This window comes from Triticum urartu, chromosome 1A (genome assembly GCF_056163025.1).
Source record: "Triticum urartu cultivar PI428250 chromosome 1A, HENAU_Tu73, whole genome shotgun sequence".
Lineage (NCBI taxonomy): Eukaryota > Viridiplantae > Streptophyta > Magnoliopsida > Poales > Poaceae > Triticum > Triticum urartu.
Window position 1 is genome coordinate 300,228,509 of NC_141873.1, and position 72,089 is coordinate 300,300,597.

At 44.7% G+C, this 72,089-nt stretch overlaps 2 protein-coding genes across 2 annotated transcripts; one reads left to right on the plus strand and one right to left on the minus strand.

The window, feature by feature from the left end:
- Nucleotides 1-8,592: 8,592 nt before the first annotated feature.
- LOC147990945 (uncharacterized) lies at nucleotides 8,593-9,484 on the plus strand. Its single transcript, XM_087538464.1, has 5 exons — nucleotides 8,593-8,780; nucleotides 8,869-9,042; nucleotides 9,131-9,241; nucleotides 9,326-9,392; nucleotides 9,476-9,484. Exons 1-5 carry the CDS (start codon nucleotides 8,593-8,595, stop codon nucleotides 9,482-9,484), a joined length of 549 nt encoding a protein of 182 aa, XP_087394590.1.
- A 2,065-nt stretch (nucleotides 9,485-11,549) lies between these two features.
- Nucleotides 11,550-16,428, minus strand: LOC125508852 (E3 ubiquitin-protein ligase RING1). The gene is made up of 2 exons (XM_048673650.2): nucleotides 15,162-16,428; nucleotides 11,550-11,935 (listed from the first exon to the last, which is right to left on the minus strand). The coding sequence occupies exon 1, from the start codon at nucleotides 16,302-16,304 to the stop codon at nucleotides 15,186-15,188; it is 1,119 nt and encodes a 372-aa protein (XP_048529607.2). The 5' UTR covers nucleotides 16,305-16,428; the 3' UTR covers nucleotides 11,550-11,935; nucleotides 15,162-15,185.
- Between the last annotated feature and the right edge of the window lie 55,661 nt (nucleotides 16,429-72,089).

Sequence of the window (72,089 nt, forward strand, 5' to 3'; positions counted from 1 at the left end):
CGTTGCTCAAGGATACACTCAAGTTGAAGGGATTGACTTCGAGGAAACATTTGCTCCTGTGGCTAGACTTGAAGCCATATGCATACTGCTGGCCTATGCAAATCATCATAACATACTTCTATATCAAATGGATGTGAAGAGAGCTTTTCTCAATGACAAGATTGAAGAAGAAGTGTATGTTGCGCAACCGCCTGGCTTTGAAGATCCAAAACATCCTGACATGGTATACAAGCTCAACAAGGCACTGTATGGCCTCAAACAAGCCCCTCGGGCCTGGTATGACACACTCAAATACTTCCTGAAGAGCAAAGGCTTCATACCTGGTTCCCTGGATCCCACTCTTTTCACGAAGACATATGATGGTGAACTGTTTGTGTGCCAAATATATGTGGATGACATTATCTTCGGCTGCACCAATCAGAAGTACAGTGAAGAGTTTGGATATATGATGCAAGAGCAATATCAGATATCCATGATGGGGGAGCTGAAGTTCTTCCTTGGTCTTCAAATACGACAACAACGCAATGGCATCTTCATATCTCAAGAGAAGTATCTCAAAGATTGCCTGAAGAAGTTCGGTATGCAAGAATGCAAAGGCTTCACAACACCAATGCCAGCCAAACATCATCTAGGTCCTGACGACAATGGTAAAGAGTTCGATCAAAAGGTATACCGCTCCATGATTGGTTCTTTGCTTTATTTATGTGCATCTAGGCCAAATATTATGCTTAGTGTTTGCATGTGTGCTCGATTTCAAGCGGCACCAAAGGAGTCGCATCACTTAGCTGTGAAGCGAATTCTTCGATATTTGGCTCACACCCCAACTCTAGGATTATGGTATCCAAAGGGCTCAGAGTTTGATTTGGTTGGATTTTTGGATGCTGATTATGCTGGTGACAAAGTTGATCGCAAGTCTACATCAGGCAGATGTCACTTTCTAGGACGATCACTTGTATGTTGGTCTTCAAAGAAGCAGAACTGTGTATCTCTCTCCACTGCTGAATCTGAATACATTGCTGCTGGATCTTGCTGCACTCAGCTTCTGTGGATGAAGAAAACACTCAAGGATTATGGCATTCATCTGAAGCAAGTACCACTTTACTGCGACAACGAAAGTGCCATCAAGATTGCCAACAACCCAGTTCAGCACTCGAAGACAAAGCACATTGAAATTCGTCATCACTTTCTCAGAGATCATGTTGTGAAGGAAGACATTGATATCATACACGTCAACACTGAAGAACAATTGGCAGATATCTTCACCAAGCCCTTGGATGAGAAGAGGTTTTGCAAGTTACGGTGTGAGCTAAATATCCTGGAATCCTCAAATGTCCTGTGATCAGGCACACATCCTAACCCTTATGCATATTGATGACTTAGATGTGCAACACACGAAGTGAAGTATATCTTCAAATCAATGAAGACATACATTCTAAGTGTGAATACATTAATGTGGAATTTGACTTCAGAGCGCCACGATAATTGTGCGCCGTGTCTGGGTCTAATACTTCCTATACGGTGGGTAACGCCACCACCAAATGTTCTGTTTTGAAGTGTTTCACTCATGGCGTTACCTTGCAATGTCTTCACATTTGATTTGGCTTCGAACTCAACATATTTTCATGATTATCTTCACTATGTTGATTACAGATATATATATATATATATGCTAGTGTTCTGTCCTCTACAGCATTCACTTATAGCTATGTCTTCTTGGTTGAATCTTTCTGAACTAAGTGAATGTGATCGGACCCCAACATCTCTATGCTTTCTATCTCAAACTCTATCTCTCCAAGTCATATGCATTCTATTGAAACTGTCGAATGTCTTCACTGCGTCCTTGTCAGCACAAGATATAGAGACAACCATAAAGTCCGTTTTCAATGCTCATTCCTCCACATAAAATCCGGAGAAGCAGGAACGACCGCCCGACAATCCAGGCGTGCGTGGGATGTGGAACAAACCCCAAACTTCCGCAAACAGGCCACGCGTTCCTCAGATGCGAATCGCCAGGGGCACCTATGTAATAGCACAGTGCCGCCCCTGTGCCTATAAATTCACACTTACCGCGGTCATTATCTCCTTCTTCCACCCTCGCACGAACCCTAGCGCCACCGCTAGCTCTCGACGACGCCGGCGACGAAGCTCTTCGCTGCCGCAACCTCTCCGACGCCGTCCTCACGCCGACCGCGGACATCGTTCTCTCCGCCGTCGTCGTAGGTGTCTTCCGTCGCCAAGTTAGGGCACAAAGGACTGAACTGCTCGGCATCATCTCCCACTTCCGTCTAGCAGTTCCAAGTGTGGTAAATAAAACTTCTTTTTACAGCCCCTTTTGATCTCATGGTTCTGTCACTTTCTATCATAAGAAGTTTATCTTCACACAAGTTAGATCTCTCAATCTGCATCTCATAACATGCCTAGTATATTCACTTGTGCTTCATGAAGTAGTTAGATTCCTCACTTGTACTGATCTGTGGGTTCGTACAAATCTAGAACCAACTTCTTATCTATGAGTGAATGTCTTCGCACGATGAGGTCAATGTCTTCTAAACTGGTTAATCTTCAAAACCTTCTGAGAATGCATATGACCTCTTCCCCTTCCCTCGCACCTTAATGCTGTCACAGGTACATGTCCGTGGGAGAATCCTTCGGTTCTCATAGTCTGCATTCATTTGCAGAATTCCTACAGCATCACATAAATTCTCCTGAAGCCAGTTCCTGTTGGTCCAGCAAAAGAAAGCCTTTGAAGCCTTTCAAGTTAAAGTGTATGGCTTCAGAAGCAGCAACAAGGAAGGGGGGCAGACAGCGACGTGAAGGAACTTCCAAAGATCTGCCTGAAGACCTGGCAGAAATGTATAAAACAGATCCTGAAGAGAATTATGGGCAGCGCAAGACCCGAATCCAATGGATTCGACGCTATTGGGCAGAACAATGGTTCAAATACCGCTTCGTCACCCAGGAGTATGCTGAGAAAAGTGCCATCAAGAGACCATGGGGGGACATCCTCTACAAGAATCTCATACCCAGGACCAGAGATGAAGCCATTGCTCAAGGCTTCTACCCATGCATGGTCCGAGGACCACAGCTTGATGATGCGCATCCGTCGTCACTCCTCTGGTGTCGTGACGACAATCTGTTCAAGCGCAACTTCCAGTTTGCCCAACAATCAGCGAAGCAGAACAAGAAGAAATTTGGGTTAGACTTCAACCCTGGTCCCTCAGCACCAAGGGCAGATGGCACACGCTACGCAGAACCCAATATCATCGGTCCGTATGCCAATCTTGAGGGCCTCATCACCCGCATCTTAGTCCAAGGGACTGCCGTGAATGACCCTCCAGCTGACTCTGAGTCTGATGAAGCTCCTGCTGTACCGAAGCCAAAGCAGTCGAAGAAGCCAAAAGCTTCAAAGCCAGCCCCTTCATCAAAAATCTCAAGGGCGAAGCCATTGGCAACTGCACCTCCTGAAGACAGTGTGCAGTCTGAAGACGTATCCCGCGTCTCCAAGCCCCAGAAGGCCAAGGTGCCTCAGCCACACACCGGCAAAGAGCTCATAGCTGCTGCCATTCTGCGCAGCGAAGCCATTGATCTGTCAAGTGATGAAGATCTTGGAGATGACGCTCTAGAGCGGCTCATCAAGAGCAAAGAAGAAGCTGAAATCTTCAACAATTTGCCTCTCTTTGATGTCGCCATCATCCACAACTTCATCGACGAATGGTTTGCCACACCAATCATCAGCTTCGAAGATCTGCAGCTGCATGTTGGCCTCAGCGTCGCCTTCCAAGGCGCAATTGCTTCAGAGCTTGCCATTGCCCAGCGCATTGTTGAACTGAAGCAGAAAATTGATCATGAAAAGGCTCAGTTCAAGAAGAATATGGCCAAGCTCAGCGTGCAAGAAGTGAAGAGCTTCAAAACCATGTTGCATGAGCTCAAGGAAAATTTTCTGAAGAAGCGTGCAGAAGCTCAGGGCTCGCGTGAGCGGATGAAGTCTCTGGCTGAAAGATGTGTACAAGCCTACAATGAGGCTGAGAAGCGCAAGGCACTTCGGCGTCCTGGCATCGACCCCAAGATGGCCGCGAAGAAGAAGAAGAAGCCTGCTATGGCTGAACCAGAGGCACCTAGGCAAGAAGCAGTTCCAATTGTCTTCCCAACTGCAACGACTGGCTCGAAGCCAAAGAGCCGGTCAACAGCTTCAGAGCTCAAGAAGACAAGAACTGCTGAGGCTGAAGCCAGAAAGAGGAAAAGCTCTGAAGCCTCTCCTACTGCCCCCAGCAAGAAGAAGCGAAATATCAAGAAATCTCGGGCTGCTCCCACAGAGCCCTTGATAGTTGAACCTATCTCTATGGTTCACCCCAACGCAGAACGACAACTGACAGTTCATGAGCCTGCTTCCACAGAGGCTCCTGAAGCTGAAGACATACCAGCAGCCGACCCCATTGCTGCTGAAGACATTGGTCATCAGGACAATGTACAAGATGATGCAGCCCTTCCCCAGTATGAACAAAGCGAGCTCATCAGCGTTGGTCGTCCTTTGACGCCAATTGCACAAGATGCGTCATGGGCGGATCGCCCTCAAGAGGAAGAAGACAATGAGGCCCAGCCCACTCCAACCCCACAGGCGTCGTCTGCATTCCGCAGGCTTCGCAAAGGTCCAAGGCCTCAAGTCTATGCTGAAGACATTCCGGCTGCATCAGCCGAAGAAGAAGCACCACAAGAGCCCACTCCAATGCTCCACCAAGAAGCAGTTCTCCAGGAGAATGTGCTTGTGACTGACCCTCCAGCTAGTCAAGCGGAGGCTGAAAATATTGAGGCTGCCACAACCAACACTGAAGCCAATGTGGAGCCCTCCCCACCAAAAGCTTCAGCAGACAGCGAAGCTACTGATCCAGACACACTTCTGTTCCTGAGTCTGCTGCTGGTCCTCAATTTGATTATCATGTTGAGCACAGGCCTCATGTCCAGAAGCCAGTCCCAAGGCTGCCAAGGTTCCCAGGTCCTGCATCAGCACCTGGCTCCTTCGACATCAATAGCTTCAAGGCAGACAATACGTTCTTCAACAGCTCCAAGAACCCCTATTCAAGGGAAAGGATTTCATCAGATAGGTTCTAGAGCTATCCTCAGCGCAGCTACTATTCATGCATCCTATACAACCAAAGTCGCATCTTCCCGCACAAGCGCCTTGATGTTGAAGCTATTGCTGGTCTGCCCTGTTTAGAGGAAGCGCTGGATTGCTTCAAGCAAGTGGGTCTGCTGCAGTTTATAACTGATGAAGAGCACTGGAATGAAGAGCTTCTGTTGCAATTCTATGCCACCCTACACATCAAGGGATACAACAGAGATCCGAAGACTCGGGCCCTGGAGTGGATGACCGGCAATGTCCATCACGAAGCCAATGCATTCGATATCATTGAGCTCACCGGCCTGCCCACTCCTGGCGAACTCTTCGAGGAAGGTTGTCCACTACACACTGAAGCTCTTGAGAGCATATTCCAGAGGCCTGAACCAAATATGAGTCAGATGCTCTCCATGATGAAGCCACTGCCTCTCGATGCTCCTTATCCAACAGAGTTCTTCATTGAAGACTTTGAGTACCTGCCCAGAACAATCTATCACATTATCCGGCGGACTCTCTGGCCTATTAAAGGGCACTCTCCAAATGCCAAGATTGAGGGTGCAATGAAGACTCTGATATTCTGTATCCTTCATGGCAAATGCTTCAACGCACAGGATTTCTTCATACGCCAACTCGCTGCATCAGGCTCAGATCTGTTTGGTTTAAAGTTCTATGCTCCTTGGGTAATGAGACTGATCAAGCTTCACTCTGTGATCTCATATCAGCCTTCAGCCTGCAACCATCGGATCTTCTTGCCGGATGTGGATACCTCTGCCGAAGCTATATATCCTGAGCCTGCCAAGCAACCTTTGAGTCTTCAGAATGCAGAACACCAGAGCTTCACTCAAAACGATGAAGGTGTTGAAGCCATCTCCAGGGTGTATCCTTTGGCTGGCACTACACGAGCGCCACACCCTGCTTCAATTGAAGCCACTGATAGTGCAACTGCTTCAAGACCCAAGAAGCGCGCTCGTGTTCTCAATGACCGAGAGCTTCTTGTGGCCCTTCATCAAAAACAAGATAGGCATCACGACTGGCTAAAGCGTCAGATGAAAAGCCTCTTGTTGGATGTTAATCGTCTTTGAAATCTTGCCACCAAGAATGCTTTCGTCACTCATGAAACCTGTCGTCGTACATGGAAAGGGCTATCAATGATGTGTACTGAAGCTGAACTTGAAGAGGATGGCTTCACTGAGCAATTCAAGTTTGACACCACACCTCCTAGAAGGGCTGTGATGCGCAACACACCATCACTTGAAGACTCTGAGTTTTCTTCATCTGCTGCCACAGTCACTGCCAGAATCATTGATGAAGAAGACGATGCTACATCACCGCCACCTGCTTCAGCACCTCCAAGCTCTTCTGCACCGCCAAACACCTCCAACGACCCTGCTGCTTCTGGGAACGAGTAGACACCCTATGTCTTCAAACCTTTTTGGTCCTTGCTGACAAAAGGGGGAGAAGCATATGGGTTGATAGTCTTCAACCGGGTCCATATGGGCGGGTGCTTTATGTTTTGCTATATTTTGCTTCGTGCTTACAACTCTCGTTTTTGCTTCATTTGGTTCTTATGAGTTGTAACACTTAAACCAGATGGTCGTCTGCTACTTGTTTGCCACCCTGTTTTGCGAAGATAAATTCCGCATGTGCGACGATAAATTCCGCACTTAGCTCATTCTGCAGACGTCCATTTTCCATTATGCATGTCATTATCTTCATATACTTTCACATGCATAGTGGATTGTCATCATAAGCTGAAGTGGATCTCCAAGTACAACCTGCCATGTGCATTTGCATTCCAAAAGCAAATTAACTTATATGCACATCTTCAGGGGGAGCCCTTGCAACTTATGAAGACAATTCCTTATCCTTTACAATTTCACAGACTATATTCCCCGTTGAAAACTTCAACTAGTTTGTCATCAATCACCAAAAAGGGGGAGATTGTAAGTGCATCTAGTGCCACCCCTAGTTGGTTTTGGAGAATTGACGACAAACCTAGTTGAGGGACTAATGTGTTTGTGAGAATTGCAGGATAACACAGGTAGAAGTCCCTCATTGATTCGGTTTTACTACCAGAGATGACCCCTAAAAATGTATGAAGACATTGAAGCCAAAGGTGGTATATGAAGATATTCACATTGAAGACTATGACAAAAGAAGACACGTTATGAAGCCTATGGAGCTCGAAGACTTAGATCTTGCGTAGTTCTTTTTCTTTTGTGTTGAGTCATAGGAACCACCGTACTGTTAAGTGGGGCCCAGGAGAACCAGTCAGAATGACTGAAGTGATGCCTAAACCAAAAACCTATGTCTTCGAGTGAAGACAATGAGAGCGAATCTTGTCCAGAGCCGGACAAGTTAGCCTTGCTTGTAGCCCAATTAAAGTTGCCATGAGAGTTTGAAATCTGACCGTTGAGACACGTGTCAGTTCCTTAGTGACCCAGGGTCATTTCGGACAAATCAGGTCGGGTTGCCAAGTGGCTATAAATAGCCCACCCCCTACAACCATAAATGGTTGGCTGCTCAGATTTCAGTGCATGGCTTTTGTCGTTTGAGAGCAACCCACCTCGAAGCCTTTGAGAGAAAATTCCTAGCAATGAGAAAAGCCCTAACCACCCAGAGCCAGAGAACATTGAGCATCACTTAAGTCTTCTTGTCTGTGTGATCTGAAGACTTATTACACTTGAGGACTATGAATCCTCCAGACGGTTAGGCGTCGCGTTCAGAGCATCCAAGAGACATTGTGGATTGCCAGTGAACGAAGTCTGTGAAGGTTTGGGAGTCTACCTTGAAGACTTACCAGAGTGATTGGGCGAGGACTATGTGACCTTAGCTCAAGGAGAATACGGTGAGGACTTGGTGTCCTGAGCTGCGTGTTCAGGACTGGGTGTCCGGGACTGTGTGTCCTAAGGTTTAAATACCTAGCCGCTCCAACCAGACGTACAGTTGTCACAGCAACTGAAACTGGTCCAACACATCATTGTCTTCAACGAGTCACCGGTTTCATCTTCACTTCCTTTTTTTCTTACTGTTACTCATTGTGAAGCCATTGCATGCTTGCTCTATCTTTTGTCTTCACAACGTGAATGTATGATCTGTTTGGCTTCATAACTTTTTCCTACCTGATCCTTATTACACTGCAGCTGCTTGTCTTTGTGCTTTCACTCTATTGAATACTTGACCATGGCTTGCCTAGTGTAATCTAACTTCCGCTGCATAGTAATAGGCAAAATCTTCGTTGTTGTCTTCATAACTCCCATGTTTTGAAGACTTTCATAAAAATCGCCTATTCACCCCCCCTCCCTCTAGTCGATATAACGCACTTTCAATATCGTCGTAAATCTGCCGGGGTGGTGCCCGGTACCAATCCTGCTGATTACCTGGGCGATGATGTAGTGTTTGATACAATGGGGGTGGACCAATTTAGATACCAGTACGGGAAGCCTCTCGTCAAAGATGGAAGTCCTCCTCTAACAACGATGATACGAAGATTCCATGAATGGTACATGGAAACCTGCAGCAAGTCTGAGAAGGATGCTTTGACGATGAGAATTAAAGAGGAGCACGACTCCGTTGGACAAGATCTGATTACTGTTGATTTTGACGAGTTTTTCCGGTTCTGCAATCAAAAGGCCCTCGACAAATCACTCGTGGCTTGCTACTGTCTGTAAGTACTACTTCTGTATTTAAGTCTCTATATATAGCTCAGCTCTTTCATTGCATGTATATATAATTATCCTCGCTATATTATGCAGATTGAAGATCGTCGAATGCAAAAAGACACAAATCTATGACATTGGGTTCATTAACCCAAATGTCATACATGAATGGACGGTTAAACACAATGTCTCAAAAACCGAGGACAACTTGCTACAATCGTTGCTCAAAAATCAAAGCAAGGATAAAATACTCTTTTCTTACAACTTCAAGTGAGTGTTATTGTCTTGTGCATATCCGGTTTCCTTTATTACTCGAGGTTATAGTAATGTAACTGATGAGTTATGCATGCGTGCGCAGCTTCCACTTTATTCTCCTAGAGATTAAGCTTGAGCGGGGAGAAGTAACCGTCTTAGACTTGAGACGAAAAGATCCCGAGGACTATGCAAACATGACTCGGATGCTCCAGAAGTAAGTTCAGTCGATCATTATCGCACCATATCGGCAACTTTGTTCATTTCCTGATATCAAGTAATTATTTTCTTTATCTGGCAGGGTTTGGAAAGAGTTCACCGTAATTTTTCTGGGACTGCCGACCGAGCTGCGATTTAAACACCCGAAAGTAAGTACTACTACCTAGTTTCGCGCATCTCCCATTGATTCTGACTAGTTTCATTAATACCATTTAGCATGCTTGCTTATCAGTTTGATTGACCTCTATTTTTCGTAAAGTGCTTGTGGCAGGAAGCCGGGAATGATTTATGTGGATACTACATTTGCGAGCTCATCTACAACGCGACGGCCTCTAATAAGCGGGGCTACTCTGAAAAACAATATGAAGTGCGTACGCAAAAATATTCAGAATTTTATTTTATTACCATCATTTGTGTTGAGTTTCATTCATACACATGTATTGACCCTCTTCTTCAATTTAGATCTGGCAGATGTAGGATGAACTCCTACCAAAAGATCGCATACGAGCAATTCAAGAGGAATTGGCGGGATTCTTTCTTGACCACGTCATCAATCCAGCTGGAGAATACCATGTGGAACTTGACTTCAGATGTTAGGAATTGTAAGAGATCTTATATTGTATATATGTTGCTAGTAGCGTCGGATAGATATACGAAAATTTGTTGTTTGACCAATCTATCAGAGGAGAGGTCGATCACTTCTCTCTATATATGTTCATGACGATCTTGTGTGCTTCATAGTTTCCTTCATTTGCTTACTAACTAGCGTGTCGAGTTCTCTCTATACGTATAGTACGTAGCGTCGACCAAGCACGAAGATAAGAGAGGTCACTTCTCTCTATTAGCTAGCTAACACAATATATAAAACCCCTAAATTAACCCTCCAAAACCCCCCAACCCCCCCCCCCCCTCTTAAAAAAACAAAAACCCAGCTCCTGAGCTGCTGACGCGTGGATGATTTTTGATCCCGGTTGGTGTTACCAACCGAAACCAAAGGCCCTCCTGCCTGGGCTCACCACAGCGACCACGTGGAGCACCATCTGTCCTGGTTCGTAAGCCAACCGGGACTAAAGGTGTTGGGCTTTAGTCCCGACCCTTTAGTCCAGGTTTCAGAACCAGGACAAATGGGACTCTGGAACCGGGACAAATGGGCTATGGGCGATTTGGTTTGCCCGCCCCAAGGCGATCCATGAAGCAGAATTTCAATCTCCCATGACAACACATCTGTTTGTAAACAGGTTCATCGAGGATCTGGCCTTGATTGGGGGGGGGGGGGGGGGGCAAAGCAACATGTTCAAGCAAACCCGGTAGCTCCCCGCAATGCTCGCGAACCATGGGTTCCTCCACCTACGGGATTCTCAAAGTTCAATGTCGACGCTGCCATTTCTGCACATAATGGAAGGGGCTCTGCCGCTGTTGTATGCAGGGACGGGCGGGGCATGTACCTTGGCGCTTCAGCAATGGTCTATGCGATCACAGACCCACCAACGCTCGAAACTTTGGCTTGTACGGAAGCTTTGTCTTTGGCTCTGGACCTAGATGAACATCACCTGCTGATTGCGTCCGATTGCCAATCAGTTATAAAAGATACAGGAGGAACAAATGCAGCCATAATAAAGGAGATAACAGCCAGAAAGGAACTTGAAGCATGCAGGTTTCGTTTTGAGAGTAGAAAGAGCAATTTTGAGGCTCATGCTTTAGCTAGATTTGCTATTCTGTAATTATCCCCATAAACATCATGCATTAATAAAGGTGGGGTCTTTACCTAAAAAAAGGATATATTTAGGGGAAAATTCGTCGTTTCTACCTATAAATAGCCAGTAGAATGTCGCATACATATAATTATAATTAGCGACTAAAATGCCGAGAACTGACGTTTGCATTGGTAGACTATAGATAGGCAATAACACTATTCAATATTTGCATTTCTTGTTCACTGCGTATAGACTAGATAGATAGGCAATATCACTATTCGACATTTGCATTTCTAGTTCATTGCGATTAGACTAGATAGATAGGCCTTTTGACGCCGTCTAGTCAGAGTCGGGAAAGGAGCGCCTCATTTAGGTCGTCATTGGCGTCAAGTGCTAGCAGGCAGGCGTGAGACTCCAAACCCACCCACTAACACGGCATGACAGGTGCAAGGTCAGGGACGCCAAGCCTCGCGCACTGGAGGACGACCACGGCTAATGTGGTGCAGGGAGAGGAAGCCCCGCCTGCCCATGGCGCCGTGTTTTCCTAGAGGTTTTAGCCCGTACGCGGTTTCTACGTATCTGTTCGACAAGCGGTCGGGACCACGCACGGGGAACAATCGAAGTGTGCTGCGCATTCCCTGCAAAACACACGTTATTTCCTCTTAACCTTGCTCGCCAAGGAGCACCCATCTCAATATCTCATCTCAACCAACCCCACACGACACAGGCAAGCTAGCTAGGTTTGGGGTCCATAAACGAGAACCAATTTAACAAATCTGCACAAAGAGTCTACGCAATGCACAACTTCCTGCCACGGCAGTCTCTGTGCCTTGCGTACACAGCCTAACGGACAGCGACAACGACAACTAAAACCAACATTGTTTTGTTCCACCAAATAAACAGGCTGTAAATTCCTTTGGTCTTTCGATTGTCTGTAGTATAACTCACGGTGGCGCATCAACATTGTCGACCTCTGGACGCATCGCCGACAAGGGAACCTGCATGCAGATAGTAAGATTGTTGTTAGTAGCTGCTACTCTTGGAAAGGGGAAGGGGCAACAGGAGCCTCCGAGTACTGGCAAAGAGGAGAGAGCCATATAACTTCATCAATGCACAGGAAAGAAGCAAAACTGGCGGGTGTCGACAAAAAAATAGATGCAGAAATCAAAGTTCGCATTGAACACAACCAGATGTAGCATGTTTTTCATTTTGTTTTGTTTTGCAGGAAACCAGATGTAACATCTTCTTTCTACGACAGTCTAGGAACAGTATATATAAAGCTCAAGTGTTCAAGCTATTCAAATATCACAGGTACAATATAGCTCTGTGTTTGACCGATGAATTACACAAGAGCTCATGGATGAAGCAGATGAATCTTTGATTTCATCTATACACGTTGCAAAGTGGAAGGAAAAACTTTTTATTTGTAAATTACAAGGTGTACTTTTTTTTGAAGAAAATAGTGAGGCACTAATGTGGTCAATAGCTATATCCTTGAATGGCTAATTGACGAATGATGGATACAACACATAAGAGATGAGTGGCCAGGACAGTCCAATAAAGCGGCTGCCAGAGGAGTCACAGAAAAAAATACAAAGGAAACAATGGAGACTGTGAATGCAATCTGAACCTAGAAAAACAGGTTTCTAACCAAACGGGCCTGAAGGGAAGACATCAAAGAAATTTGCACAGAACATGCATTTGAGCATTCTTCAACAATTGAAGCCATGAATCATAAGGAGTACTTTGTAAGATATTACTGTGTAATCATTCAACAGCCAAACCAACAACCAACAAAACAGCAGGCATGAAGATCATGGTCACTATAACTGAAAACTGAAGTAGAACCCAATGAGAATATGCAAGAGATGAAAAAAAACACTTTTCTAAATATATGCAAAAAAATCTTGAAAAGGGATGCATATTTTAATCTGTTCACCATTTTTGTTCTAAAATGACACTTACAAAAAGCAAACATTCCGGAAATGATATCGGAGTAGGGACAGATAACTATGGTCCTCTTGTGGAGTAGGGACTGATACCTGGGTGGATAACTTGTTGGAAACTTATGAGAACATAATTATGCTGATGACAAGGTTCTCAACTTCTTAGTGGACGAATACAAAGTTCCTAATAACTAATAACAGAGCACCTTATCTTGATGTCTCTGCTACATATTTTGTCAGAACCAGAATGAACTATACCATTATCTGGCTGGTCACAAAAGTCTGTAGCAACTGTAAAAAATTTGGCCAGTCAATCTAAACAAATCAAGGAGGGATCAACAAATTCTATCCTCAAATGCATCCAAACAAGGGATGTACACAAGAGGCAGATTTGAATAGGAGTTGTGCAAAGGAAGGGCCCATATCAATGTACAGTTGTGTGCACCAAACCTGACAAAAGTATCAGAAGTTTAGAAGCCTCAGACAAGGCAAGGCATCTCTCCCTATTCCTATTTAATTTCCGAATATCCCCTACATGGTTCGCTGCTAGCTGGTTGAATGGACAAAAGGCGTCTTACATGAGTTGCTGCTCTGAGCAAAACTGTTGTGTTTTGCTTGATCAAACAAGATACAGTCCAAACCTCTTTTGTACGAATGACTTGGCGTAACTGCTATCAAATAATCATATCTACCTGTTCGAAAGAAACTAACCAAAGCGAAGCATCCAAACTAACAAAATTAATGTAATACCCAACAAAGTAAAAATAAACTCATGTGAGAGGCCATGCACTTACACTCGCGTATGACAAAGTCTCTCGACAACCTACTGACTTCATTGGAGAGATGGTAAAAGTGACAGCCACAGCAGTCAACAAAATTATCACACTTGAGAGAACATAAATGGCATTATGATTCATGGCTGACATTTTGACTTGAAAGCAACAGCCTCTTAACTAAATAAACTAGAATTGCAGAAAAAAGAAGAGATGTTTTGAATTCCTGAAATCTATACGTAAATTTATTGGTCTATTTAAAGTCTGGATTGACTGATAACAAATGATTTGAGAACGGTGAAATTTCAAGGCCCTCTTCTGCTTATATATGCAGAATGATAGGATCCTCATTAAAAGAACCTAATCAACACATATGATCTTCTAAGACAGCTAGTGAAACTAGATGTGTGAGCGTGGACGAGACTCGAGTCTAGATCATCCAATATACTCAGCCAACCCAAAGTACAAACCAAAAACGAAAAAAAAAATCCCTCCTACTTAAAGAAGACGTCGTTCTGTTGTCCGGTCCTCCTTCGTCCAACCTTACGTACATCCCCTCCTTCCTCTCCCTCTTCTAATTTTTTCCCTCCCATCTCTGGTTTTTCTATCGGTCTTCCCTGAAGACCGCCTCCCTGCCCCACCATTTATTGACTTGCCGAATAAAATTCTGTTTTCTTTGGTAAGCTAATAAGTTCTTACCAAATATGGGCAGGTAAATCTCTACTATAATATTTATTCCACCGTTGCAACACACAGGCAACTATCTAGTCAAAAATAAAAGAGAAAACGGCCAGAACGAAAATGTGTTAGCCTATAAGGTTTGTGCATTGATGATTAACTGGAGCCACCATGGGAACTTAGATGTCTAGGGCTCCCAGGTGCGCACCAATGGCGAAGCTCATCCCTGACCACGCCTAAGATCTGCATCAGCTTGTTAAAACTATGTTGTTCCTCTTCCTAAATCATCCACGTGGAGAGGATAAACGACATCAAAATGCAGCGACAGCTTTTTTTTTGTTTCTTACGAAATTTGTTATGAAATGTTTCAAGCAAACCAACAAACCTCTATAAGTAGAAGATAGGTTTGCTCATCAAATAAAATTTCAGTAGTGTATCATTGTGATAACAGCTTCCTACTGTTTAATACGAATAGCTTATTACGAACTTATATACAAGTCTTAACAAGCATATGCAACTGTGGCCGATACTACAATGACACAAAACCACCAGATCAGATATATGCCTGAAATTGATGTGAGCAGTCAAGTTTGTACTATAGCATCTCCAGCTTTCAAGTCCTAACCGTTTATGATTATGAAATGTAATTGCATTTAGCAAACTATTATGTAAAAATGAGTAGTTTTTCTCTACTAGTCAAGAAAAGAATAGTAAACAGGAATTGAAGCAATTTCAGCTACAATCAAAGAGTTATGAACAGGATATAATCTAGTCTACCAAGTAAATTGCATCCTGATACAAAAGGCTGTGTTATATGATGTAAATACCTCCAAGTGATCACAGATTTGTGTTCAATTTTTGTTACTGCCACCAGCTCCATCCTGCGAACCGCTGTCCTGTGAGCTACTGCCAGCACCGGCATTGTTCCCATCTTGCTGTGGTGTTTGACCTGCCGATCCACCAAACGGCCATGGCAATGACACATTGAATCTCCTTTCCACCACCCTTGCAGTCTCCCCACTCTCCTCCCCTCCTTCCTCAGCAGCACCAGAGCTCCCAGATGCAGCAGCAGCAGCAGCAGCAGCGATACCAACAGCTGACTGTGGGTTTGAGGCCTTATTGCCCTCATAATCAGGATCATCGGTGGGCAGCTCAAAGCGACAAATGGGGCACGAATTGTGGAGCTCCAACCAGGGTACAATGCAATCTGCGTGGTAGATATGCTTGCAGGGCATCTGCTTGGCCCCATCTCCAGGTGAGAAATCTTCCTTGCACACAGCGCACTCGGCGCCCTCTGCCGCCGCAACCATGGCATCGGTGACAACGACGTCAGGAAGAGTGGTCAGGGCGGACTTGGCAGCCGGCGGCGTGCCGTAGCGGTTGGGATCGTTCTCGGCGAGCTGCTCGATGAGTTGCTCCAGTCCCGGGCCGACGAAGTAGTCCCCGTAGCTTGTCCCACCGGCACGGCCGCCTAGGCCAGGGGCGAGGTTGACGCTGGCGTCGTCGAGGAGCACCTGGATGTTGGCGCCCCCCTCCATGAGGGTGTGGATGTAGTTCTGGAAAAACACGAGCGGGTCGAAGGACTCCGGCTCGTTCTCAGGCGTGGCCGTGCCAGCGGCCGAGGCGGCCCCGCTCCCGCTCCTGGACCTAACGCGGCGGCCCTCCTGGAGGTCGAGGATGCTGGTGAGGAAGTTGGAGAGGTCGCTGGAGGGGGGCGCGGCGGCGGATGACGAGGAGGATCGGGACGGGGAGGAGGCGGTGGGCATCATAGGGGGGAAGGCGAAGGGGAAGGGGAGGATGGTGGGGGCAGGGACGGTGACCTCCTCCAGGAAGTCGCCGCGGCAGTCGGGGCATGAGAGCTCGCCGGCGGCCGCGGCGGAGGCGGCGATGAGGACGGTGCGGTTGCATTGGTAGCAGAAGTACTGCTTGCGCGCGAGGGAAGCGTAGTAGGCGGCGCCCGGGGTCGACATGGCGGCGCCCGGCGATCTAGGCAGCGGCGGCGATGCGAGTTTTCTCTAGGGAATTTAGGTCTTCGGCTCTCAGTATCTCGTTTAGTCCTTTTTTTCTGGGTTTCTCCGATTTTATCAAGAGCGGCGGTGACCCCGGACGGTGTTTCCTTGCGGCCCAGAGGAGGAGAGGTTAGTTAGTTTCCGATTGATTCGATTAGATTACAACACGTCAGGCGTCAGAGTTTGGTTCGAATTTTGTTTATCGGGTTGATTTCGTGTCAAACATTTAACTGACTACCAGTATTCTCCTTTCTTTTTGCAGCGATTTACTGGTATTTTCACCGTTAATTTTTTTAGAAAAAGTTATCTTTCAACCGGCTGATGACTCACGTGTGTCCATCACCTCAGTGGCGGTTCGATTCAAGGTAAGATTGACCAACAAGTTTGCAACATTAGGCATGAGTTTGTAACGCAGGCCATGTTGCAAACATACGATGCCTTGACACGTAGCCAGCGCGTATATAACTTAATTATCTTTATTATTATTATTATTTTCACAGGAATTTTCACCGTTGATGGTTTGTGGAAAAAGGCGTGTCTTGCCTACCCCACGGGCAGCAATATGTTGTGTGAAAGTTTTGTTTTGCTCAATAACATTATGTGAATTGATTGCAAAAGTTTCATTTAGTAAGAAGTATAATCATCATGATTGAAAGTCTTAGGGCATCTCCATCGTTGACCTGCAAAATTTGCTTTGGCATCCGTTTGCCTAAGAGGGAACCAATCCGCGGACACTGATGCGGAAGCCGACCATCGAATGCTATCATATATATGTCCGCCAGTAAAAAGTAAATTGAAGTTCAAATCTTGTGTGATCCATAGTGCCCGCGAGATCGCCCCAGCGCCGGATCACATGTCCGATTACAATCAAAAAGTGGCTAGTATGCTTAAATTTTTTACATGCCTGATCCCGATCGCAAAAGAATTTCAGTCTGCCAGTCCGTGCAAAAAAATGAGATTTTCTGCCCTGCCGGATCGGCAACCCGAGCCTCCTCCATGCTCAAGGTGTCATCGCCGCCACGTATGTAGCCTCCGCCACCGCCTCCTCCTCCGCCGCCGCCTTCAACTCATCTTTCTATCGCGGCCACACTTTGTAGCGGACGCCTTGCATGATCATTCTGGCGTCGGTATCCAAAGGCTCCAGCTTCAAGGACAACATCTCGGGCGTCCTCCCTGCTGGAATTTAGTCTACTTTGGGTCAACCTAATAGCAATTTCAGAAATTCCTAATAAATCCTAGAGGCCCACTCAGCCCATTCGTGCAAGGCAAGAAGTGAAACCAAAGTTTAGTCCCACATTGTTAGTTTGGTGGGAGTTGAACCTCCTTATAAGGGGGGGTGTTTCCCCACATGTATGAGCATGAGGACAAGAGGGACATTCACGCGCGCTCCTCCTCCGCCGCCCGCCTCACCACGCCACACCTCGTCACGACGCGTTGCGCCACGCCGTGGATTGCGGGAATGAGCCAAGCCGATGTCTTCCCCGACGTCGACAACCTCTTCGACGGCATGGCTGACGCCATTTACCTTCTCTTTGTCAGATTACATGACTTGTTTTATCGTTGTTATAATAGTCATGTTTTATCTAGTATTCCTGTTAATAATATCATTCGGTAAATTGTTCATATTTCTAACAATCCAAAAACCTTATTATAGGCAATTTACCCCGAGGGGTTTTGCTGCTTCCATGAGACCTCCTATGTTTGAGGGTATCTGTAACGCCCGGATAATTAAGCTACAGTGATTCCCCGCTAATGATGCCACGTCACCACGGTTACTGTGGTAAACTCTCGATAGTTCAGGACCGAAACAAGTTCTAAATTCAAATAAAAGAAAACAATAAAAGTTTTCAAAAAAAATTAAAACAAAAATGTTCGGTGGTTGCCAAATATTACAAAGATAATTATGGTGTAAGGTTCACCATTTTATAAAATGCCTAAGTGTTTATAAATAAAAAAAACAGAAAACAAACAAAAAAAATATAAAAGGACCCCCCCCCCACTGGGCCAGACGGCCCAGCCGGCCAGGCCACCACCGGCCCAACTGGGCAAAGGCCCAGCCGGCCCCCCACTCCCCCATAACCCTACCCCCCCGAAACCCTAACCCCACCCCGTCGCCCCCAGCCGCCCCACTCCCCCCCCACTCGCTCCACTCCCCCCTGCCCCCTCCCCGATCCAGATCGGATCGGGGGCGTTCGCCGCCGCCGCCCGGATTCCACGCCCGGAGCCCCCCCCCCCCCCCCCCCGCCGGACTGCTTCCTCCCTCCCCGGCCTGCCTCCTCTACGCCGTCGTCTCGCCTCCTCACCTCCTCACCTCCTCCTCGTCCCGAGCCGAGGCCGCCACTCCGGCGCCGCGCCCTCGACCCCGTCGCCCCGCCGCACTCGTCGCCGGCGACCCGAACGCCGCCCCCTTCCTCATCCTCCTCCTCGAGCTCGAGCCCGCTGCCATTTCCCCCACGAACGCCGGTGAGGCTCCGGCCTCTCCCTCTCTCTATCTCCGTCCATGACTGCGCCCGACCACCATCGCCTCCGTCCCGCAACGCCTGGCCGCGCCCACCAGGGCCGCCGTCGTCTGGGGCCGCCCCTACTCCGGCGCCGTCCTCGCCCGGCCGTGCCACCGCGCCCGCTCTGCACTGTGGCTCACCGCTCGCGCCCCCCCCCGCCTGACTCTTCGCTGCCTGCGCCGTGCCGTCTGCTTCGCGCCGCGGCCGCCGCCCCACTGGTGACCACCGGCCTGCGCTGCGCCACCGCACTGACCCCTTGCCGTGCCCGCTTGCTCCCCTCGCACCGCCCTCTCTCCGCGCCCAGCGCGACCCTGCATGCGCCCCTGCCCTCCCGCGCGGCCGCCGTACTCGCCGTGGCCGCGCTCCGGCGACCACCCCGCCTCTGCAGCCTCGCCTGCAACCCCCTGTTGGCTCGGGTGTGCGGGCACCCGGCGCCCGCCCCGTATCCACTGCCCAGAACCCGCTATGGACTCCCCTGGTCACAGACACAGGGGCCCCACCCCACAGAACGTTTAATAAAAAAAAAGATTAAGATTAAAAATAATATGTAAAATAAATAAAATAAATAAATAGATAATAATAATTTAATTAATTAATTAATTAAGGAATTAATTAAGTTAATTAATCGTAATTAGATTAACCTAACTAACTAATTAGTTTAATTAAACAGTAGTTAGTTTAGTTAAACACTTATTAGGCTAAACAGTCAATGACCAGTGGGTCCCACACGTCAGTTGACCAGTCAACACCTCTGTTGACTGCTGACGTCATGCTGACGTCATGATGACGTCAGCAAGCACTGTTCTGGATAATGTTGTATTAAAATAATTAAATAAATCCTGAAAATGATTTAAATCTTTTAAAATTAATATAAAATAAACCGTAGCTCGGATGGAAAAACTTTGTACATGAAAGTTGCTCAGAACGTCGAGACGAACTCGGATACGCAGCCCGTTCGTCCGCCACGCATCCCTAGCATAGCGAACACGCAACTTTCCCCCTCCGGCTCCTCCGCCCGAAAACGCGAAACACCGGGGATAATTTCCCGGATGTTCCCCCCCTTCACCGGTATCACCTCATACCGCGATAGGGCACCCCTAGCACCGATACTTGTCATGTCATGCATCGTCATGCTTTTGTTTGCATTGTATTTATTGTTTCTTCCCCCTCTTCTCTCGCTAGACACCGAGACCGACGCCGCTGCTACCACGTACGACTACGGAGTTGACGACCCCTCTCTCTTGCCAGAGCAACCAGGCAAGCCCCTCCCCTTTGATCACCATATATCGCCTAATCTTCTCTATACTGCTTGCATTAGAGTAGTGTAGCATGTTACTGTTTTCGTTATTCCTATCCTGATGCATAGCCTGTCCTTGCTACTACTGTTGATACCTTTACCTGCAATCCTGCTTACTTAGTATAGGATGCTAGTTATTCATCAGTGGCCCTACATCCTTGTCCGTCTGCCATGCTATACTATCGGGCCGTGATCACTCGGGAGTTGATCACGGGTATATACTATATACTTTATACATGATACATGTGGTGACTAAAGACGGGTCGGCTTGAGGAGCACCCGCGAGTGGATCTTTGAGGCGGAGCGACAGGGCAGGTTCCGACCACCTAGGAGAGAGGTGGGCCTGGCCCTGGTCGACGTTCGCGGATACTTAACACGCTTAACGAGATCTGGGTATTTGATCTGAGTTTGGCCATTTGGTCTATACGCACTAACCATCTACGCGGGAGTAGTTATGGGTATCCCGGCGTCGTGGTATCAGCCGAAGCCTTCTTGACGTCAGCGACGGAGCGGCGCGCGCTGGATTGGACTGGAACGCCACTAGGCTAGGTCTGCTTCCGGCCGCCCACGCAACGTGCAGGTGTGCTAAGGGCGATGGGCCCAGACCCCTGGGCGCTTAGGTTTAGACCGGCGTGCTGACCTCTCTGTTGGTCTAGGTGGGGCTGCGACGTGTTGATCTTCCGAGGCCGGGCATGACCCAGGAAAGTGTGTCCGGCCAAATGGGATCGAGCGTGTTGGGGTATGTGGTGCACCCCTGCAGGGAAGTTAATCTATTCGAATAGCCGTGATCTTCGGTAACAGGACGACTTGGAGTTGTACCTTGACCTTATGACAACTAGAACCGGATACTTAATAAAACACACCCTTCCAAGTGCCAGATACAACCGGTGATCGCTCTCTCACAGGGCGATGAGGGGAGGATCATCGGTTAGGATTATGCTATGCGATGATACTTGGAGGACTTCAGTCTACTCTCTTCTGCATGCTGCAAGATGGAGGTGTCCAGAAGCGTAGTCTTCGACAGGATTAGCTATCCCCCCCTCTTATTCTGGCTTTCTGCAGTTCAGTCCACCGATATGGCCCTTTTCACATTTACCCCTGCATATGTAGTGTAGCTCCTTGCTTGCGAGTACTTTGGATGAGTACTCACGGTTGCTTTCTCCCTCTTTTCCCCTATCCCTTCTACCTGGTTGTCGCAACCAGATGTTGGAGCCCAGGAGCCAGACGCCACCATCGACGACGACTCCTACTACACCGGAGGTGCCTACTACTACGTGCTGCCCGCTGACGACGACCAGGAGTAGTTAGGAGGATCCCAGGCAGGAGGCCTGCACCTCTTTCGATCTGTATCCCAGTTTGTGCTAGCCTTCTTAAGGCAAACTTGTTTAACTTATGTCTGTACTCAGATATTGTTGCTTCCGCTGACTCGTCTATGATCGAGCTCTTGTATTCGAGCCCTCGAGGCCCCTGGCTTGTAATATGATGCGTGTATGACTTATTTTATTTGTAGAGTTGTGTTGTGATATCTTCCCGTGAGTCCCTGATCTTGATCGTACACGTTTGCGTGTATGATTAGTGTACGATTGAATCGGGGGCGTCACAAGTTGGTATCAGAGCCGACTGCCTGTAGGAATCCCCCTTCCACACTCCTTGGCCGAAGTCGAGTCTAGACATTATATAAACTTTTACTAACTTGGCTGTGTGCCTTACGGGCACACGTCGCCATCGGGTGGTACTAGTATCTTTTACTCCTCGACCTTTACTCTGGGACTCTGAACTCTCTTCTACTCGGGTTAAACGAATTTACTAACTCTGACACTAGGATCCTGTTACGACATTCACCCCAAAGTTGGATAAGCCCTAGTTATTCTTTAAGAATGTATTTGAACATTATCCACATTGTCATTTGACTCCAGTGAAAACATCTGTGTTTTCAGATGGAACCCACGAGGCAGGTCGTGCGCCACACGACGGCCATTGGTGCCCCAGGATCACCTGCTGTGTTGGCTGAGATGATGACCTATCTGGGTTATCGCTGGCACCCTGAGTACACCGTCTATGAGGAGTATCAGGACTTCAACCAGGAGCAGTACCGTGCCATCGTCCACCTCTACTCTCGGGAGTATGACTCCACTACCGTGCTGCACACTGCTCATGGTGTTGGAGTGACTATCGATATGGCGGTCCACGATGCTGCTTATGCTGCTCTGACACGTCTTCGTGGAGAGTATCAGGAGTTGGACACCTCCCCCTTCAGGCACATTGCTATCGCATCCGATGTTGGTGCGGGGGGTTACTACACTGCTGCCTACTCCACTGTCACCCGAGAGCCATTCTACCATCAGAACCTGGTTCTGCATGCTGATGGGCTGGATCGAGCTAACCGAGCTCTTCGCCACGAGTTGTACACCACCCGTCAGCACCTCTACCGTGCTCTGACGATGTTGCACCCCTTCGTCGGATCTGGGGAGCTGTCGCGTTCTGCTATCTACCCAGCCAGGACCGTGATGCCCCAGGGCGTCGGCTGGCCAGATGTGGGAGGCTACTCTCCTGCATTGGGCCCTCTCCTGCCACCTGCGCAACGGGTTCCGCACCAGAGTATCCGCGGACCCCAGGCTACTCGCGTGGAGGTCTTCCCTTCGCGTCACTGCCAGCTGTCGGGCTACACCTACCTCCGCAGTACCGCATGGGACTGACGTAGACTTGCTTATTAGTGTTAGATGCATTCGCCGCGAGCCTGCGTGCCGCCTATGATGTCTTAGTCTATGTACTGAACACTGTGTAACGAACTCTATGCATGATCTCTTTTGTAAGATATGCCGACTACTATGTGGTATCTATCGTGCTGCTTTCGTTGTGCATGTTTCATCATGAATGATTCTTGTTTTTACAATTCCTCAATGCTGAACTACCCCTGTTAAATATTAGCAGGATGGTTAGACCAGGTGGTCGTGGTCGTGGTGGCAACGCCCCACCACCGCCTGAGTACATGGCTGGTATGATCCAACAGCTTGAGATGAATCGCCAGTTCATGGAGAATATGATGGCTCAGTTTCCTCGCCCCAATATGAACCAGCAGCCAACCCCAGTAACTCTGCAGGATTTCATGCGCCTGAACCCAACTGTGTACCGCAGCTCAACTCAGCCTCTGGATGCTGATGACTGGCTCCGTGACATCACCTATGAGATGGAGTCTGCTGATGTAGCCCCTGCCAGCTATGTCACCTTTGCTTCCTTCTTCCTGAAGGGACCCGCAGCTCAATGGTGGGACAGCCACAGGCGTACACTGCCAGCTGGAACAATCATCACCTGGCCAGACTTCCAAGCTGCCTTCCGTGCTCGCTTCATTCCTCAGGGAGTTATGGACCGGAAGAAGCGTGAGTTCCGCAACCTCACCCAAGGCAACAAGACTGTGGAAGCTTATCAGCGGGAGTTTCTGGACTTGTCCCGCTATGCTGAAGAGGACATTGCAACTGATGCACGCAGACAGGAGAAGTTCCGGGATGGCCTTCAAGCTGACATCAAACTCGCACTTCTAGTGCATGATTTTGCTGATTTCGCCTCTCTGGTGAACAAAGCCATCAATGTCGAAACTGGTCTGCAGGAATACCAGAGCTCTCACAGGCGCAACCGTGACACGGGCTCATCTTCGGGCCCGTCCTCGCAGAAGCGCAAGATATGGATTCCCAATAGCTTGTACCAGCCGGATGCACCTACCCCAAGGCAGACCTACGCTGCACCTCGTCTGCCTACTCCTCCGACTAGGCGGCCAAGACTCCCAGCTCCACCACCACAAGCTCCTGTTCCCACTCCCAATAATGGATTGTGCTTCAGGTGTGGGCAACCAGGGCATCGTGCTAGGGAATGCAACCAGAACCCGAATCAACTGGCCCTTCCAGCAACTGGCCGTGGAAGCAACCAGCTCCGCAGCAACAATGCCAAGTCTTATGGTCGTGTTCATGCCAACCACGTTGATCTGAGCGAAGCTCAAGACCAGCCTGCTACTGTGATGGGTACCCTCCTCGTAAATTCAGTACCAGCATCCGTTTTATTTGATACAGGTGCATCGCATTCATTCATGTCAGAAGGTTTTGCATGCTTGCACGACATTAAATGTGAGAACATGGATGCTTCACTATTAGTACACACCCCTGCGGGCCAATGTCGAACCTCCATGATTTGCAACGACGTCCCTGTAGAAATCGAAGGACTGGAATTCCTTGTCTCTCCCATCGTACTGAAGTCCTGTAGCATTGATCTCATTCTGGGAATGAATTGGTTAAAAGCGCATACTGCTTCTATAGTTTGCGCCACTAAGGTCGTCCATTTGCTACACCCTTCTGATGAAATAATAGCTTATCAAGCTCGTCTAGTTCAGAACGCCGAGGCACGACTTTATGCCTTGAATGTGTTGAACGCTGCACCACTCGAGGGCATTGAAAACGTTCTCGTCGTTCGTGAATTCCAAGATGTATTCCCAGAAGAACTTCCAGGGATTCCCCCTGCTAGAGCTGTCGAATTCATCATCGACTTGAAACCTGGCACTATCCCTATAGCTAAACGACCCTACAAGATGCCGCCGCATGAACTCCTTGAGCTTAAGGAGGAAATCGACAAATCTCTTGTCAAAGGTTTCATTCGCCCAAGTTGCTCTCCTTGGGGAGCACCTTCTCTCTTTGTTAAGAAAAAGGATGGGACAAACCGATTAGTCCAAGACTACCGTCCTATAAACCAAGCTACCATTCAGAATAAATATCCTCTTCCTCGGATCAATGATCTTTATGATCAACTGGCTGGTTCATCAGTGTTCTCCAAACTTGACTTGAGGTTGGGTTACCACCAGATCCGTGTTCGTGAAGAGGACATCCCAAAAACTGCCTTCGTGACTCGGTATGGATCATACGAGTACACCGTCATGTCATTCGGTTTAACGAATGCTCCAGCCACCTTCTCTCGTCTGATGAATTATATATTCATGGATTACCTCGACAAGTTCGTCGTGGTTTATCTGGACGATATCCTTGTATTTTCCAAGAACGAGGAAGAACATGCTGGACATCTGCGTCTTGTGCTAGAGAAGCTTCGAGAACATCAACTGTATGCTAAGTATTCCAAGTGTGAATTCTGGCTCCCCGAAGTAACCTATATTGGGCATGTCATCTCCAAGGATGGTATTGCCGTCAACCCTGAACGAGTTCAGGCTATACTCGATTGGACTCCTCCGAAGAATGTGAAGCAAGTCCGAAGTTTTCTCGGTCTCGCCAGCTATTGCCGTCGATTCGTCGAGAACTTCTCCAAGATTTCCAGGCCCCTGACTAATCTGTTGCATAAGGGTGTCAAGTTTGACTGGACAGACAAGTGTCAGGAAAGTTTCCAGGCGCTCAAGGACAAGTTGACTTCTGCCCCCGTACTTGCTCCACCTGATACTAAGAAGGACTTCGTCATTTACTGCGACGCTTCCCGTCAAGGATTAGGCTGTGTCCTAATGCAGGAGCGCAGAGTGATTGCTTATGCCTCTCGTCAACTGCGCCCTCACGAAGAAAACTACCCAGTTCACGACCTCGAGCTTGCTGCTGTCATTCATGCACTGAAGCAGTGGCGACATTACCTTCTCGGTAATCGTTGCGAGATCTTCACCGACCATCAAAGTCTGAAGTATCTGTTTACTCAGCCAGATTTGAACCTACGCCAGCAAAGATGGATGGAGACTGTTGCAGACTTTGACGTGGGTATATCCTATACCCCCGGCAAGGCTAATGTAATGGCTGACGCCTTGAGCCGCAAGTCTTACTGCAACCATCTTCAGGTCCACAAAGTTCAGCCCTCGCTTGTCGAAGAATTTAGAGGGCTGAACCTCCATATTGTTCCTCCGGGATCACTCGCTCCCCCTCCCGAAGGTTTCCCCAAACAGAACCTCCATGTTGTTCCCAAAGGTTCTCTCAATACCCTGGTTGCGAAACCAGATCTTGTGGACACCATCAAATGGATACAGAAGTGTGAAGATGAAGTCCTCAAGATTAAGCGCGACCTCAAAAGGGGGAAGCCCTCATTCTTCACGATCGCCGACGATGGCGCCTTGTATTTCAAGGGCCGCTTAGTGGTACCATGTTCGAAGAAGAACCTGGATAAGACTAAAAGGGTTATGCAAGAAGCCCATGATACGCCTCTGTCCATCCATCCTGGTAGTACAAAGATGTACCAGGATATTCGTCAAAGATTCTGGTGGTCTAATATGAAGCAGGACATTGCTCGTTATGTTGCTGAGTGTGACGTTTGTCGCCGAATCAAAGCAGAGCATCAAAGGCCTGCTGGAACTCTGCAACCTATCTCTATTCCTGAATGGAAATGGGACCATGTTGAAATGGACTTCGTCACTGGATTTCCCAAATCGCAGAAAGGTAATGATGCTATTCTTGTCGTCATTGACCGGCTTTCCAAAGTTGCCCATTTCCTGGCGGTCAAAGAGACAATCACTGCTAGTCAGCTTGCTACTCTCTACATGACTAGAATTGTTTCACTTCACGGTATCCCACTGGTTATCAGTTCAGACCGTGGCAGCTTATTCACTTCAAGATTTTGGGCGAGTTTCCAAGAAGCTATGGGGACTCATCTGTCGTTCAGTACTGCGTTCCATCCTCAGTCGCAAGGACAGGTTGAACGTGTCAACCAAGTTCTCGAAGACATGCTTCGAGCTTGTGTAATCTCATTCGGCAAGAAATGGGAGGAATCTCTTCCATATGCCGAGTTCTCTTATAATAATAGCTATCAAGCTAGTCTAAAGATGTCCCCCTTCGAAGTGCTATATGGACGAAAGTGTCGAACCCCTCTGAACTGGTCAGAAACTGGGGAACGTCCACTCTTTGGTCCGGATATTATACAACAGGCCGAAGAACAAGTTCGCATTATTCGCGAGAATCTCAAGACTGCTCAGTCACGTCAGAAAAGTCAGTATGACCGTCATCACCAAGACATGGTCTATCAACCTGGCGAAAAGGCTTATCTTCGAGTTACACCAATGAAGGGTGCTCACCGCTTCGGGATCAAGGGCAAGCTAGCTCCTCGCTATATCGGTCCCTTCACTATTCTCGAAAGGCGTGGAAAGGTGGCATATCAACTGGAGCTTCCGCCGAACCTTTCTCAGGTTCACGATGTGTTCCACGTGTCACAACTCCGCCGTTGCTTCAAGGATCCAATCCGAGCGGTGGATCATGAAGTGCTCGAATTGCAACAGGACCTCTCGTATAAGGAGCATCCGGTCCGCATTCTTGACCAAGCTGAACGCCGCACACGTCAGAAGGCGATCAAATTCCTCAAAGTCCAGTGGTCGAATCACTCTGAAGACGAAGCCACTTGGGAACGCGAGGATCGCCTGCGTGATGAATACCCCGCGTTGTTTCCTTCTACCTCCTAAATCTCGGGACGAGATTTCTTGTAGTGGGGGAGTTTTGTAACGCCCGGATAATTAAGCTACAGTGATTCCCCGCTAATGATGCCACGTCACCACGGTTACTGTGGTAAACTCTCGATAGTTCAGGACCGAAACAAGTTCTAAATTCAAATAAAAGAAAACAATAAAAGTTTTCAAAAAAAAATTAAAACAAAAATGTTCGGTGGTTGCCAAATATTACAAAGATAATTATGGTGTAAGGTTCACCATTTTATAAAATGCCTAAGTGTTTATAAATAAAAAAAAACAGAAAACAAACAAAAAAAAATATAAAAGGACCCCCCCCCCCACTGGGCCAGACGGCCCAGCCGGCCAGGCCACCACCGGCCCAACTGGGCAAAGGCCCAGCCGGCCCCCCACTCCCCCATAACCCTACCCCCCCGAAACCCTAACCCCACCCCGTCGCCCCCAGCCGCCCCACTCCCCCCCCACTCGCTCCACTCCCCCCTGCCCCCTCCCCGATCCAGATCGGATCGGGGGCGTTCGCCGCCGCCGCCCGGATTCCACGCCCGGAGCCCCCCCCCCCGCCGGACTGCTTCCTCCCTCCCCGGCCTGCCTCCTCTACGCCGTCGTCTCGCCTCCTCACCTCCTCCTCGTCCCGAGCCGAGGCCGCCACTCCGGCGCCGCGCCCTCGACCCCGTCGCCCCGCCGCACTCGTCGCCGGCGACCCGAACGCCGCCCCCTTCCTCGTCCTCCTCCTCGAGCTCGAGCCCGCTGCCATTTCCCCCACGAACGCCGGTGAGGCTCCGGCCTCTCCCTCTCTCTATCTCCGTCCATGACTGCGCCCGACCACCATCGCCTCCGTCCCGCAACGCCTGGCCGCGCCCACCAGGGCCGCCGTCGTCTGGGGCCGCCCCTACTCCGGCGCCGTCCTCGCCCGGCCGTGCCACCGCGCCCGCTCTGCACTGTGGCTCACCGCTCGCGCCCCCCCCCCCCGCCTGACTCTTCGCTGCCTGCGCCGTGCCGTCTGCTTCGCGCCGCGGCCGCCGCCCCACTGGTGACCACCGGCCTGCGCTGCGCCACCGCACTGACCCCTTGCCGTGCCCGCTTGCTCCCCTCGCACCGCCCTCTCTCCGCGCCCAGCGCGACCCTGCATGCGCCCCTGCCCTCCCGCGCGGCCGCCGTACTCGCCGTGGCCGCGCTCCGGCGACCACCCCGCCTCTGCAGCCTCGCCTGCAACCCCCTGTTGGCTCGGGTGTGCGGGCACCCGGCGCCCGCCCCGTATCCACTGCCCAGAACCCGCTATGGACTCCCCTGGTCACAGACACAGGGGCCCCACCCCACAGAACGTTTAATAAAAAAAAAGATTAAGATTAAAAATAATATGTAAAATAAATAAAATAAATAAATAGATAATAATAATTTAATTAATTAATTAATTAAGGAATTAATTAAGTTAATTAATCGTAATTAGATTAACCTAACTAACTAATTAGTTTAATTAAACAGTAGTTAGTTTAGTTAAACACTTATTAGGCTAAACAGTCAATGACCAGTGGGTCCCACACGTCAGTTGACCAGTCAACACCTCTGTTGACTGCTGACGTCATGCTGACGTCAGCAAGCACTGTTCTGGATAATGTTGTATTAAAATAATTAAATAAATCCTGAAAATGATTTAAATCTTTTAAAATTAATATAAAATAAACCGTAGCTCGGATGGAAAAACTTTGTACATGAAAGTTGCTCAGAACGTCGAGACGAACTCGGATACGCAGCCCGTTCGTCCGCCACGCATCCCTAGCATAGCGAACACGCAACTTTCCCCCTCCGGCTCCTCCGCCCGAAAACGCGAAACACCGGGGATAATTTCCCGGATGTTCCCCCCCTTCACCGGTATCACCTCATACCGCGATAGGGCACCCCTAGCACCGATACTTGTCATGTCATGCATCGTCATGCTTTTGTTTGCATTGTATTTATTGTTTCTTCCCCCTCTTCTCTCGCTAGACACCGAGACCGACGCCGCTGCTACCACGTACGACTACGGAGTTGACGACCCCTCTCTCTTGCCAGAGCAACCAGGCAAGCCCCTCCCCTTTGATCACCATATATCGCCTAATCTTCTCTATACTGCTTGCATTAGAGTAGTGTAGCATGTTACTGTTTTCGTTATTCCTATCCTGATGCATAGCCTGTCCTTGCTACTACTGTTGATACCTTTACCTGCAATCCTGCTTACTTAGTATAGGATGCTAGTTATTCATCAGTGGCCCTACATCCTTGTCCGTCTGCCATGCTATACTATCGGGCCGTGATCACTCGGGAGTTGATCACGGGTATATACTATATACTTTATACATGATACATGTGGTGACTAAAGACGGGTCGGCTTGAGGAGCACCCGCGAGTGGATCTTTGAGGCGGAGCGACAGGGCAGGTTCCGACCACCTAGGAGAGAGGTGGGCCTGGCCCTGGTCGACGTTCGCGGATACTTAACACGCTTAACGAGATCTGGGTATTTGATCTGAGTTTGGCCATTTGGTCTATACGCACTAACCATCTACGCGGGAGTAGTTATGGGTATCCCGGCGTCGTGGTATCAGCCGAAGCCTTCTTGACGTCAGCGACGGAGCGGCGCGCGCTGGATTGGACTGGAACGCCACTAGGCTAGGTCTGCTTCCGGCCGCCCACGCAACGTGCAGGTGTGCTAAGGGCGATGGGCCCAGACCCCTGGGCGCTTAGGTTTAGACCGGCGTGCTGACCTCTCTGTTGGTCTAGGTGGGGCTGCGACGTGTTGATCTTCCGAGGCCGGGCATGACCCAGGAAAGTGTGTCCGGCCAAATGGGATCGAGCGTGTTGGGGTATGTGGTGCACCCCTGCAGGGAAGTTAATCTATTCGAATAGCCGTGATCTTCGGTAACAGGACGACTTGGAGTTGTACCTTGACCTTATGACAACTAGAACCGGATACTTAATAAAACACACCCTTCCAAGTGCCAGATACAACCGGTGATCGCTCTCTCACAGGGCGATGAGGGGAGGATCATCGGTTAGGATTATGCTATGCGATGATACTTGGAGGACTTCAGTCTACTCTCTTCTGCATGCTGCAAGATGGAGGTGTCCAGAAGCGTAGTCTTCGACAGGATTAGCTATCCCCCCCCTCTTATTCTGGCTTTCTGCAGTTCAGTCCACCGATATGGCCCTTTTCACATTTACCCCTGCATATGTAGTGTAGCTCCTTGCTTGCGAGTACTTTGGATGAGTACTCACGGTTGCTTTCTCCCTCTTTTCCCCTATCCCTTCTACCTGGTTGTCGCAACCAGATGTTGGAGCCCAGGAGCCAGACGCCACCATCGACGACGACTCCTACTACACCGGAGGTGCCTACTACTACGTGCTGCCCGCTGACGACGACCAGGAGTAGTTAGGAGGATCCCAGGCAGGAGGCCTACACCTCTTTCGATCTGTATCCCAGTTTGTGCTAGCCTTCTTAAGGCAAACTTGTTTAACTTATGTCTGTACTCAGATATTGTTGCTTCCGCTGACTCGTCTATGATCGAGCTCTTGTATTCGAGCCCTCGAGGCCCCTGGCTTGTAATATGATGCTTGTATGACTTATTTTATTTGTAGAGTTGTGTTGTGATATCTTCCCGTGAGTCCCTGATCTTGATCGTACACGTTTGCGTGTATGATTAGTGTACGATTGAATCGGGGGCGTCACAGTATCCACTATAAGAGGTGGCGCGTGAGAGCAGTCTTATGGTTTCAAACCATGAGTTGCTATGACGCCACTCTTGGCAACCCTGAAGGAGAGTATGATGCTCAATAGGAACAAGCTTTTCAGAAAAATGGATACCCTGATTAAGACTGCTCTCTTGAGTGTTCTTGGTGAGAACATAGTTGATTCTTATGCGTCAATTGACAATAGAAAAGATATGTGGGATGCACTCGAGGCCAAGTTTGGGGTCTCGGATGCCGGACTGAGCTGTACATCATGGAACAATTCTATGACTACAGGATGACTGAAGAGCACTCCGTGGTTGAGCAAGATCACGAGATGCAGTCATTTACTAGAGAACTTGAGCACTTCAATTATATGCTACCGAACAAGTTTGTTGTCGGAGGCATTATCACTAAGCTTCCTCCTTCGTGGAGGAGCTTTGCTACCTTACTGAAGTATAAGAGGCGGGAGTTTTCTATTTCGGATCTCATTGGTACTCTTAATGTAGAAGAAAAGGCGAGAGCAAAGGACACATGTGCTCGAGGTATTGAGGGAGGATCTAGTGCCAATCTGGTATAGAAGAAAAACTTCCAGTCCCACAAGGTCAAGAACAAGAGCAAGTTTGATGGTAAAGCAAAGTTTGATGGGAAGAATAAGGTTGTACAGCACACCAACTTCAAGAAGAAGAATGACAATAAGAAAGGTGTTTGTCATGTGTGCGGAGATCCTGACCATTGGGCTCCTGGTTGCCCTAATCGTTATGACAAGCGTCATCTTGGGAAAGCCGGCAAGACCGCTAATGTTGTCATTGGTGACACTGACATGAAGGATGCTGGGTATGGTATATTTCCCACTATTCTTTCAGTATGTCATTCTCTTGATTGGTTGATTGACACGGATGCTAATGTGCATGTATGCGGTGATATTTCCATGTTTTCGTCTTATTAGACCGTAGGGACTTCAACCGTGCTGATGGGCAACGGTTCAAGTGCTTCTGTTTGTGGTGTTGGCACGGTCGGTCTGAAGTTTACTTCGGGGAAGATCATGCGGCTGAAGAACGTGCATTATGTCCCCTCCGTCAATAAAAATCTTGTTAGCGGATCTCTTCTGTGTAGAGATGGCTACAAGCTTGTCTTTGAGTCGAATAAATTTGTACTCCCTCCGTCCAGAAATACTTGTTATCAAAATGAACAAAAGGAGATGTATCTAGATGTATTTTAGTTCTAAATACATCACTTTTATCCATTTTGATGACAAGTATTTTTAGACGGAGGGAGTAATATCCAAGTATGGAACTTTTGTTGTTAAAGGCTATGAGTCGGGAGGCCTGATACGTCTTCAATGTATCTATAATTTTTGATTGTTCCATGCTATTATATTATCTGTTTTGGATGTTTTATATGCATTAATATGCTATTTTATATTATTTTGGAACTATCCTGTTAACCTAGAACCCAGTGCTAGTTTCTGTTTTTTCCTTGTTTAGAGTTTCGCAGAAAAGGAATACTAGACGAAGTCCAAATGGAATAAAACATTCGCGATGATTTGTCTTGGACCAGAAGACACCCAGGAGACTTGGAGATCAAGTCGGAGAAGCCACGAGGCGGCAACAAGGGTGGAGGGTGCGCCCCCCTGCCTTGTGCCCCCCCCCCTCCGTGACTCCCCAGACCTAATTCCTTCGCCTATATATTCACATATATTCCCAAACCACCAGAAGTATCCACGAAAACACTTTTCCACCGCCGCAACCTTTTGTACCCGTGAGATCCCATCTAGGGGCCTTTTCCGGCATCCTGCTGGAGGGGGATTCAATCACAGAGGGCTTCTACATCAACCCTATTGCCCTTCCGAAGCGTGAGTAGTTTACCACAGACCTACGGGTCCATAGCTAGTAGCTAGATGGCTTCTTCTCTCTCATTGATTCTCAATACCATGTTCTCCTCGATGTTCTTGGAGATCTAGCTGATGTAATCTTCTTTAGCGGTGTGTTTGTCGAGATCTAATGAATTGTGGATTTATGATTAGCTTATCTATGGATATTATTTGAATCTTCTCTGAATTCTTTTATGCATGATTTGATACCTTTGTAATTCTCTCCGAATTATCAGTTTGGTTTGGCCAACTAGATTGGTTTTTCTTGCAATGGGAGAAGTGCTTAGCTTTGGGTTCAATTTTGCGGTGTCATTTCCTAGTGACAGTAGGGACGGTAAGGCACATATTGTATTGTTGCCATCGAGGATAAAAAGATGGGGTTTACATCATATTTCTTGAGTTTATTCCTCTACATCATGTCATCTTACTTAATGTGTTACTCTGTTCTTCATGAACTTAATACTCTAGATGCAGGCAGGAGTCGGTCGATGTGTGGAGTAATAGTAGTAGATGTAGAATAGTTTCGATCTACTTGACACGGACGTGATGCCTATATTTTATAATCATTGCCTTAGATATCGTCATAACTTTGCGCTTTTCTATCAATTTCTCACAGTAATTTGTTCACCCTGTTGGGGAACGTAGTAATTTTAAAAAAATCCTACGCACACGCAAAATCATGGTGATGCATAGCAATGGAAGGGGAGAGTGTTGTCCACGTACCCTCGTAGACCGAAAGCGGAAGCGTTAGCACAACGCGGTTGATGTAGTCGTACGTCTTCATGATCCGCACACGTTCAACTCGATGTCGTCCCTCGAACTCCGATCCAGCCGAGTGTTGAGGGAGAGTTTCGTCAGCACGATGGCGTGATGACGATGATGATGTTCTACCGACGCAGGGCTTCGCCTAAGCACCGCTACGATATGATCGAGGTGGATTATGGTGGAGAGGGGCACCGCACACGGCTAAGAGATCAAGAGATCAATTGTTGTGTCTTTGGGGTGCCCCCTGCCCTCGTATATAAAGGAGTGGAGGAGGGGGAGGGCCGACCCTCTCTATGGCGCGCCCTAGGGGAGTCCTACTCCCACCGGTAGTAGGATTCCCTCTTTCCTAGTAGAACTAGGATCCCTTCCAAGTAGTAGGAGTAGGAGAGAAGGAAAGGGAAGGGAAAAGGAGAAGGAAGGAAGGGGGCGCCCCCCTCCCTAGTCCAATTCGGACCAGCCCATGGGGAGGGGCGCGGCCACCCTTTGAGGCCTTCCTCTCCTTTCCCGTATGGCCCATTAAGGCCCAATACGAATTTCCGTAACTCCCCGGTACTCCCGAAAATACCCGAATCACTCGGAACCTTTCCGATGTCCGAATATAGTCGTCCAATACATCGATCTTTACGTCTTGACCATTTCGAGACTCCTCGTCATGTCCCCGATCTCATCCGGGACTCCGAACTCCTTCGGTACATCAAAACACATAAACTCATAATATAGCCGTCATCGAACTTTAAGCGTGCGGACCCTACGGGTTCGAGAACTATGTAGACATGACCGAGACACGTCTCCGGTCAATAACAAATAGCGGAACCTGGATGCTCATATTGGCTCCCACATATTCTACGAAGATCTTTATCGGTCAGACCGCATAACTACATACGTTGTTCCCTTTGTCATCGGTATGTTACTTGCCCGAGATTCGATCGTCGGTATCTCAATACCTAGTTCAATCTCGTTACCGGCAAGTCTCTTTACTCGTTCCGTAACACATCATCCCGCAACTAACTCATTAGTTGCAGTGCTTGCAAGGCTTATAGTGATGTGCATTACCGAGTGGGCCCAGAGATACCTCTCCGACAATCGGAGTGACAAATCCTAATCTCGAAATACGCCAACCCAACAAGTACCTTCGGAGACACCTGTAGAGCACCTTTATAATCACTCAGTTACGTTGTGACGTTTGGTAGCACACAAAGTGTTCCTCCGGTAAACAGGAGTTGCATAATCTCATAGTCATAGGAACATGTATAAGTCATGAAGAAAGCAATAGCAACAACTAAACGATCAAGTGCTATGCTAACGGAATGGGTCAAGTCAATCACATCATTCTCCTAATGATGTGATACCATTAATCAAATGGCAACTCATGTCTATGGTTAGGAAACATAACCATCTTTGATCAACGAGCTAGTCAAGTAGAGGCATACTAGTGACACTCTGTTTGTCTATGTATTCACACATGTATTATGTTTCTGGTTAATATAATTTTAGCATGAATAATAAACATTTATCATGATATAAGGAAATAAATAATAACTTTATTATTGCCTCTAGGGCATATTTCCTTCAGTCCCCCACTTGCGCTAGAGTCAATAATCTAGTTCACACCGCCATGTGATTTAATACCAATAGTTCACATCACCATGTGATTAACACCCATAGTTCACATCGACATGTGACCAACACCCAAAGGATTTACTAGAGTCAATAATCTAGTTCACATCGCTATGTGATTAACACCCAAAGAGTACTAAGGTGTGATCATGTTTTTCTTGTGAGAGAAGTTTAGTCAATGGGTCTGCCACATTCAGATCCGTAAGTATTTTGCAAATTTCTATGTCAACAGTGCTCTGCACGGAGCTACTCTAGCTAATTGCTCCCACTTTCAATATGTATCCAGATTGAGATTTAGAGTCATCTGGATCAGTGTCAAAATTTGCATCGACGTAACCCTTTACGACGAACCTTTTGTCACTTCCATAATCGAGAAATATATCCTTATTCCACTAAGGATAATTTTGACCAATTTCTAGTGATCTACTCCTAGATCACTATTGTATTCCCTTGCCAAACTCAGGGCAAGGTATACAATAGGTCTGGTACACAGCATGGCATACTTTATACAACCTATGGCTGAGGCATAGGGAATGACTTTCATTCTCTCTCTATCTTCTGTCGTGGTCAGGTTTTGAGTCTTACTCAACTTCAGAGCTTGTAACACAGGCAAGAACTCCTTCTTTGACTATTCCATTTTGAACTACTTCAAAATCTTGTCAATGTATGTACTCATTGAAAAACTTATCAAGCGTCTTGATCTATCTCTATAGATCTTGATGCTCAATATGTAAGCAGCTTCAACGAGGTCTTTCTTTGAAAAACTCCTTTCAAACATTCCTTTATGCTTTGCAGAATAATTCTACATTATCTCCGATCAACAATATGTCATTCACATATACTTATCAGAAATGTTGTAGTGCTCCCACTCACTTTCTTGTAAATACAGGCTTCACCGCAAGTCTGTATAAAACTATATGCTTTGATCAACTTATCAAAGCGTATATTCCAACTCCGAGATGCTTGCACCAGTCCATAGATGGATCGCTGGAGCTTGCATATTTTGTTAGTACCTTTAGGATTGACAAAACCTTCTGGTTGCATCATATACAACTCTTCTTTAATAAATCCATTAAAGAATGCAGTTTTGTTTATCCATTTGTCAGATTTCATAAAATGCGGCAATTGCTAACATGATTCGGACAGACTTAAGCATAGATACGAGTGAGAAACTCTCATTGTAGTCAACACCTTGAACTTGTTGAAAACCTTTTTGCGACAATTCTAGCTTTGTAGATAGTAACACTGCTATCAGCATCCGTCTTCCTCTTGAAGATCCATTTAATCTCAATGGCTCGCCGATCATTGGGCAAGTCAATCGAAGTCCATACTTTGTTCTCATACATGGATCTCATCTCAGATTTCATGGCCTCAAGCCATTTCGCGGAATCTGGGCTCATCATCGCTTCCTCATAGTTCGTAGGCTCGTCATGGTCAAGTAACATGACCTCCAGAACAGGATTACCGTACCACTCTGGTGCGGATCTCACTCTGGTTTACCTACGAGGTTTCGGTAGTAACTTGATCTGAAGTTACATGATCTTCATCATTAGCTTCCTCACTAATTGGTGTAGTAGTCACAGGAATAGATTTCTGTGATGAACTACTTTCCAATAAGGGAGCAGGTACAGTTACCTCAACAAGTTCTACTTTCCTCCCACTCACTTCTTTCGAGAGAAACTCCTTCTCTAGAAAGGATCCATTCTCAGCAATGAATATCTTGCCTTCGGATCTGTGATAGAAGGTGTACCCAACATTTTCTTTTGGGTATCCTATGAAGATTTACTTCTCCGATTTGGGTTCGAGCTTATCAAGTTGAAACTTTTTCACATAAGCATCGCAGTCCCAAACTTTAAGAAACGACAGCTTAGGTTTCTCGCCAAACCACATTTCATACGGCGTCGTCTCAATGGATTTAGATGGTGCCCTATTTAACGTGAATGTAGCTGTCTCTAATGCATAACCCCAAAACGATAGTGGTAATTGGTAAGAGACATCATAGATCGCACCATATCTAATAAAGCACGGTTACGACGTTCGGACACACCATTACACTGTGGTGTTCCAGGTGGCATGAGTAGCGAAACTATTTCACATTGTTTTAACTGAAGGCCAAACTCGTAACTCAAATATTTTACTTCTGCGATCATATCGTAGAAACTTTTATTTTTGTTACGATGATTCTCCACTTCACTCTGAAATTCTTTGAACTTTTCAAATATTTCAGACTTGTGTTTCATCAAGTAGATGTACTCATATCTGCTCAAATCATCTGTGAAGATCAGAAAATAATGATGCCTGCCACGAGCCTTAATATTCATTGGACCACATACATCAGTATGTTTGATTTCCAACAAATCTGTTGCTCGCTCCATTGTTCCGGAGAACGGAGTCTTAGTCATCTTGCCCATGAGGCATGGTTCGCAAGCATCAACTGATTCATAATCAAGTGATTCCAAAAACCCATCAGCATGGATTTTCTTCATGCGCTTTACACCAATATGACCTAAACGGCAGTGCCACAAATAAGTTGCACTATCATTATTAACTTTGCATCTTTTGGCTTCAATATTATGAATATGTGTATCACCACGATCGAGATCCAACAAACCATTTTCATTGGGTGTATGACCATAGAAGGTTTTATTCATGTAAACAGAAAGCAATTATTCTCTAACTTACATGAATAACCGTATTGCAATAAACATGATCAAATCATATTTATGCTCAACGCAAACACCAAATAACACTTATTTAGGTTCAACACTAATCCCGAAAGTATAGGGAGTGTGCGATGATGATCATATCAATCCTGGAACCACTTCCAACACACATCGTCAGTTCACCCTTAACCAGTCTCTGTTCATTCTGCAACTCCCGTTTTGAGTTACCACTCTTAGCAACTGAATTAGTATCAAATACTGAGGGGCTGCTATAAACACTAGTAAAGTACACATCAATAACATGTATATCAAATATACCTATGTTCACTTTGCCATCCTTCTTATCCGCCAATTACTTGGGGTAGTTCCGCTTGTAGTGACCAGTCCCTTTGTAGTAGAAGCACTTAGTCTCAGGCTTAGGTACAGACTTGGGCTTCTTCAATTGAGTAGCAACTTGCTTGCCGTTCTTCTTGAAGTTCCCCTTCTTCCCTTTGCCCTTTTCTTGAAACTAGTGGTCTTGTCAACCATCAACACTTGATGCTTTTCTTGATTTCTACCTTCGTCGATTTCAGCATCACGAAGAGCTTGGGAATTGTTTTCGTCATCCCTTGCATACTATAATTCATCACGAAGTTCTACTAACTTGGTGATGGTGACTAGAGAATTCTGTCAATCACTATTTTATCTGGAAGATTAACTTCCACTTGATTCAAGCGATTGTAGTACCCAGACAATCTGAGCACATGCTCACTGCTTGAGCTATTCTCCTCCATGTTTTAGCTATAGAACTTGTTGGAGACTTCATATCTCTCAACTCGGGTATTTTCTTGAAATATTAACTTCAACTCCTGGAACATCTCATATGGTCCATGACGTTCAAGACGTCTTTGAAGTCCCGATTCTAAGCCGTTTAAGCATGGTGCACTAAAATATCAAGTAGTCATCATATTGAGCTAGCCAAATGTTCATAACATCTGCATCTGCTCCTGCAATAGGTTTGTCACCTAGCGGTGCATCAAGGACATAATTCTTCTGTGCAGCAATGAGGATAAACCTCAGATCACGGATCCAATCTGCGTCATTGCTACTAACACCTTTCAACTTAGTTTTCTCTAGGAACATATCAAAAATAAAACAGGGGAGCTAAACGCGAGCTATTGATCTACAACATAGATATGCTAATACTACCAGGACTAAGTTCATGATAAATTTAAGTTCAATTAATCATATTACTTAAGAACTCCCACTTAGAAAGACATCCCTCTAATCTTCTAAGTGATCACGTGATCCAAATCAACTAAACCATAACCGATCATCACGTGAAATGGAGTAGCTTTCAATGGTGAACATCAATATGTTGATCATATCTACTATATGATTCACGCTCAACCTTTCGGTCTTAGTGTTCCGAGGCCATATCTGCATATGCTAGGCTCGTCAAGTTTAACCTGAGTATTCTGCGTGTGCAAAAACTGGCTTGCACCCGTTGTAGATGGACGTAGAGCTTATCACACCCGATCATCACGTGGTGTCTGGGCACGACGAACTTTGGCAACGGTGCATACTCAGGAAGAACACTTTTATCTTGAAATTTAGTGAGAGATCATTATAAAGCTACCGTCGAACTAAGAAAAATAAGATGCATAAAAGATAAACATCACATGCAATCAAAATATGTGACATGATATGGCCATCATCATCTTGTGCCTTTGATCTCCAACTCCAAAGCATCGTCATGATTTCCTTCGTCACCGGCATGACACCATGATCTCCATCATCTTGATCTATATCAATGTGTCATCACATTGTCGTCTCGCCAACTATTGCTCTTGCAACTATTGCTATCGCATAGCGATAAAGTAAAGCAAGTATTTGGCGCTTGCATCTTATGCAATAGAGAGACAACCATAAGGCTTTTGCCAGTTGCCGATAACTTCAACAAAACATGATCATCTCATACAACAACTTATATCACGTCTTGACCATATCACATCACAACATGCCCTGCAAAAACAAGTTAGACGTCCTCTACTTTGTTGTTGCAAGTTTTATGTGGCTGCTACGGGCTTAGCAAGAACCGTTCTTACCTATGCATCAAAACCACAACAATAGTTTGTCAAGTTGGTGTTGTTTTAACCTTCACAAGGACCGGGCGTAGCCACACTCGATTCAACTAAAGTTGGAGAAACTGACACCCGCTAGTCACCTGTATGCATAGCATGGCGGTAAAACCAGTCTCGCGTAAGCGTACGCGTATTGTCGGTCCGGGCCGCTTCATCCAACAATACTGCCGAACCAAAGTGTGACATGCTGGTAAGCAGTATGACTTATATCGCCCACAACTCACTTGTGTTCTACTCGTGCATATTACATCAACGCATAAAACCTGGCTCAGATGCCACTATTGGGGAATGTAGTAATTTCAAAAAAAAAAATCCTACGCACACGCAAGATCATGGTGATGCATAGCAACGAGAGGGGAGAGTGTTGTCCACGTACCCCCGTAGACCGAAAGCGGAAGCGTTAGCACAACGCGGTTGATGTAGTCGTACGTCTTCATGATCCGACCGATCAAGTACCGAACGCACGGCACTTCCGAGTTCTGCACACGTTCAACTCGATGACATCACTCGAACTCCGATCCAGCCGAGTGTTGAGGGAGAGTTTCGTCAGCACGACGGCGTGGTGACGATGATGATGTTCTACCGACGCAGGGCTTCGCCTAAGCACCGCTATGATATGATCGAGGTGGATTATGGTGGAGAGGGGCACTGCACACGGCTAAGAGATCAAGAGATCAATTGTTGTGTCTTTGGGGTGCCCCTGCCCTCGTATATAAAGGAGTGGAGGAGGGGGAGGGCCGGCCCTCTCTATGGCGCGCCCTAGGGGAGTCCTACTCCCACCGGTAGTAGGATTCCCTCTTTCCTAGTAGAACTAGGATCCCTTCCAAGTAGTAGGAGTAGGAGAGAAGGAAAGGGAAGGGAAAAGGAGAAGGAAGGAAGGGGGCGCCTCCCTCCCTAGTCCAATTCGGACCAGCCCATGGGGAGGGGCGCGGCCACCCTTTGAGGCCTTCCTCTCCTTTCCCGTATGGCCCATTAAGGCCCAATACGAATTTCCGTAACTCCCCGGTACTCCCGAAAATACCCGAATCACTCGGAACCTTTCCGATGTCCGAATATAGTCGTCCAATACATCGATCTTTACGTCTCGACCATTTCAAGACTCCTCGTCATGTCCCCGATCTCATCCGGGACTCCGAACTCCTTCGGTACATCAAAACACATAAACTCATAATATAGCCGTCATCGAACTTTAAGCGTGCGGACCCTACGGGTTCGAGAACTATGTAGACATGACCGAGACACGTCTCCGGTCAATAACAAATAGCAGAACCTGGATGCTCATATTGGCTCCCACATATTCTATGAAGATCTTTATCGGTCAGACCGCATAACTACATACGTTGTTCCCTTTGTCATCGGTATGTTACTTGCCCGAGATTCGATCGTCGGTATCTCAATACCTAGTTCAATCTCGTTACCGGCAAGTCTCTTTACTCGTTCCGTAACACATCATCCCGCAACTAACTCATTAGTTGCAGTGCTTGCAAGGCTTATAGTGATGTGCATTACCGAGTGGGCCCAGAGATACCTCTCCGACAATCGGAGTGACAAATCCTAATCTCGAAATACGCCAACCCAACAAGTACCTTCAGAGACACCTGTAGAGCACCTTTATAATCACCCAGTTACGTTGTGACGTTTGGTAGCACACAAAGTGTTCCTCCGGTAAATGGGAGTTGCATAATCTCATAGTCATAGGAACATATATAAGTCATGAAGAAAGCAATAGCAACAAACTAAACGATCCAAGTGCTATGCTAACGGAATGGGTCAAGTCAATCACATCATTCTCCTAATGATGTGATCCCGTTAATCAAATGACAACTCATGTCTATGGTTAGGAAACATAACCATCTTTGATCAACGAGCTAGTCAAGTAGAGGCATACTAGTGACACTCTGTTTGTCTATGTATTCACACATGTATTATGTTTCCGGTTAATACAATTCTAGCATGAATAATAAACATTTTATCATGATATAAGGAAATAAGTAATAACTTTATTATTGCCTCTAGGGCATATTTCCTTCACACCCATCATATTATTTGCTATCTTGAGAGAAGCCTCTAGTGAAACCTATGGCCCCTGGGTCTATTTTCCATCATACAAGTTTCCGATCTACTATTTTGCAATCTTTTACTTTCTGATCTATAAACCAAAAATACCAAAAATATTTACTTTATCGCTTATCTATCTCTATCAGATCTCAGTTTTGCAAGTAACCGTGAAGTGATTGACAACCCCGTTATCGCGTTGGGTGCAAGTTGTTTGATTGTTTGTGCAGGTATTGGTGATTTGTGTGTTGTCTCCTACTGGATTGATACCTTGGTTCTCAAACTGAGGGAAATACTTATCTCTATTTTGCTACATCACCCTTTCCTCTTCAAGGGAAAAACCAACGCAAGCTCAAGAAGTAGCAGGAAGAATTTATGGCGTCGTTGCCGGGGAGATCTACACCAAGTCAAGACATACCAAGTACCCATCATAAACTCTCATCTCTTGCATCACATTATTCACCATTTGCCTCTCGTTTTCCTCTCCCCCACTTCTAAAACAATTTTTGAAAAGATTTGCCTTTTCTTCACCCCTCTTCCGTTCGTCTTTTTCGTTTGCCTTTTGTTTGCTCGTGCATTAGGTCGTTTGTCTTGCTTTCATGGCTAGTCCTCCCATCATTGTTAGCACTCCTGATAATGAAGTCCTCAATTTTAAACAAAGGGAGGGAGAAATTTTAAAAGATGCTTGGTATAGAATTTCAAACCAAATAATCTCCTAAGGACTACAAGTGTGCAATTGAAGAATTGCATACCAAAAATGACAATACCTAGATCTATTTGTGTTTTATGCCTAGCTAAGGGCGTTAAACAATAGCGCTTGTTGGGAGGCAACCCAATTTTATTTTTGCTTTTTGCTTTTTGTTCCTGTTTTGATTTGAATAATTCATCTAGCCTCTGGTTAGATGTGGTTTTGTGTTTTAATTAGTGTTTGTGCCAAGTAATACCTTTGGGATGGCTTACGGTGATAATTGATTTGATCTTGTTGAAAAACAGAAACTTTTGCGCTCAGGAAAGCAATTCTCATTTTTAACAGAAGCGTGATAAAATACAGATTATTTTTAGAAGATTAATAGAGAAATTTCTCAGGTTGTCCAAATTTTTCAGAAGTTTTGGAGTTACAAAAGTATTCAAGAGTTACAGATTACTACAGACTGTTCTTTTTTTGACAGATTCTGTTTTCTATGTGTTGTTTGCTTATTTTGATGAATCTATGGGTAGTATCGGGGGTATGAACCATGGAAAAGTTGGAATATAGTAGATATTACACCAATATAAATAAAGAATGAGTTCATAACAGTATCAAAAGTGGTGATTTATTTTCTTATACTAACAGAGCTTATCAGATTTTCTGTTGAGTTTTGTGTTGTGAAGTTTTCAAGTTTTGTGTAAGGATTTGATGGACTATGGAATAAGGAGTGGAAAGAGCCTAAGCTTGGGGATGCCCAAGGCACCCCAAGGTAATATTCAAGGAAAACCAAGAGCCTAATCTTGGGGATGCCCCGGAAGGCATCCCCTCTTTCGTCTTCATCTATCGGTAATTTTACTTGAGGCTATATTTTTATTCACCACATGATATGTGTTTTGCTTGGAGCGTCTTGTATGATATGAGTCTTTGCCTTTTAGTTTGCCACAATCATCCTTGCTATGCACACCTTTTCAGAGGGGCATGCATGAATCGTGATTTATTAGAATACTCTATGTGCTTCACGTATATCTTTTGAGCTAGGCAATTTTGCTCTAGTGGTTCACTTATATATTTTTAGAGCACGACGGTGGCTTTATTTTATAGAAAATTTCTAAATCTCATGTTTCACTTATATTATTTTGTGAGTCTTTAAACATCATGGTAATTCGCTTTGGTTATAAATTTAGTCCTAATATGATAGGCATCGAAGAGGGATATAATAAAAACTTTCATATAAAGTGCATTGAATACTATAAGAAGTTTGATTCCTTATGATTGTTTTGAGATATAAAGATGGTGATATTAGAGTCATGCTAGTGAGTAATTGTGGATTGTAGAAATACTTGTGTTAAGGTTTGTGATTTCTGTAGCATGCACGTATGGTGAACCGTTATGTAACAAAGTTGGAGCATGAGGTATTTTTTTATTGTCTTCCTTATGAGTGGTGGTCGGGGATGAGCAATGGTCTTTTCCTACCAATATACCCCCCTAGGAGCATGCATGTAGTACTTTGTTTTGATAACTAATAGATTTTTGCAATAAGTATGTGTTCTTTATGACTAATGTTGAGTCCATGGATTATACGCACTCTCACCGTTCCGCCATTGCTAGCCTCTCTAGTACCGGGCAACTTTCGCCCGTACCATACACCCACCATATACCTTCCTCAAAACAGCCACCATACCTACCTACTATGGCATTTCCATAGACATTCCGAGATATATTGCCATGCAACTTTCCACCGTTCCGTTTATTATGACACGTTCCATCATTGTCATATTGCTTTGCATGATCATGTAGTTGACATCATATTTGTGGCAAAGCCACCTTTCATAAATCTTTCATACATGTCACTCTTGATTCATTGCACATACCGGTACACCGCCGGAGGCATTCATATAGAGTCATGTTTTTTTTCTAAGTATCGAGTTGTAAGTAAATAAAAGTGTGATGATCTTAATTATTAGCGCATTGTCCCATGTGAGTTAAAAAAAGAGGGGAAGGCCAAAGAAGCCAAACCAAAATAAAAAAGATGAGAGGAAAAGAGAGAAGGGTCAATGTTACTATCCTTTTTTCCACACTTGTGCTTCAAAGTAGCACCATGATCTTCATGATAGAGAGTCTCCTATGTTGTCACTTTCATATGCTAGTGGGAATTTTTCATTATAGAACTTGGCTTGTATATTTTAATGATGGGCTTCCTCAAATTGCCCTAGGTCTTCATGAGCAAGCAAGTTGGATGCACACCCACTTAGTTTTCTTTTGAGCTTTCATAAACTTATAGCTCTAGTGCATCCGTTGTATGGCAATCCCTACTCACTCACATTGATATATATTGATGGGCATCTCCATAGCCCGTTGATACGCCTAGTTGATGTGAGACTATCTCCTTCTTTTTATCTTCTCATTTAAACTACAATTCATTTTTTTAAATTATTTCCATATATTTAATTTAATGTTCTAACATATCTCAACTAAGTCTTGTATTTATTTTAATTGTATTTGGTTCATTTCCAAATTTTATTTCATTGAATAAATTCAAAAAAGTGTGAAACTAGTGTTTCTAAGTTTCTATCCAAAAACTCTTTTGTATATTTTTATACTTTTACCAATAGTAGATTAAATTAAACTACTTTTCACTAGCTCCAAAATGCAAAAAGAATCACCTAATTTGGATTTGTAGTTTAAAATTTATGCCCTATTTAGTATTTAAATTGTTCTGTTTGAATCAAAATTTGAAATTTTCAAATTTACCTTTTCTAAATTTATTCTAAAACTTCATATCCTAAGATTTCATTTGCAGAAAAAATTATTCAATTTGGCATGATGGATAATTAGCTATGATGGTTTGAAGTTCCGGGGGCTTTTCTACAAAACCACTCATTTTAAGTAACGAATTAGTTCTGGGTAATGTTGTACACGTGGCAGTCTCTGATTGGCTGATATAGTTTTAGAATTAAATTAAAAGGTGTGCGTCTAATCTGGATCTAACGGCCCTCATCTAAACATACCAATCCGTTTAAGTGATCTAATCTAGTGCGTTGGATCAAAATCAAATGGCCAGGGACAAAACGAGCTTATCGTGGTGGCTAGGTAACTGAAGACTCGCCGGAAAGCTCGGGGACTGCAGTGCACGGCTAGGGAGGTCATCGGGGCGGTGTTCCAAGAGGTTTTCGGTGTTGCGAGGGGCTCGGCTAGATGTGGCATGGCTTGGTAAGGTCGGTGGTGGTCCTAGGCGGGGCTAGGGACGACGGAGACGACATCGGGAGGCTCACCAGAGCCGTGGGCATCTCGAGCATCAACGGCGTGCTCGAACCTGGACGAAATCGAGCAGACCAAGAGTTCAAGAGGATCAACGGGAGCATGGGAAGGTGTTTGGACATGGCACACGACCAAATGGATGACGGGGCTCATTGGAGCAAGTCGACTACGACGCTGAGCTTTGGTTTCCAACGAAGTCGTTGATGCCATGGGCACTGGGCTCGGAGATGATGTCCGGCGTGTTTGTCATGGAGTTGTGGATCGAGTGGCGGCGGTGGCTAGTCGAGTGGGGTCGAAGTTGGCCAGATTTCTCATTGGCGTTTCTAGGTCAAAGCGGCAATAAAGCGGCAATGGCGAGCTCCCAGTGAAGCAGCCTGCCAGCGAGAGGGTGAGGGGTGACAAAGGGGTTTGAGAGAGCAAGGTGAGGGGTGGCCACGGGGCTCGGGGAGGATGGAGTGCATGAGTAGGGAAGGATCGTGGGTGCGTGGGCGACGAGGACATGGGCACATGGCTCGGGCGATGGTTGCGGGAGGTTAGGGGTGACCTGACGTGCAGGCCCCGCCTGTCAGTGGGAGAGGGGGAGAGAGCACGAGTTGTGTGGCTAGCTGGCTCGCCTTCTTTTTTTCTCTTTTCTTTTTCTATTTGTTTTTTCTGTTTCTGCTCTCTGTTTTAAAAATTAAAATTTGAATTTTCCCCTACAAAGAAATTGTTCCAAAAATACCTTGGGAATAATTGTGACTACGTGAACTTTTTCTCCAAGGGTTTTGACAAACTATAATTTGTCAACTACTAGATGGGCCCATTTGCAAGGTTGTTTTATTTTCTTTCTTGTTTCTGCTTTATTTATTTTATCCAGAATTTTACTTATAGTTTAATCTTGATAACCCACAAGTATAGGGGATCGCAATAGTTTTCGATAAGTAAGAGTGTCGAACCCAACGAGGAGCTAAAGGTAGAACAAATATTCCCTCATGTTCTATCGACCACTGATACAACTCTACGCACGCTTGACTTTCGCTTTACCTAAAACTAGTATGAAACTAGAAGTACTTTGTAGGTGTTGTTGGATAGGTTTGCAAGATAATAAAGATTACATAAATAAAAAGTAGGGGCTATTGTAAGTAAAGAAGCAATAAAGTAAATATAGCGAGTGTGAAAAAGTGGTGGTAGGAGTTGCGAAATTGCCCCTAAGCAATTGACTACTTTAATAGACCGATAGCAAGTATTGTGTGGGAGAGGCCACTGCTAGCATGTCATCCCTGACTTGGAATTCTATGCACTTATGATTGGAACTATTAGTAAGTGTCCGCAACTACTAACGTTCATTAAGGTAAAACCCAACCATAGCCTTAAGATATATTGGTCCCCCTTCAATCCCGTATGCATCAATTTCTATGCTAGGTTGAAGCTTCTGTCACTCTTGCCCTCCAATACATAGTCCTATCAACATACAACTAACCCTAGGGTGTGATCGACGCGCACGCTCATATGATGGGCACCAAAGGACAACAACATAACCACAAGCAAATTCAATTAATCATAGCAATTTATCAACCACCGATAGGACAACGAAAATCTACTCAGATATCATAGGATGGCAACACATCATTGGATAATAATATGAAGCATAAAGCACCATGTTCAAGTAGAGGGTACATCGGGTTGCGGGAGAGTGGACCGCTGTAGATAGAGGGGGGAAGGTGATGGAGATGTTGATGAAGATGTGATACGTCTCCAACGTATCTATTTTTTTATTGCTCCATGCTATATTATCTACTGTTTTGGGCAATATTGGGCTTTATTTTCCACTTTTATATTACTTTTGGGACTAACCTATTAACCGGAGGCCCAGCCCAGATTTGCTATTTTATGCCTATTTCAGTGTTTCGAAGAAAAGGAATATCAGACGGAGTCGAAACGGAACGAAATCAACTGGAGAAGTTATTTTTGGAAGGAAACACACCTGATGGACTTGGACCCCACGTCAAGGAAGAAACGAGGTGCTCACGAGGGTGGGGGGCGCCCCCCCTAGGGCGCGCCCCCTGTCTCGTGGGACCCTCGTGGCTCCCCTGACGTACCTCCTGCACCCATATATACCCACGTGACCTAAAACTTCCAGAACGCACAATAGACCGGGAGTTCCGCCGCCAGAAGCCTCCGTAGCCACCGAAAACCAATCTAGACCAGTTCCGGCACCCTACCGGAGGGGGCAATCCTTCTCCGGTGGCCATCTTCATCATCCCGGTGCTCTCCATGATGAGGAGGGAGTAGTTCTCCCTCGGGGCTGAGGGTATGTACCAATAGCTATGTGTTTGATCTCTCTCTTTGTCTATCATGTTCTTGAGATGATACGATCTTGATGTATCGCGAGCTTTGCTATTATATTTGGATCCTATGATGTTTCTTCCCCCCTCTTCTCTCTTGTAATGAATCGAGTTTCTCCTTTGAAGTAATCTTATCGGATTGAGTCTTTAAAGACTTGAGAACACTTGATGTATGTCTTGCCGTGGATATCTGTGGTGACAATGGGATACCACGTGCCACTTGATGTATGTTAAGGTGACCAACTTGTGGGTTTCGTGACATTGGGAACCTATGCATAGGGGTTGGCACACGTTTTCGTCGTGATTATCCGGTAGAACTTTGGGGCACTCTTTGAGGTTCTATGTGTTGGTTGAATAGATGAATCTGAGATTGTGTGATGCATATCGTATAATCATACCCACGGATACTTGAGGTGACATTGGAGTATCTAGGTGACATTAGGGTTTTGGTTGATTTGTATCTTAAGGTGTTATTCTAGTACGAACTCTAGGGCTGCTTGTGACACTTATAGGAATAGCCCAACGAATTGATTGGAAAGAATAACTTTGAGGTGGTTTCGTACCCTACCATAATCTCTTCGTTCGTTCTCCGCTATTAATGACTTTGGAGTGACTCTTTGTTGCATGTTGAGGGATAGTTTTATGATCCAATTATGATATTATTGTTGAGGGAACTTACACTAGCGAAAGTATGAACCCTAGGCCTTGTTTACCATCATTGCAATACCGTTTACGCTCACTTTTATCACTTGCTACCTTGCTGTTTTTATTATTTCAGATTACAAAAACTATTATCTACTATCCATATTGCACTTATATCACCATCTCTTCGCCGAACTAGTGCACCTATACAATTTACCATTGTATCGGGTGTGTTGGGGACACAAGAGACTCTTTGTTATTTGGTTGCAGGGTTGCTTGAGAGAGACCACCTTCATCCTACGCCTCCTACGGATTGATAAACCTTAGGTCATCCACTTGAGGGAAATTTGCTACTGTCCTACAAACCTCTGCACTTGGAGGCCCAACAACGTCTACAAGAAGAAGGTTGTGTAGTAGACATCAAGCTCTTTTCTGGCGCCGTTGCCGGGGAGGTGAGTGCTTGAAGGTATATATTTAGATCTTGCAATCGAGTCTTTTAGTTTCTTGTTTTATCACTAGTTTAGTTTATAAAAGAAAACTATAAAAAAATGGAATTGAGTTTATCTCATACGCTTCACCTTTTTAATATCTTTCGTGAGTATGATGGAAAGGATAATTGTGCTCAAGTGCTAGAAGAAGAAATCTATAAAATGTTTGGCACTAAATCTTTGAATGATGAGCATGATTGCAATGTTGTTAGTATGAATTCTTTGAATATCCATGACACTAATGATGATTGCACTAGTTATGATGAAAATGTCTCCTATAAACATGTCAAATTTTGTGGAGTGCATTGGGTTTGTAAGTACACACCAAATAGAGAAGATAGATATTGCAAGAAGCATAAGTACTTAGAAACTAAATTGTTGCAAGAAGAGCTAGATGATTGTGCTGAAAATTTAAATTTTCTTGGCCATACTTGTGAGCTTTGTAATGAACGTGGTCATTTAATTATCCGATGCAAATTGTTTCATGATCTAATCGTGTCCAAAAATTGTGATGACTTGATTTCCCTTGCACATTATAATGAACTTAGTTTGCTTATGGGCTACGAAGAAATGAAACGTATAACTAAGGATATTCCAAAATTTGCCCTTGATAGAGTTCTTCATTTTGACCTAGAGGAAATTTATATGTATTGTGCGGTGAATTGCATTGAAAATCCTTATATTGCCAATTACATAAAGAAAAGAAAACAAATAGAAGATGAAGATGTAACGCCCTCAATGCAGCTATATCTCCCACGTGTCAGAGCACGACTTAGAGGCATAACTGCATTGAAAGCAACGTCGCAAGTGAGGTAATCTTCACACAACCCATGTAATACATAAGGGAAAGAGATACATAGTTGGCTTATAATCGTCACTTCACACAATTACATGAATATAACATTACATCATCCAGAAACACACAAGGTCCGACTACGGAACCAAAAATAAAAGAAGACTACCCCAAATGCTACACAGATCCCCGATCGACCCCAATTGGGCTCCACTACTGATCAACTAGAACGAAACAACACAAAGGATAAGATCTTCAACGAGCTCCTCCTTGAGCTTGGTTGCGTCATCTGCACGGTTCAACAGCACCTGCAAGCTGGTTTTGGAAGTATCTGTGAGTCACGAGGACTCAGCAATCTCACACCCTCGCAGTCAAGACTATTTAAGCTTATGGGTAAGGTAAAAGGTATGAGGTGGAGCTGCAGCAAGCGACTAGCATGTATGGTGGCTAACATGCGCAAATGAGAGCGAGAATAGAAGGCAAAGCACGAACAAGAAACTATGATCAAGAAGTGATCCTAGAACAACCTACATCAAACATAACTCCAACACCGTGTTCACTTCCCGGACTCCGTCGGAAAGAGACCATCACGGTTACACACGCGATTGATGCATTTTAATTAAAGTTAACTTCAGGTTCTCTACAACCGGACATTAACAAATTCCCATCTGCCCATAACCACGGGCACGACTTTAGAAAGTTCAAATCCCTGCAGGGGTGTCCCAACTTAGCCCATCACAAGCTCTCACGGTCAACGAAGGATATTCCTTCTCCCAAGACAATCTGATCAGACTCGGCATCCAGGTTACAAGACATCTCGACAATGGTAAAACAAGTCCAGCAACACCGCCTGAATGTGCCGACAAATCCCGATAGGAGCTGCACATATCTCGTTCTTAGGGCACACTCAGATGAGACATCCTACGAGTAAAACCAACCCTCAAGTTTCCCCGAGGTGGCCCCGCAGTCTACTCGGTCGGACCAACACTCAGAGGAGCACTGGCCCGGGGGAGGGGGGGGGGGGTTAAAATAATGATGACTCTCGGGAGCGCGACTCCCAAGGGAAAAGGATGCTAGGTGGAGAATGGTAAAACCAATGTTGGGCATTGCTGGAGGAGTTTTATTCAAGGCAAACTGTCAAGGGGTTCCCATTATAACCCAACCGCGTAAGGAACGCAAAATCCGGGAACATAACACCGATATGACGGAAACTAGGGCGGCAAGAGTGGAACAAAACACCAGGCATAAGGCCGAGCCTTCCACCCTTTACCAAGTATATAGATGCATTAATTAAATAAGAGGTATTGTGATATCCCAACAAGTAAACATGTTCCAACAAGGAACAACATCTCCATGTTCCAACAAGGAACAAACTTCAATCTTCACCTGCAACTAACAATGCTATAAGAGGGGCTGAGCAAAGCGGTACCATAGCCAAACAACGGTTTGCTAGGATAAGGTGGGTTAGAGGCTTGGCTTAACAAAATGGGAGGCATGGTAAGCAAGTGGTAGGTATCGCAGCATAGGCATAGCAAAAGAGCGAGCAACTAGCAAGCAAAGATAGAAGTGATTTCGAGGGTATGGTCATCTTGCCTGAAATCCCGCAAGGAAGAAGAACGAGTCCATGAAGAAGACACACGGACGCGATGTTATCGGAACCAACCCGAAGAAGAAAACACCGGAAAGAAGCACAAAACATAGTAAACAACCAACACATGAACATGGTATGATATGCGGAATGCGGTATGTGATGCATATGCAAGATTTGACAAGGAATTTTTGAACCTAGCCTCAACTTGGAAAACCAAGAGTACCACTGGAAAGGTGAGGTTATTTTGATTGAAATCGATATAAATATCACCGGAATCGGATGCACGGTTTGGAAATGGCAAGCAAAACAAATATGGCACCGGTCTGCGATAATCAGCAAGTGACCATCTAAATGCATCAAGCTAAATATGCTACAGCACTCAAACATGGCAACAAAATACATAGCAGGGATCCACTCATGATGCTTGACAAAAGATGAACACTGAGCTACGGCTAATTCATCCATTAACAGGTTCAAACAAGCATGGCAAAAGTGCAAATGATAACAGGTTTCAAACTTAGTGAAATTAACACAAGTCTGGAATTTATCATCAGGAAGCACACTTTGGAGCATGAAAACTACATGCTACAGGACTTAACATGACAAGGAAAGGCATGGCATGGAGCTACTCAAAGCACTTAACAAAAGTCCCTTAGTGACCTTGAGCCAAAAGGGATCAGAAAATACAATTGCAAGCATGTGAACATGGCAAAAACATAAACAGATCTCAGACTTAGTGAAAAACTGGAGCATGCAAATCAGTTAACGAGTAGGCATGTTTACGAGCTCGATGCACTCATTACAGAGCATGGCATGACCAACTAAGCATACACCCATCAAGAATACAAGGCATAGGAGCTATACATGGCAAGAACAACATCATGGCATGCCGGATCAATAGCAACAACCTCGGCAAAATCGCTAAACAAGTTAACAATCTGCCAGGAACATTTTATAGCAAAAGTAGAGCTCGATTGACTCAAGCTAGGATGCTCCATAATGCAAACAAAGACATGTATGGATATAGCACCACAATATTAACAAAACATCCTTACTGATCATCCTCAAACGAGGCACGGATCACTAGGAAACAACATGAACATATGGCATAACGACAAAAACAGAACAAGGACTTAGTGAAATTCTAAGTCCCTGAAATCAGCATTACCGATTATGCTACTTTGCAAGCTTGTGCTAGTCACCACAAAGATCACAAAACTACATGGCATACACCCCTATAAAGATGGCATGGCATATAACAAAACACATGTAGAGCTCAGGATCATAGCATGCACACATTAAACATGGCAAAAATGACAAAATGCCATTTGCTGAAACAGATCTGACAAATTCATCACATAGCCCTCTTCCTATAGCATTTCGGGCATCAAGATGAGCTCAAATGAAAATGATGCAATGATATGAAATGATGTACTCGTCGAGACGGACATTTTGATATGCTACATGCTCAAAACGGAGCCACGGATGATGAGTTATGATGCGATGAAAATGCTAAAAAAATACTGAAATCTGGGGGACTTAGACGAAAATATCACCTCCCGAAAACAGATCTAGGGTTTCGGGGCACGCGGAACGAGGTTCGCCGGAAAATGTCGCCAGACTTGACGGGGGAGACAAGGACGTCGGTCAGAGGTGAAGGAGAGGGTGCCGGAGTCGTCGGGATCGCCGGATCCGGTGACGGCGGTGCCGGGCGGCGCACTCCGGTGGGGATCCGTGGTGAGGCACGCCGGTGGTTGGAGGCGCCGGCGTGGTGGAGCTTGGCGCCAGCGGCAGCGGCATGCGGGGCCGCGCCGTTGAAGGGCGGCGCCGGCGGGAAGGAGCCGCGGTAGCAGGCGCGGTGGCGGCGCTCGAGCATGGCTGCGGCGGCAGCGGTCGATGGAGAGGCGGCGCGACGCGAGAAGGAGGAGCTCGGGCGAAGGCGGCGGCGGTGGCCGGCGCAGCTCGCCGGCGACGGGCGGCGGACGAAAGGCGCGGGGCGCGCAGACGGGTGGCGGCGAGGATGCCCAGGCGCGGGGCGGCGGCGGTTCGGGCCCCGCGGGCCGGATCTGGGCCGCGCGGGTCCGCGGTGGCGGAGGAGAGAGGAGGCGGTGAGGTGGCGGCGGCGGATAGGCTGGCGGCGGCGATGAGGTGACGTGGCACGCTGCCATTGGGCGGAATGAGGTGGCGGGCGGACGCGTCCGGCGCGGACGGACATGTCCGGCGGCGCGAGGAAGAGGAAGGCTAGGGTTAGACCACGAATTTCGGAGGGGATCACATATTTATAGACAGAGGGAGCTAGGAGAGTCCAAAAGAGGTGCGGTTTGTGGCCACGCGATCGTGATCGAATGACCGAGAGGATGGAGGGGGTTTAGGTGGGTTTTGGGCCACTTTGGAGGGGTGTTGGGCTGCAACACACACGAGGCCTTTACGGTCCCTCGGTTAACCGTTGGAGTATCAAACGAAGTCCAAATGGCACGGAACTTGACAGGCGGTCTACCGGTAGTAAACCAAGGCCGCATGACAAGTCTCGGTCCAAACCAAAAACGTTTAACACCCGCACACGAAAAGAGGTAGAAAGGAGCACCGGATGACATAGAAGCGCCGGATTGCAAAACGGACAACGGGGAAAATGCTCGGATGCATGAGACGAACATGTATGCAAATGAAATGCACATGATGACATGATATGCAATGCATGACACGCAAGTAATGACAAGGCAACAATATCGAATAACTGGAGGACACCTGGCACAACGGTCTCAGGGCGTCACAGAAGAGAATACTAATGAAAGGGAAGAGACTTCCCAATACCCTCCTATTATTTCTTATGATGAATCAGGTAACGAGGAGGAGCCTCCTATTCAACCAATCTCATTAATAAGGAGCCCCAAAAATAGGATTGAACCCACACATGATGTGGTGAAGAAGAAGAAAAGAAAAAGGAAGAGAGGTAAAAAGATATCTCTCCCAAATAATGCTGCTCCTATTATTATTGTGCCTCATGAAAATATAATTGTGGAAGATAATGATACTTCTTATGATCTTGAAAATCTTTTTGGCACTTGCTTGGAAGAATATGATAATTGCTATACTATTGGTGCTATCCATACTATTAATGATGAGAGTGATTATGCTTATAATATGAAAAGGCCCAAGCTTGGGGATGCTACGCTTGATGAAGATGATGTTTTTGAGAATATTTTTGCTGAAATTAATGTTTGTCCCAAGCTTGGGGATGCTATGATTAATGAAGATGATATTTTTAGTCTCCCAAGTTTTGATATGCAAATTTATAATGATGATAGCATGCCTCCTACCTATGATGATTATTGTGATGATACTTATGCTATAAAAAGTAGTGATTATATTTATAAAACTTGTCATGATTATGGTTACCCCTTTTCTGAACATTACTCTTTTAATGTGGAAACAATTCATAGTATTCGGGTCTCTTATGATACTCCCACTATTCCGAATGAGAAGAATTTTGCTTATGTGGAGAGTAATAAAATTTCTATGCTTGTAGATCATGAAAAGAATGCTTTAGGTGCTGGTTATATTGTTGAATTCATTCATGATGCTACTGAAAATTATAATGAGGGAGGAATATATGCTTGTAGGAATTGCAATAATATCAAGTTTCCTCTCTATGTGCTTAAAGTTTTGAAGTTATGCTTGTTTTACCGTCCTATGCAAGTTGATTCTTGTTCCCACAAGTTGTTTTCTCACAAAATCCCTATGCATAGGAAGTATGTTAGACTTAAATGTGCTATTCATATTCTTCATGATGCTCTCTTTATATTTCAAGTCTTATCTTTTATGTGAGCATCGTTGAAATCATCATGCCTAGCTAGGGGCGTTAAACGATAGCGCTTGTTGGGAGGCAACCCAATTTTATTCTTTTTCCTTGCTTTTTGTTCCTGTTTAGTAATAAATAATTCATCTAGCCTCTGTTTAGATGTGGTTTTATGTTTTTAATTAGTGTTTGTTCCAAGTAGAACCTTTGGGAAGACTTGGGGAGAGTCTTGTTGATCATGCTGTAAAAAACAGAAACTTTGGCGCTCACGAGAATTGGTGCTATTTTTATTTGGAGAGTGCTATTTAGTTAATTCTTTTTGAAGATGATTAATAGATAAATTCCTCAGGTTCAGAAATTTATTTTAGAATTTTATGAGTTCCAGAAGTATACGTTTGATCCATATTACTACAGACTGTTCTGTTTTTGACAGATTCTGTTTTTCATGTGTTGTTTACTTATTTTGATGAATATATGGCTAGTAAAATAGTTTATAAACCATAGAGAAGTTGTAATACAGTAGGTTTAACACCAATATAAATAAAGAATGAGTTCATTACAGTACCTTGAAGTGGTGATTTATTTTCTTATACTAACGGAGCTTACGAGGTTTCTGTTAAGTTTTGTGTTGTGAAGTTTTCAAGTTTTGGGTAAAGATTCGATGGACAATGGAATAAGGAGTGGCAAGAGCCTAAGCTTGGGGATGCCCAAGGCACCCCAAGGTAATATTCAAGGATAGCCAAGAGCCTAAGCTTGGGGATGCCCCGGAAGGCATCCCCTCTTTCGTCTTCGTTCATCGGTAACTTTACTTGGAGCTATATTTTTATTTACCACATGATATGTGTTTTGATTGGAGAGTCAATTTATTTTGTTAGGATTTTCTTGCTGTTATTTAGAACAATGTTTTGCATCTTTTATTTCAATAAAAGTGGGATTAATAGTCTTTACTATGCCTATGTTACAAGTATACATGTTGCTGTTTGAAAACAGAAAGTTTACCGCTGTTGCAATAATTTCCTAGAAAAGTCAGAATGTGATAAAATGTTGAAACCTTTTGAATATTAAGCTCTGATAAATTTACTACAGTGGGAATTTTGTTTCATAATTTTTTGAGCTAGGGAAGTATGGATGTTGCAGCATTCTTTACAGACTATCCTGTTTAGGCAGATTGCTGTTATGTTTGCATTGTTTGCATATGTTTGCTTCTTTAATGATTCTATTTGAGGATAGGACTACTAAATATGCAGAGACATTTAGTATTCAATGTTGAATAATAATTTTAGTGATTTGCTACAGTAGAGTATGATAAGGTTTTGGCAATGGTTTATACTAACTTATCTCACGAGTTCTTGTTGAGTTTTGTGTGGATGAAGCTTTTGAGATTTAGGGAGACCGTGATATGAGAGGAATTAAGGAGACACAAAATCTCAAGCTTGGGGATGCCCAAGGCACCCCAAGATAATATTTCAAGAAGTCTCAAGCATCTAAGCTTGGGGATGCCCCGGTTGGCATCCCACCTTTCTTCTTCAACAATTATCGGTTAGTTTCAGTTGATCCTAAGTTTTTGCTTCTTCACATGATGTTTGCCATTCTTAGAATGTCATTTTATTTTGCTTTGCTTGCTGTTTGAATAGAATACCAAGATCTGAAATTATTAAATGTTAGAGAGTCTTCACATAGTTGAATAATTATTTGACTACTCATTGATCTTCACTTATATCCTTCGGAGTAGTTTGTCATTTGCTCTAGTGCTTCACTTATATCTTTTAGAGCATGGTGGTAGTTTTATTTTGAAGAAATAGATGCACTCTCATGCTTCACTTATATTATTTTGAGAGTCTTAAATAGCATGGTAATTTTCTTAAAATCCTAATATGCTAGGTATTCAAGAATAATAAAATTCTCTTATGAGTGTGTTGAATACTATGAGAAGTTTGATACTTGATAATTGTTTTGAGATATGGAGATGGTGATATTAGAGTCATGCTAGTTGAGTAGTTGTGAATTTGATAAATTCTTGTGTTGAGGTTTGTGATTCCCGTAGCATGCACGTATGGTGAACCGTTATGTAACGAAGTCGGAGCATGATTTATTTATTGATTATCTTCCTTATGAGTGGCGGTCGGGGACGAGCGATGGTCTTTTCCTACCAATCTATCCCCCTAGGAGCATGCGCATAATACTTTGCTTTGATAACTTCTAGATTTTTGCAATAAGTATATGAGTTCTTTATGACTAATGTTGAGTCCATGGATTATACACACTCTCACCCTTCCACCTTTGCTAGCCTCTCTAATACCGCGCACTTTTCGCCGGTATCATACACCTACCATATACCTTCCTCAAAACAGCCACCATACCTACCTATTATGGCATTTCCATAGCCATTCCGAGATATATTGCCATGCAACTTTCCACCGTTCCGTTATTATGACACGCTTCATCATTGTCATATTGCTTAGCATGATCATGTAGTTGACATTGTATTTGTGGCAAAGCCACCGTTCATAATTCTTTCATACTTGTCACTCTTGATTCATTGCATATCCCGGTACACCGCCGGAGGCATTCATATAGAGTCATATTTGTTCTAGTATCGAGTTGTATCATCGAGTTGTTAATAAATAGAAGTGTGATGATCATCATTCAATAGAGCATTGTCCCCCAAAAAAGAGGAAGGCCAAATAAAAAAAAGAAAGGCCAAATAAAAAAATAAAAAGGGACAATGCTACTATCCTTTTACCACACTTGTGCTTCAAAGCAGCACCATGATCTTCATGGTAGAGAGTCTCCTATGTTGTCACTTTCATATACTAGCGGGAATTTTACGTTATAGAACTTGGCTTGTATATTCCAATGATGGCCTTCCTCAAAAAATTGCCCTAGGTCTTCATGAGCAAGCAAGTTGGATGCACACCCACTAGTTTCTTTGTTGAGCTTTCATACATTTATAGCTCTAGTGCATCCGTTGCATGGCAATCCCTACTCACTCACATTGATATCTATTGATGGGCATCTCCATAGCCCGTTGATACGCCTAGTCGATGTGAGACTATCTTCTCCCTTTTTTTATTCTCCACAACCACCATTCTATTCCACCTATAGTGCTATGTCCATGGCTCACGCTCATGTATTGCGTGAAGATTGAAGAAGTTTGAGAACATCAAAAGTATGAAACAATTGCTTGGCTTGTCATCGGGGTTGTGCATGATTTAAATATTTTGTGTGGTGAAGATGGCTATGCTCCATATTCACCACACAAAATATTCACATCATGCACAACCCCGATGATAAGCCGAGCAATTGGTTCATACTTCTTAACGCGCTTCAGCATTTTCAACCCTCACGCAATACATGAGTGTGAGCCATGGATATAGCACTATAGGTGGAATAGAATGGTGGTTGTGGAGAAGACAAAAAGGAGAAGATAGTCTCACATCAACTAGGCGTATCAACGGGCTATGGAGATGCCCATCAATAGATATCAATGTGAGTGAGTAGGGATTGCCATGCAACGGATGCACTAGAGCTATAAGTATATGAAAGCTCAAACTGAAACTAAGTGGGTGTGCATCCAACTTGCTTGCTCATGAAGACCTAGGGCATTTGAGGAAGCCCATCGTTGAAATATACAAGCCAAGTTCTATAATGAAAATTACCACTTGTATATGAAAGTGATAACTCAAGAGACTCCCTATATGAAGAACATGGTGCTACTTTGAAGCACAAGTGTGGAAAAAGGATAGTACCATTGTCCCTTCTCTCTTTTTCTCTCATTATTTTTTGGGCCTTCCTTTTTTATGGCCTTTCTCCTTCTTCTTTTTTTAATTTTTAATTTTTTCGTCCGGAGCCTCATCCCGACTTGTGGGGGAATCATAGTCTCCATCATCCTTTCCTCACTGGGACAATGCTCTAATAATGATGATCATCACACTTTTATTTACTTACAACTCAATATTACAACTCGATATCTAGAGCAAAGATATGACTCTAAATGAATGCCTCCGGCGGTGTACCGGGATGTGCAATGATCTAGCGTAGCAATGACATCAAAAAAACGGACAAGCCATGAAAACATCATGCTAGCTATCTTACGATCATGCAAAGCAATATGACAATGAATGCTCAAGTCATGTATATGATGATGATGAAAGTTGCATGGCAATATATCTCGGAATGGCTATGGAAATGCCATGATAGGTAGGTATGGTGGCTGTTTTGAGGAAGGTATATGGTGGGTTTATGGTACCGGCGAAAGTTGCGCGATACTAGAGAGGCTAGCAATGATGGAAGGGTGAGAGTGCGTATAATCCATGGACTCAACATTAGTCATAAAGAAATCACATACTTATTGCAAAAGTTTATTAGCCCTCGAAGCAAAGTACTACTACGCATGCCCCTAGGGGGATAGATTGGTAGGAAAAGACCATCGCTCGTCCCCGACCGCCACTCATAAGGAAGACAATCAATAAATACCTCATGCTCCGACTTCGTTACATAACGGTTCACCATACGTGCATGCTACGGGAATCACAAATGTCAACACAAGTATTTTTACTAATCCACAACTACCCACTAGCATGACTCTAATATTACCATCTTTATATCGCAAAACTATTGCAAGGAATCAAACATATCATATTCAGTGATCTACAAGTTCTATGTAGGATTTTATGACTAACCATGTGAATGACCAGTTCCTGTCATCTCTCTAAATAGATATAAGTGAAGCAAGAGAGTTTAATTCTTTCTACAGAAGATATGCCCACGCTCTAACAAATATAAGTGAAGCAAAAGAGCATTCTACAAATGGCGGTTTTCTATGTAAAGGGAAACAGGCAATCCAAACTTCAAATGATATAAGTGAAGCACATGAAGCATTCTATAAAGCCATACTCAAAAGATATAAGTGAAGTGCATAGAGCATTCTATAAACCAACCAAGGACTATCTCATACCAGCATGGTGCATAAAAGAAATATGAAAACTAAATGCAAAAGCTCTCCAAGATTGCACATATCGCATGCACGAAACGAATCCGAAGAGCGAGGGGATGCCTTCCGGGGCATCCCCAAGCTTAGACGCTTGAGTCTCCTTGAATATTTACTTGGGGTGCCTCGGGAATCCCCAAGCTTGAGCTCTTGCCTCTCTTCCTTCTTCTCACATCGAGACCTTCTCGATCATCGAACACTTCATCCACACAAAACTTCAACAGAAAACTCGGTAAGATCCGTTAGTATAATAAAGCAAATCACTACTCTAAGTACTGTTGCAAACCAATTCATATTTTGTTTTTGCATTGTGTCTACTGTAATTTTACTTTTTAATGGATTAATCCACTGATATAAATCGTTAGTTTCATCAAAACAAGTAAACTATGCATCAAAAACAGAATCTGTCTAAAACAGAACAGTCTGTAACAATCTGAACATTCACCATACTTCTGATACTTGAAAAATTCTGCAAAAATTAGAAAAAATAAAAAATTTGTATAGAAAGACAGTGAAAAAAGAATCAGAACCATTTGACGTTCCAGTAAAAAATGTAAAATCACACACTACAGCCAAAGTTTCTGTCCTGCACCGTACAAACCAACAAGCAAAGTAAACATCCTAAAGGCAAACCTTGGCACATTATTTTTATAATACAATGGAATTGTACAAGGAGATACTTATTTTTGTTGAAAAGTTTATGTAATCAAGATTCACAAAGTTTCCATGAGCATGAACAAAGTTCAAGGATCTCTCCTACTTCAACAATGCTTGTATTTCTCACTTTCACTTTCCTTTTTGAAAAAGATTTAGGTTCCCCTCTTTATTTTTGTTGTTTTTAAACTATATAAAAGCACTCAACAGAAATAAATGACTCTCTAAAACTTCCAGGTTGTCTCCCTGGCATAGCTTTCTTTAAAGCCATTAAGCTAGGCATATAGTGCTCAAGTAATGGATCCACCCGGATCCAAGGTATATCAAAGCCAATTTTAATTAACAATGATTTGTAATTTATTAGTGAGCACAAAGTAACATATATAATGTAATGACGAAGTCTAACTCTCTTTATATGCATCAGCATGTCATAAAAGAACAATTCATGCACACATAGTAAAGACCAATGCATAGTATAAACAGTTTCTTGCAATTTTGTTGTATTGGAAACATAAAGAGGCGGAGATGTAGTTCCTCTCTCATAATAATTGCAAGTAGGAGCAGCAAGCACATGCATATTATATCTATAAAAATCATCATGTGTAATAGTAAAACACAACCCATCAATATAATCCTTAATAAGGGTAAACTTCTCCGATATAGTGTAGTTGGGAGAATTCAAAAAGATAATAGGACTATCATGCGTGGGTGCAATAGCAACAATTTCATGTTTAACATAAGGAACTATATCAAGTTCATATCCATAAGAATAATTAATATTGGCATCTTGGTCACAAGAATAGCAAGCATCATCAAAAAGGGATATTTTAAAAGAATCAGCGAGATCATAGCAATTATCATAGCATTCATCCTTCGGTAAGCATGAAGGGGAATTAAACAATGTATGAGTTGGAGAGTTACTCTCATTAGAAGGTGGGCACGGGTGATCAATCCGCTCTTCCTCCTTTTGTTCTTCGCTCTCCTCCTCATCTTTTTCATCCAATGAGCTCACAGTTTCATCAACTTCTTCTTCCATAGATTCCTGCAAAATATTAGTCTCTTCTTGGACAACGGAGACTTTCTCAATAAGCGCATTGATATAGGAATTATATTCATAATTATCATAGCAATATTTTAGGATAGCTAAATTTTCAGGCCTATAAACATCATCATCAAAAGCTTCATACTTTACAAACAAAGATTCAATTTCATAAGCACCCTTAAAAGCAACAAATTCTTCTATTTGTTCCACATCATAGTAATCATATATACCATTAGCATAAGAAGCTAAGGTTTCATTGTCATTAAATTCGCATGAAAAGGGAAGGTGTGGATCCTTCATCCTAGAGCAACAAGTATAATCATAACTCAAGCATACTTGCCGAGCATACCACTTCAATATATAAATTTGATCCCTTTTTGTGTCAAGCGATAATCCCTAAGTATTCACGTTGATCCAACGTTACTCCCACTACCAAATTGAATGGGGTTTTCTCAGGATTATCAAACTAATACATAATTTCTGTCACATAACGAGCATCGAGGGTTTTAGGAGGTTCCTCGTCTCAATGAGTAGCAAGTACACCTAATTTTTTTGGTATTTCGTGTTCCATATCCATAACTAAAGATAGAGAACAACTAAGAATAGCAAATAAAAATTACTTAGTGATAAAGAAAACAAGCACACACGAGAATATTCACCCCACGCTATGGCTCCCCGGCAACGGCGCCAGAAAAAGGTCTTGATAACCCACAAGTATAGGGGATCGCAACAGTTTTCGATAAGTAAGAGTGTCGAACCCAACGTGGAGCTAAAGGTAGAACAAATATTCCCTCAAGTTCTATCGACCACCGATACAACTCTACGCACGCTTGACTTTTGCTTTACCTAAAACAAGTATGAAACTAGAAGTACTTTGTAGGTGTTGTTGGATATGTTTGCAAGATAATAAAGATTACATAAATAAAAAGTAGGGGCTGTTGTAAGTAAAGAATCAATAAAGTAAATATAGCGAGTGTGGAAAAGTGGTGGTAGGAGTTGCGAAATTGCCCCTAAGCAATTGACTACTTTACTAGACCGATAGCAAGTATTATGTGGGAGAGGCCACTGCTAGCATGTCATCCCTGACTTGGAATTCTATGCACTTATGATTGGAACTATTAGCAAGCGTCCGCAACTACTAACATTCATTAAGGTAAAACCCAACCATAGCCTTAAGATATATTGGTCCCCCTTCAATCCCGTATGCATCAATATCTATGCTAGGTTGAAGCTTCTGTCACTCTTGCCCTTGAATACATAGTCCTATCAACATACAACTAACCCTAGGGTGTGATCCACGCGCGCGCTCATATGATGTGCACCAAAGGATAGCAACATAACCACAAGAAAATTAAATCAATCCTAGTAATTCATCAACCACCGATAGAACAACGAAAATCTACTCAGACATCATAGGATGGCAACACATCATTGGATAATAATATGAAGCATAAAGCACCATGTTCAAGTAGAGGGTACAGCGGGTTGCGGGAGAGTGGACCGCTGTAGATAGAGGGGGGAAGGTGATGGAAATGTTGATGAAGATGGCGGAGGTGTTGGTGTAGATCACGATGATGATGATGATGGCCACGGCAGCGTTCCGGCACCACCGGAAGAGAAGGGGAGAGGGGGCCCCTTCGTCTTCTTCTTCCTTGACCTCCTCCCTGGGTGGGAGAAGGGTTTCCCCTCTAGTCCTTGGCCTCCATGTCATGGGAGGGGAGAGAGCCCCTCTGAGATTGGATCTGTCTCTCTGTCTCTCTCTATTTCTGCGTTCTATTCTGCTGCCCTTTTACCGTTTCGTATATATATGGAGACCCGTAACTCCGATTGGACCGAAACCTGATAACCCAAAAGTATAGGGGATCGCAACAGTTTTCGATAAGTAAGAGTGTCGAACCCAACGAGGTGCTAAAGGTAGAACAAATATTCCCTCAAGTTCTATCGACCACCGATACAACTCTACGCACGCTTGACGTTCGCTTTACCTAAAACAAGTATGAAACTAGAAGTACTTTGTAGGTGTTGTTAGATAGGTTTGTAAGATAATAAAGAGTACATAAATAAAAAGTAGGGGCTGTTAAGGTAAAGAAGCAACTAAAGTAAATATAGCGAGTGGAAAAGTGGTGGTAGGAGTTGCGAAATTGCCCCTAAGCAATCGACTACTTTACTAGACCGATAGCAAGTATTATGTGGGAGAGGCCACTGCTAGCATGTCATCCCTTACTTGGAATTCTATGCACTGATGATTGGAACTATTAGCAAGCGTCTGCAATTACTAATGTTCATTAAGGTAAAACCCAACCATAGCATTAAGATATATTGGTCCCCCTTCAATCCCGTATGCATCAATTTCTATGCTAGGTTGAAGCTTCTGTCACTCTTGCCCTCCAATACATAGTCCTATCAACATACAAACTAACCCTAGGGTGTGATCCACGCGCGCAATCATATGATGGGCACCAAAGGATAGAAACATAACCACAAGCAAATTAAATCAATCATAGCAATTCATCAACCACCGATAGGACAACGAAAATCTACTCAGACATCATAGGATGGCAACACATCATTGGATAATAATATGAAGCATAAAGCACCATGTTCAAGTAGAGGGTACAGCGGGTTGCGGGAGAGTGGACTGCTGTAGATAGAGGGGGAAGGTGATGGAGATGTTGGTGAAGATGGCGGAGGTGTTGGTGTAGATCGCGGTGATGATGATGGCCCCCGGTGGCACTCCGGTGCCACCGGAAGCGAGGGGGAGAGAGCCCCCCTCCTTCTTCTTCTTCCTTGACCTCCTCCCTAGATGGGAGAAGGGTTTCCCCTCTGGTCCATGGCCTCCATGGCACGGGAGGGACGAGAGCCCCTCCGAGATTGGATCTGTCTCTCTCTGTTTCTGCGTTCTCAGATTCTTCTCTTTCACCGTTTCTTATATTCCCGGAGATTCGTAACTCTGATTGGGCTGAAATTTTGACACGATCTCTATCCGGAAATTAGCTTTCTTGCGGCGAAAGAAGGGTACCAACCGCCTTACGGGGTGGCCACGAGGGCCAGGGGCGCGCCTGACACCCTAGGGCGCGCCCCCTACCTCGTGGGCCCCTCGAGCATCGTCTCGCGTGGATTCTTCTTCCCAAAAATCATATATATTCCAAAAAAAATCTCCGTCCGTTTTTATTCCGTTTGGACTCAGTTTGATATGGATATTCTGTGAAACAAAAAACATGCAACAAACAGGAACTGGCACTGGGCACTGGATCAATATGTTAGTCCCAAAAATAGTATAAAAAGTTGCCAAAAGTATATGAAAGTTAAATAATATTGGCATGGAACAATCAAAAATTATAGATACGACGGAGACGTATCAAAACCTTCGCCATGATTTTTTTACTGAAAATTAGCTTTCTTGCGGCCGAAGAAGGGCATCAACCGCCTTACGGGTGGACCACGAGGGTCAGGGGCACGCCCAGGGGGGTGGGGCGCGCCCCCTACCTCGTGCCCACCTCGGACACCGTTTCACGTTGATCTTTCTCCCAGATTTTCCAAATATTCCAAAATAAGCTCAGTCTGTTTTTATCCCGTTTGGACTCCGTTTGATATGGATATTCTGCGAAACATAAAACATGCAACAAACAGGAACTGGCACTGGGCACTGGATCAATATGTTAGTCCCAAAAATAATATAAAAAGTTGCCAAAAGTATATGAAAGTTGTAGAATATTGGCATGGAACAATCAAAAATTATAGATACGACGGAGACGTATCATTTAGTTGCCAAATTAAACTATTTTTCAAACCCCGATCCACTCAAAATATATAGGCAAATATTATCTTAGGAAATTTCTTTCCATCCCTTATGCAAGTTTTTCTGAAATTAATTTTGGGTGAAACCTTCATGGCTTCCAACTAAATTCAAATTGTAATTTGGATTCAAATGTTGGCCTTGTTGGTCTCAAAAACCAAATGTGCAAGGAAATCCTGGATGCATATGCTTTTAAATTCACAACCAAAAATTAGGGAAAATTTGGGTTATGACAATAGCAGTTATAGCATAGAGTATGGAGTGCCGCCACCTCCTGTTCGTCATCGAGAGGGATGTTCTAGAGTCCGTTCAGGGCTCCAGAGAGGGGGATTCGTCGTCGTCATCATCAACCCTTCTTCATCAACAATCGCATGATGCTCACCACCGGGAGTGGGTAATTTCTTCGTAGGCTTGCTAGACGGTGATGGAGTTGGATGAGATTTGTCATGTAATCGAGTCAATTTGTTAGGGCTTGATCCCTAGTATCCACTATGTTCTAAGATTGATGTTGCTATGACTCTGCTATGCTTAATGCTTGTCACTATGGCACGAGTGCCATGATTTCAGATCTGAACCCTCTATGTTTTCATGAATATATTTGAACTCTTGATCCTATGTGCTAGTTATATGCACTTGTTATTGTTCTGATCCGTAGACCCCAAAGTGACAATAGTTGGGATATTCTCCAGAGATGACTGTAATTCGAGGAGTTCATGTATTCACCATGTGTTAGTGCTTTGTTCCAGTTCTCTATTAAAAGGAGGCCTTAATATCCCTTAGTTTCTTTATGCACCCCTCTGCCACGGGAGGGTAGGACAAAAGATGTCTCAAGTTCTTATTATAAGCAAGCATGACTATATACGAAATACATGCCTACATAGACTTGATGAATTGGAGCTATTGTGTATCGCTCTAGGTTGTAACTGTTATATGATGAATATAATCGAACACAAATATCCATCGCTGATCCAATGCGTACGCTTTTCTCATATTGATCTTTGCTAAGTTACTACTATTGCTACTGTTACAATCATCACAAATTGTTGTTGTTACTGTTCATGTTACTTTTGCTACTGTTATTGCTACTATCAAAACTATCAAACTACTATGCTACTAAACACTTTGTCGTAGAGATATTATTTATCATGTGGTTGAATTGACAACTCAACTGCTAAAGGCTCATAAATATTCTTTGGCTCCCTTGTGTCGAATCAACAAATTTGGGTGAAATACTACCCTTGAGGACTGTTGCGATCCCCTGTACTTGTGGGTTATTATTGTCCTATCATTCAACAATTTGATCATTCTTGTAATTTTACTCACAACTTAATTGTAGTACTTGACATATCTGGTTGTTTTTTTTGCAGGTAGAAATATTGTATTACTCAAGCCATCAAAGAGTTACAATCAGCGGTGACTAGCTCAAGCACTGCCGGGGGACCAGAGCCAATACAAGTCATGGTTCTTCCCTCGGTACGAGCAAAATTTGCTAGACTATCGCTAACCTGATTTTGAGTCCGGTTTACATGAGTAATACAACTTTCACAAAGTGATAAAAGATATCTAATCTCTTTAACTAAGGAAGCATAAATAGACCTGTCTTTCTCCTGTCCTTGAATAAGCTTTATAGCAACAAGTGAATCCAATTCAATGGCCACTGGACGATCACTTCTCTGGATCGCTAGAGATAGCCCTTCCATGCAAGCACACAACTCCGCCTCCAAAGCTTCACGACACGAGTAGAGTGTTCTGCAAGCTGAAAAGATTACGCCCCCCGAAGGGTTCCGTAATACCATACCTGCTCCTGCCCTGCCATCAGCAAAAGAACCGTCCGTGTTTAGCTTTACCCACCCTTTGGGTGGAGCAGCCCACTTGGGGCCGGCCGGTGAGGGCGCTGCATCAGCCTGAAGTAGTGTGCGATCGAAGGAGATGATCGATTTCCCCTTGACTGGATCCATGTGTGTGTTCATTTTGATAGCAATTAGCGACTCCAGATAGCTAACAAGGAACCTCCTCGATACCTCAAGAGGCGGCGGAATCTTGTTGTGCACTATCTCATTACGAATGAACCAACACCTCCAGAGTGTCATAAGAAGCATGGACCTCTCTATTTCATGTAGTGGCTGTAGCACTTGGAACAGCCATTCCTTTCCAACATTCGCCACAGTATCAACCGGTGGAAGATTCCAAACATCCGACATATACAGCCATAATTCCCGTACTCTAGGGCATCGACAAAACGGATGGAAGTTGTCCTCCAGTTCCACGCCACACATCGGACATATGTTGGTGATTTCCATGGTCCTTTTATGCTTGTTAACCCAAGTAGGAAGGGAATCTGAGACCACTCTCCAAGCAAAAATTTTGACTGTGGGGGGGACTTCCGTTTTCCATATTAAGTTCCATATGGCCCGGCAGCCCTCCGGATTAGTGCTAGACGCAGGTTGATATTATCTGTTGGCTTCCTCAAAAGCAAACTCATACGCCGACTTCACCGAGAATTGTCCAAACTTCCCTGGACCCCATGCAATTGTATCCTCCTCATGCCTCGGAGATGCTCTAATTTTAATGATTTCATTCACATCACAAGGCCAAAAGTAATTCTGCAGCAAGTTCATATTCCACGACCCATTGTCAGTAAGTAGTTCGGACACATAACGGATGCGGCAATTACCTCTTGGAGTGACCGGTTTGAAAGAATGGGTTCTAGGTATCCAATTGTCTCTCCACACACGAATGCTTGCTCCATTGCCCACTCTACAGACTAGGCCTTTTTTCAGGAGCTCTAGTCCACAGCTTATGGCTTGCCATGACGAGGAGGCATTACCAGAAAAGACCGTGTCCTCAAACTGACCATCCGGATAATAACGAGCTTTTAACAGTCGAGCACAAATGCTCTCCGGCCTCTCAATAAGTCTCCAAGCTTGGCGTGCGAGAGGGCTTGGTTGAACAGTCTGTAATCGCAAAATCCAAGCCCTCCTTTACATTTTGGCGGCAACGAATAATCCCAAGACTTCCAATGAACTTTCCTGTGACCATCTTTAGAGCCCTAATAAAAGTTTCTCACCATCCTTGTTAGGTCATCACAAACTGAGAACGGAAGTTTAAAAATGCCCATTATATATGTTGGGAGAGATTGTGCAACTGACTTGATTAGAACTTCGTGGCCCGGTTGCGCCAGCCACCCATCTCCCCACTGTATGAGTCTCTTAGTGATACTAGCTTGCAAATTTTGGAACCGTCCTTTAGACATCCGACCTTCAGGTGTAGGTAGACCCAAGTATTTTTCCTCAAATTCAGCCTTGGTAACTTCAAGTATAGTACGGACATCATTCTGGACATCCTCTAGGAAAGCATGTCCGAATAATATAGAGCACTTGTTTAGATTAATGCTATGGCTAGTAGCACTAGCATACAGGTCCAAAATCTCCTTAACTTTCAAGGCTTGATCGCGTGTTGCTTCAAAAAACAGCAAGGAGTCATCTGTGAATAAAAGATGTGATATTCCCGGCGCCCTTCTACAGACTTCTATAGGAGTGATATTGCCAATATTAACTTCATGCTTCAGAATAGCAGAGAGCCCGTCAGCAACAAAAAGGAATAAGAAGGGCGATAACGGGTCACCTTGGCATAGCCCACGCGACGGTGCAAACGACTCTAGAAGGGTTCCATTAAGTTTTACCAAATACCTCACCGAAGTGACACATGTCATAATCCAGTCCACCCAACGATGAGAGAAACCCAATTTCTGCATCATTTGCTTCAAGAAAACCCAATAACCTCTGTCATACGCCTTTGAAAAGTCGAGCTTATTGATGTCTACTACACAACCTTCTTCTTGTAGACGTTGTTGGGCCTCCAAGTGCAGAGGTTTGTAGGACAGTAGCAAAATTCCCTCAAGTGGATGACCTAAGGTTTATCAATCCGTAGGAGGCGTAGGATGAAGATGGTCTCTCTCAAGCAACCCTGCAACCAAATAAAAAAGAGTCTCTTGTGTCCCCAACACACCCAATACAATGGTAAATTGTATAGGTGCACTAGTTCGGCGAAGAGATGGTGATACAAGTGCAATATGGATGGTAGATAATAGTTTTTGTAATCTGAAATTATAAAAACAGCAAGGTAACGAATGATAAAAGTGAGCGTAAACGGTATTGCAATGATAGGAAACAAGGCCTAGGGTTCATACTTTCACTAGTGCAAGTCCTCTCAACAATAATAACATAATTGGATCATATAACTATCCCTCAACATGCAACAAAGAGTCACTCCAAAGTCACTAATAGCGGAGAACAAACGAAGAGATTATGGTAGGGTACGAAACCACCTCAAAGTTATTCTTTCCAATCAATCCGTTGGGCTATTCCTATAAGTGTCACAAACAGCCCTAGAGTTCGTACTAGAATAACACCTTAAGACACAAATCAATCAAAACCCTAATGTCACCTAGATACTCCAATGCCACCTCAAGTATCCATGGGTATGATTATACGATATGCATCACACAATCTCAGATTCATCTATTCAACCAACACATAGAACCTCAAAGAGTGCCCCAAAGTTCCTACCGGAGAATCACGACGAAAACATGTGCCAACCCTTATGCATAGGTTCATGGGTGGAACCCGCAAGTTGATCACCAAAACATACATCAAGTGAATCACGTGGTATCCCATTGTCACCACAGATACGCACGGCAAGACATACATCAAGTGTTCTCAAATCTTTAAAGACTCAATCTGATAAGATTACTTCAAAGGGGAAACTCAATTCATTACAAGAGACTAAGAGAGAAGAGGGGGAGGATAAACATAAGATCCAACTATAATAGCAAAGCTCGAGATACATCAAGATCGTGCCAAATCAAGAACACGAGAGAGAGAGAGATCAAACACATAGCTACTGGTACATACCCTCAGCCCCGAGGGAGAACTACTCCCTCATCATGGAGAGCACCGGGATGATGAAGATGGCCACCAGTGAGGGTTCCCCCCTCCGGTAGGGTGCCGGAACAGGGTCCTGATCGACTTTTGGTGGCTACGGAGGCTTCTGGCGGCGGAACTCCCGATCTATTGTGCGTTCTGGAAGTTTTAGGTCACGTGGGTATATATGGGTGCAGGGAGGACGTCGGAGTAGCCATAGGGGTCCCACAAGACAGGGGGGCACGCCCTAGGGGGGGCGCGCCCCCCACCCTCATGAGCACCTCGTGTCTCCCCTGACGTGGGGTCCAAGTTCATCAGGTGTGTTTCCTTCCAAAAATAACTTCTCCTGTTGATTTCGTTCCGTTTCGACTCCGTCTAATATTCCTTTTCTTCAAAACACTGAAATAAGCGTAAAACAGCAAATCTGGGCTGGGCCTCCGGTTAATAGGTTAGTCCCAAAAATAATATAAAAGTGGAAAATAAAGCCCAATATTGCCCAAAACAGTAGATAATATAGCATGGAGCAATCAAAAATTATAGATACGTTGGAGACGTATCAAGCATCCCCAAGCTTAATTCCTGCTCGTCCTCGAGTAGGTAAATGATAAAAAGGAATTTTTGATGCGGAGTGCTACTTGGCATAATTTCAATGTAATTCTTCCTACTTGTGATATGAATATTCAGATCCATAAGATTCAAGACAAATGTTCATATTGACATAAAAACAATAATACTTCAAGCATACTAACAAAGCA

Excerpts from the sequence above, each read along its gene's own strand:
- LOC147990945 (XM_087538464.1), top strand. The coding sequence starts at position 8,593 with ATGATACGAAGATTCCATGAATGGTACATGGAAACCTGCAGCAAGTCT. Across the intron at positions 8,781-8,868 it reads CTCGTGGCTTGCTACTGTCT|ATTGAAGATCGTCGAATGCA; the intron begins GTAAGTACTACT and ends TATATTATGCAG. Across the intron at positions 9,242-9,325 it reads ATGACTCGGATGCTCCAGAA|GGTTTGGAAAGAGTTCACCG; the intron begins GTAAGTTCAGTC and ends TTTATCTGGCAG.
- LOC125508852 (XM_048673650.2), bottom strand. The coding sequence starts at position 16,304 with ATGTCGACCCCGGGCGCCGCCTACTACGCTTCCCTCGCGCGCAAGCAG.